The 72089-nt window shown below is 33.9% G+C and overlaps 2 protein-coding genes across 2 annotated transcripts; one reads left to right on the top strand and one right to left on the bottom strand.

Moving 5' to 3' along the window:
- Positions 1-47822: 47822 nt before the first annotated feature.
- On the bottom strand, positions 47823-48328 carry LOC139703525 (uncharacterized protein CXorf51A-like). Its single transcript, XM_071607027.1, has 2 exons — positions 48203-48328; positions 47823-48044 (listed from the first exon to the last, which is right to left on the bottom strand). Exons 1-2 carry the CDS (start codon positions 48326-48328, stop codon positions 47823-47825), a joined length of 348 nt encoding a protein of 115 aa, XP_071463128.1.
- Positions 48329-62905: 14577 nt separating this feature from the next.
- On the top strand, positions 62906-63411 carry LOC139703524 (uncharacterized protein CXorf51A-like). Its single transcript, XM_071607026.1, has 2 exons — positions 62906-63031; positions 63190-63411. The coding sequence occupies exons 1-2, from the start codon at positions 62906-62908 to the stop codon at positions 63409-63411; spliced, it is 348 nt and encodes a 115-aa protein (XP_071463127.1).
- The last annotated feature ends 8678 nt before the right edge of the window (positions 63412-72089 follow it).

Genomic DNA, 72089 nt, shown 5'->3' with positions numbered 1-72089 from the left:
TAAATTCTCTTTGTGTGCCAAAGTCTCATCTAAGGTTTTATTATGCTGTGAGACGTGTCATACGATAAACAATATTCTAAGTATGGCTATGGATTTACTTGAGATTTAATGAAAAAGAGAAAATGAAACTGTTTTAATGGAAAATCTTTGCAATTACTTTCCAAAATAGCTTCTTAAATTGCTCTGTTTTCAGAATATTTTTGGCAAAGCAATATATTATGGTAACTACAATAGTAGTTCTAAAAATCCTTAAAATCTTTTACTTTTTCTACCATTTAAAATTAATATTAAGTTAATGCTGGCATCATTCCAAACAAACCATCTTTAAATAGATTTGCTTTATATATTCCTTCTTATATGCTTATTTCATTAAAATGCCATGTTAATGGGCTTGCAGCTGGTTTTATATTGGAACTGCTGTAACAAGAGCTCTGTAGTCATTCCCAGAGCCATTGTATTACAGTATTTATAGAAGAAAGTAACTTCATGAATTATTTTTTCCTGCATATTCAGTCTCTCTCTCCTTGTCCTGGCATCCTATTCTTCTCAGCTTATAAACATATTCAGGTTCTACCATTTAAAGAAAACCCTTCTAAACTCCATTTCTTCCTCCACTTACTGCTGCATCCCTTTCATTGACTCATAGTCCAATTGTTCCGAAAGTATTCTTCTGTATGTCCATCATAAATAAGGGAGCATAAGATGGGTTATAAGATCCAAGATTTCAACCTGGACTGAAGACTGAAGAGCTCAGAGCGGGAGTAGGTAAGAGAGTCAGATTAGCCACTGATGAGTTCTGGGCCTCAGCTTATAAATGTCTGGGTACAAAAATATGAAAATGTGTTCAACATTATTAGACATTAGCAAAATAGAAATGGTAACTGCAGTGAAATACTCCTACACATCTAGTAGAATGTCTATGATTATAAACAAATCCAGCAATATGGAATACTGGAGAAAATGTAGAGCAATCGAAACTTTTATGCTTTGCTGTGGTAATGTAAAATGGTTCAGCAGCTTTGGAAATATAGGAAATTTTATATAAACCTTAAGCATGGTTACTATAGGGTAAGCAATTCCCATCATACACAAGAAATATGAAACCTAATGTATATATAAGACTTGAACATAAGTTTTCATACCAATTGTATTCACAAAACGTAATAATTTGAATGATTAAAATAGCCATTAACATGGGAATGCATGGTTTTTAAAATACAGTTCTATCTAGCAAAAAGAAGGAGTAAATCACTGAGGCATACAAATCATGGAAAAATATCAGAAATGATTTATTAAGACAAGAAAACCACAGAAAAGTGAAGGTGTATTATTTCTATGTATGAATTTTTAGAATGTTCAAAGGTAAGTTACATTAGACTTTACATCAGATTTTAGAGGGAGGATAAAAATAGAATAGACTGAAGAGGCATGACAAAATGTTGGAGGTGATGGGAATATTCTGTATTTTGACTGGAATAGGGGTTTGGAATGTTTACATATTTGTCAGGGTTCATAAAACTATGCTAAAAATCCATGGACATTATTGTATGTAAGTTACATATACCAAGTAATATAAAAACTTAATAAAACAAAGCAAACATAAAACTAAATACAACCACCTAGAGAAAGGATTTTAATTCCATACAGGAGTCTGTGATATCAATATGAGATAGAAATCAAATAAGGGAAATCTTTGGTGAAGGAGGTGTTTGTAATTTTGTTTGCAAAATGAATTAGGAGAAGAGCCCCTTAACGTTGGAAGTGTGCAGTGGAATTTTGTCTGGTTAGGATTGGTCCAAAGACAATGAGAGAAGAGAAATACAGACAAATATAATGGAGAGAAATGGAGACAAGCATCGCCAACAATTTCAAAGAGTTTTTATCAAAAAGAAGCAAACAGAGAAAAATTGGGAGGGACAAAATCTGGTCTCCGCATTTTTTAAGATAAAAAATTGATATCATATTTGATATTGCAACTGCTATTTATGTTGCAGTGTTTAGTCAGTATTGACAACATGAATAATACTTAATGAATATTTAAATAATAAAGGAAAGAAACTAATATGTGTTACCTGCCTGCAAGAATTGACAGGAGAACAGAATAAAATTTTGTTTCTGCCTGGGAAAGTGCAATAAGAGCAAGAAGAAAGAGGGTAATTGTGGAAGTAGGAAAAAATAATGGATAACTGAAAGCAAAAGTAAATGGCCTGAATTTTACTAGTATTTACTTTTGAACTGTGGTATTGAACTTCAATACTCTAGACTTTATTGTGAATTTTAATTGTCCATTTATAAAACAAGGTTAGCACATAAACCAAGTCCTTACTCAAGGTAGGCTATGCTAATCAATTACGGCACCACTTATGTTTCAAATTGGATAGGGCCTTAACTCATCTCTTCAAGAAGCAATTACCAAACTATTAAGAAGAGCATGAAAAAATAAATTATTTGTCACATCTCTTCTAAAAGTTCCTAGTCCTAGGGCTAAACTAGCCTCCCATCCTATATATTTCTTTGGAGTATAGTTACATATCATAAAAGACTTTAGGTTCTTAAAAAGTGAAAGGTGAATATGTTCAATATAAATGATTAATTTTGTATTTTTGATGGGTAGACCTGCATCCTGAGCTGATCAGTTCAGATGATTTTTGATTGAAAAAATTAGAAATTACCTATTGATTCATTTCAAAGAACACACTTCTGTTTTCATTGATTCTTCCTATTATTTTCTACATCCTTTTTCCTTTATTTCCACTTTGATATTTGTTATTTCCTCTTTTTTCTAGTTTTGTGTTTATATTGCTGTTTTTTCTTCTCGGCACTTATAGTGCATTAGGTCATTGATATGGACTATTTAACTCTCAATTTCCCTCTAAGCACTCTTTTGGCTGTATCTCATAAGTTTTGCTACATGTACTTTCATTTTCTTGTTTTTAAGCATTTTCTAATTTTCCTTGTGATACCTTTTGATCAATTGGTTGTTTCAGAATATGTTGTTTAACTTCCACATTCTTGTAAATTTTCCATTTTTCTGTCATTTATTTCATGTGTCATTTCATTGTGGGTTATGTTTGAATAGATCAACCATTAAGAAAACTGTAGCTAAGCTAAAAAGAAGGAAAATATGAATAACTAAAATAAGAACCCATAGACACATACACCCTACCAAAAGTGAACCAAGGGTATGTACAGAACCTAATCTGATCGATATGAAGCAATGGCATTGAAACAGTATTAAACAAACAAACAAACAAACTTCCAACAAAGAAAAGCCCCAGAATTAGATGGATTCCCAGCTGAATTTTACCAGACCTTTAAAAAAATTAATGCCAGTATACCTCAAATTATTTGATGAAATAGAAAGGGAAGGGATACTCCAAATTCATTCAATGAAGCCAGAATCACATTCATACTAAAACCAGATAAGGGACACATCAAGTAAAGAAACACCACAGACCAATATTCCTGATGAACACAGATATAAAAATCTATAATAAAATATAGGAAATTCATATTCAAAACACATGAAGAAGAGTCTACATAATGATTGAATTGGTTCCATTCTAGGGATGCAAGGAATGTTTAACATATGCAAATCTATGACATAATTCCTTACAAAAATAGAAGGACAAAACTCATATTGTCATTTTATTAGATGTAGAAAAGCCCTTGGACAAAAATCTAGCACCCATTCATGTTAAAAATACTGGAGCAACTATGGGTAGATGGAACTTACTTCAACAGTCTAAAAGAAGAATATATATATATATATATATATATATATATATATATATATATATATATATATATATATAGACAAACCCAAAGCCAACATTATACCACAAAGAGAAAAAAACTAAGAGAAATTCCTTTAAAATCAGGAACAAGATAAGGATATCCACTCTTACTTCTCCTATTCACTATAGTAGAAATTTTAGCCAGAGCAATTAAGCAAGAGAAGGAATTTAAAGTGATACAATAGGAAAGGATGATGCCAAATTATCAGTTTGCAGATGATGTGATCCTATACTTAGAAGAGCCAAAACAAACAAACAACAACAACAAAAAAAAACCTCACCAGAAGACTCCTAGAGCTGATAAACACAGCACAAATCAGATACAAAAGCAACATGTAATAATTGCTTTTTGAATGTTAAACCAACATTACTTTTCATGGGCTAATCTTTATTTATTCGTGAATTTTTGTCCTTTAATGTATTTTTGAACTTGATTTTCTTACCCTTTTTTCTTCTTTTGGTGTTTTGGATCAAACCAAGGGATTTATGAATGCTAAGCAATTGCTCTACCACTGAGCTAAATTACAAGCCCCTTCTTATGTAATTTTAAATGTTCTTTTATTAATTAGGTATATTGGTCTGTAGTGTTTTTTAAATGTCTTTATTATATTTTGATGGAATTATTTCAGCCCCATGCAATTTGCTTATCAGTGACTTCCCTTTCTTTCATTTGGTAGAAATATTTATGTAAGATTGGTGTTGGTTTTGCCCCCTCCCTTCTGAATTTGTGACACTTTCATCAAGAAAAATCTTCCTTATGATTTTCTTGTTGGAAGGTTTTCAAACTTAATTCAAAATCTTAATAGATATAAAGTTGTAGTATTAAATAATTATCCTTCCCCAATGATTATATATGTTTCTAATACTCAAAACCTATGAATTTTGTCTATTTGCCCAAGCTGGGGAGTATCCTTCAGATCATTGAGGTGAACCTAACATAATCACAATGGTTTTTAGGAGAGGAAATTAGGAAGTGAAGAATCAGTCTTTCTCATTGAAGCTGGACTTTATTTTTAGCTCAATGAAACTTATTTCAGACTTCTGTCATCTAAAACTAAAAGGAAACTATTTTGTCATAGGTTTAGAAGCCCTAATATTAATCATATGGTCATTTATCATATTTATGTCTTCCTAAATAATTTAAGGTCTGGTATTTTGATGCCTCCTGCTTCATTTTTCTCACTAAGGATTGCTTTGACTACTCTTCCCTCTTATTTTTCAAAATGAATTTCATGACTGATTTTTCTACAAAGAACATCATTGGAATTTCTTTGATTTCTTTCTTTAGTGTTCTGTAGTTTTCATTGTAGAGGTCTTTCTTCTCTTGTTAGATTGATTCCCAGGTATTTCATTTATTTTTTTTTTTTTTAAAGAAGATGCAGTCTTCTTTTTAAAAAAATATTTTTATTAGTTATTTATAGAGCTTTATTTTATATATTTATATGTGGTGCTGAGAATAAAACCCAGTGCCACACACATGCTAGGCAAGCACTCTTCCACTGAACGCCCGCCCCCCACAGCCCCAGCCCCAGGTTTTTTAATTTTTGAGGTTATTATGAGTCTGATCATTTTCCTGATTTCTATTTCACCTGATTCATCATTGGTGTATAGGAATACAATTGATTTATGGATGCTTATTTTATATCCTGCTACTTTGCTGAATTCATTTATGAGTTCTAGAAAGTTTTATGGTGGATATTTTTTGGGCCTTCTAAACATAGGATCATGTCATTAGCAAATAGGGACATTTTGAGCTCTTTTCCTATTTGTGTCCATTTATTTATTTAAGTTGTAGATGGACACAATATATTTTTATTTATTTATTTGTTTATTTATTTATTTATTTAATGTGATTGTGAGGATTGAATGCTGTGCCTCACAAGTTCTAAGCAAGCACTCTAACACTGAGCTACAACCCTTGCCCCTGTATCCATTTAATTTCTTTCTTTTGCCTATTTGCTCTAGCTAGAGTTTCAATACATATGCTGAATAGAAATGGTGAAAGAAGGCATCCCTGTTTTCTTCCAGTTTTTAGAGGGAATGTTTTCAATTTTTCTCCATTTAGAATGATGTTGACCTTGGGCTTAGTACGCATAGCTTTCACAATGTTGAGATATGTTCGTATTATCCCTAGTTTTTCTAGTGTTTTGAACATGAAGGGATGCTGTATTTTGTCAAATTCTTTTTCTGTATCTATTGAGATAATCATGTGATTCTTGTCTTTAATCTACTGATGTGGTGAATTACTGATAGGTTGAATTTCAGTGAATTGATTTTTAGCAAATTAGTCTGCTTTCAGAGTTCAGTGACTAGTAAACTATAATTTTTGCTTTAATTTGTATTCAGTAAAATGGCAGAATAAGAGGTCCCCTGCTCAAATACCCCCATAGGAACATTAATTTATAACCATCCTTGGACAAATGTGCCATTGTGTTCTGGTGGCACTATGGAGGAGTCTATTAATTTGCAGAAGAGCCCAAGACCAAGGAATGTTGTTTGTGAGGGCAGGTCACACATAGGTGGGAAATTTGTGGCTGGGTCTCACCTACAGACCTGAAAATGGCTTTGTTTCCTTGTGGACTCAGCTGCAAGTCCTATTGTGCCACCAGAAGTCTCCACCAAGAGCCTTGAGGTGAGTCATGCCCACCTGTATCTTGAGTGACTGATACCCTGACCTCAGGCCTAGTTATGGACCATGAAGCATCCCTGTAAGTTAGGTAGATATCCTCTTAGCTAAAGTCTGTGAGTGTATTCTGTGAGTGGATCCATACATCTAGGAATTTACCAGGAGACATACACATCTGTGTCACCAGAACAGGCCTTCAGATCTTGGTCTTAGCTGTGTAACATGAAGCAACCCTGTGACTTTTCAACTAAATCTCATTCCAAGACCAGGGCCAGGCCTATTTCTTTAACACCACACCCAGTGACACTAAGATCTCTCCCTGGGAACCAATGGAAGCCACACTTATTTATGTACCTGAAAACAAGCCTTCTGTCTACAGTTCCAAGTGGGAAAACTCAGGTGGACTCTTATCCCAGCATAGACAAGGTCATAAAGGGAATCCAGTCCACCCAAGACCAAACAAAATCCATGATGCTGACTGAAGTGGCTAGTAAGTGGGCTGCCAATTGTGAAACCTACTTTAAACTTAGTTGTAGCCATATGACCCAGCTCCAACACCACTTGATTGAAACTGGAGATAATCCCATTAGCCAAAAGAAAAAAAAAGTGAAAAATACTGAAAAAAAAAACCATAAGGGAATTTAGGACACCATCAGGAGTATGAATATGTGAACTATTGGGAGTTTCACAAGGAAAGAGAGAGGCAAGAAGCTTATTAAAAGAACTAATGGCAGAAAATTTCTCAAACCTTGGGAATGGTATGTACATCTACACTTGTGTGAATCACTGAACTCTAAGCAAATTTAACCTAAAGGACAATCCCAGGTTTGTTATAATAAAATTGTCAAAAGTCAAACACAAAGAGAATATTGAAATTTAGCAAGAGAATAGACAGTCACACATGCAGAAAGCCACATATAACTTTCAGAACAATTAAGACATTTTACAACAAAAACCTTGCAGGGTAGTTTGGAGACAGATTATATACTCAAAGTACTAAAAGGAAAAAAAAAATTGTCAACTAAAAGTACTACACCAAGAAAATAATTCTTTCAGAAATGAATGACAGAAAATAACATTTGCAGATAAAAAAATTGAGAATTTATCACCACTAGACCTGACTCCTTTAGTAAGGGAGTTCTTCAGTTTGATTAAAAGAATGTAAAGTGCCAAAAATGGAAACATAGGAAAGTATAAAATACACTGATAAATGTAAATACATAATCAATTCAGATTATTCTAGTAGTGCAATTTTAAGTAGTATAGAAATCACTTAAGTCTAAAATGAAAGTTGAAAGACAAAATAGTAAACATAATTATAGCTATAATAATTTCAAATGGATACATGATATATGTGTGATATTAATACCATAAAATGTGGTCTGTGGGATGCCGGGTTTTTGTTCTCACAACAAAAAGCCTCAGGGGTCACTCCAGGGAAAGTGGGCTAACTGGGCTGCATGAAATAAGAGACACAAATACCTTTTTGTTTGGGGTCCTCGCTGTGACGGCTCCTATGACTTAAGGGTCCCCAGGAAGAGAGAGAGCAAGAGCACACACTGACCCCTTTTATATTGAGGAGAAGCTATTCAAATGAAGCAAGGGGTCAGGTTTCAGGGGGCTGAGTCTATCTTCATGATATCCACTGTCAGCAGGTTGACTGACACCTGGGTAGGCCACACCCAATGGCACAGTAAGAGAAGGGGACACACACAAGGCACTTCCATGGAAGATTCTATCCTAAACAGGGCAAGGGGTTATATTACAAAGGAACAGGTGAGCATAGCTTCACCCATGGGGCTGTAGCAAGACACACCCATGCCCGAGACACCGACCCTCTAACCCAAGAAGGGTGAGGAAAGCTCTGCCACATTTCTGTGACTGAGTGCCTCAGCACCCAGCTGGGGAGTGTGACTCAGTCACATGCATGCTTGGTCTCCTACAGTGGGAGAAATAGAATTCATATGTAATTGAAGTTAATTTGATAACAGCTTAATAGAATGCTATATTTATTACATATACAACTTCTATGACATACACAATACATAAAGAGAAAGGAATCAAAGCATGTTAATATAAAATAAAAATCACAAAGGACCAGGTGTGGTGGTGCATGCCAATAATCCCAATGGCTTGGGAGGCTAAGGCAGGAGGATTGCCAGTTCAAAGCCAGCTTCAGCAATGGTGAGGCCCTGTCTCTAAATAAAATACAAAATAGGGCTGGGGATGTGGCTCAGTGGTCAAGTGCCCCTGGGTTCAATCTCTAGTACCCACCCACACAAAAAAAAAAAAAAAAAAAAAAAAAGAAAGAAAGAAAAAAGAAAAACCACAAAGGAATACAAAACAGGCAAAAAGGAACAATGGAATTACAACATAGTCATAAAACAATTAACAAGGTGTTAATAGTACTTATTAGTATCAAAGTTACCTTATATAAATATACTAAATTCTGCAGTCAAAAGACATAGTAGCTGAATGAATTAAAAACTAATGATATTCAACAATATGCTTTCCACAAGAGACTTTAGACTTAAGGATAGACATAGGCTAAAAGTGAAGGATTGGATAAAATATACTATATGCATCTGTTTTAACAAAATGCTCAGGTGTGGTTATATTTATAGTAGGCAAAACTTTTTTGTCATTTTAAAATAAAAAATGGAATTACTATATGACCCAGAAATCTCACCACTGGTTATATATCTAAAGCAACTGAAATGAGCATGTCATAGAGCTATCTACACTGCTTTTTTAAAATTGTAGCACTTTTACGATAGCTAGTATATAGACTGAAACTGAATTTATATCAATGTATGAATGAATAAAGAAAACATGGTATATGTATTTACAATAAAATATTATTCAGCCATGAAAAGCATGAAATTCTATTATTTGCAATAACACAGGTGGAACTGGAGATAATTGTACTAAATGAAAGAAGCCACACACAGAAAGACAAACATCACATGATCTTCTTTGTAAAATTTGAAAAAGCTCATCTCATGGAAGTATAGAGTAGAATAGTAGTTACTAGAGACTGCAAAGTGAATAGGAGTGGGAATGGGGAGAGGTTAGTCAATGGATAAGTTTCAGGTAGATAGGAGGAATAATTTCTTGTGTTCTATGGCACAGTAGGGTGACTATAATTAACAATTATGAATTATATATTTGAAAATACCTAGAAGAGTATATTTGAAAGTTTTTTCCACAAAAAGTGATACATATTTGAGTTGAGGGATATACTAATTATGCTGATCATTACACAATGTAATATGTATCACAACATCACTTTGAATCCCATAGATTTGTGCAATTATTATGTCCATTAAAAATTTAAAAAAATCATTCCAAGAAGAAGTTCATTATATAATAATAAAGAAGTCAATTCATGATGAGGATATAATAATCATGGATATTTATATATCCAACTTTGAAATACTTAAATATAAAAAAAAACAATTATTACAACTGAAGGAAAAATAGACATCAATACAGTAATAGTAGAGTACATTACCCCACTTTCAATAATAAATAGAGAAATGAGACAAATTCTACTTAGAAACAGCAGACCTTCATAACATTGTAAACCAATGAGACTAAGGAATATATATGGAATATTCCATTTCACAACAACAGAACACACATTCTTTTCTAGTCCACATGGAACATTTTGGTGGTTAGATCATGTTGGACCAGAAAACAAGACTTAACAAGTTTAACAAAATGTTAAATAATACAAAATGTCCTTTTTAACCTCAGTGATACATGAAATCAAAACCAGGAAGAATTTTGGGAAATTCACAAATGTGTTAAAATTAAATAACATAGTTTGGCATAACCAAGTGGTCAAGAAGTAATTGATAAAAAAGTTAAAATTTATCATAAGGATGAATATAGAAAATCAACATACAAAAACTTATGGGACATAGAAAATGCAGTCTTAAGGGGCTGGGGATATGGGTCACTGGTAGAGTGCTTGACTAGCATGTGTGAGACACTGGGTTCAGTCCTTGGCACCACATAAAAATAAGTAAAATAAAGGTCTATTGACAACTAAAAAATATTTTTTAAGAAAGAGGAAAGCATATAGCCATAAATGCATACAGTAGGAAAAAAGATCTCATATAAACAATGTAAATTTATACTTCTGGGAACTAAAAAAATTAAGATGAGAAATAAAATGAAAAGGGTTAAAAGAAAAACCCAAAGAAAAGATAAACAAAATTAAGATACCTTTAGTTATACTGAGAAAAAAAGAAGATTCAAATAAATTTAGAAAGAAAACATTGCAATTGATAACACAGAAATTCAAAGAATTATGAGATACTATCATGAATAATTACATACCAACAAACTGAAATACCTAAGGAAAAATTAATAATTTCATAGAATCATACACTTTTCACAACTGAATCATGAATAAATAAAAAAGTAAGTAAAACAATAATTAATAATAATGAATGAATCAGTAATCAAAATCTTCCCAACAAATAAAAGGACATGACCTGATTGCTTCACTAGGGAACTCTAACAACTATTTAAGTATTAATTATTGCAAACCCTTCATAAACACTTCCAAAATTTGAAGAGGAAGGAAAAATTCCAAGTCATGTTGTAAGGTCAGCATCACCCTCACACCCAAACCAGATAACACTGTAAAGCCATATTGAGAAAGAAAGAATTTGAAGTGATCTCACATCCTGATTCAAAATACATTGCAAGGCAATAGTAATCAAAACAGTATGGTGCTGGCAAGAAACAGAGTAATGGAGGAGAATTGAGAACTCAGAACTAAATCCATACATAAAATATCAATGAATATTTAACAAAGGCCCCAGGAAACACAATAGGGGAAGGCCAACCTGTTCAATAAATGTTATTTAGAAAACTGGATATCCACAGGTGAAATAATGAAATTAGACAATCAGCTCTCACCATGTGCAAAAACAAACAAACAAACAAACAAACAAACAAACAAAAAACCCTCAAAATTATCAAAGGCTTAAATATAAAGCTTCAAACCATAAAAGTCCTAGAAGAAAACATAGGAAAAAATCTCAACACTGGTGTTTGCAATAATCTGTTTGATAACAACAAAAATAAGAATAAATAAATGGGACTAAGTAAAACAAAAAGTTCTACACAGCAAAGGAAACAATAAAATTAAAAAACCACCTGTGATATAAGAAAATATTTGAATATCACGTATATGTAAGGAGACTAATATGATAGACATAAGTATTAATATGATAAACATAAGGAACAAAATAACTAAAAAAATCAAAATCAAATAACCTAATTAAAAAGTTGCCAATAGGCCTGAAAAGATATTTCTCAAAATAAGACATACGAATGATCAACGTATATATGAGAAGGTGTTCAACATCACTGATTATGAGGAAGATGCCAATATAAACCACAACAAGATATCACCTCACAGCTATGATGGCTATTACCAAAAAGACAAGAGATAGCAAATACTGGCAAGGGTGTGAAGAAAATGGAACCATCATATACTGTTGGTAGAAATGTAAATGAATACAAACATAGTGGAAAACTCTACAGAGGTTTCTAAATAATAAAAAATATAACTAATATTTGACCCTGTGATCCTACTCCTATTTATCCAAAGAAATGAAATTATTATGTTGGAGAGATATTTGCAATCTATGTTCTAGTACCATTATTCACAATATGGAGTCCACCTAATTGTCCATAAATGAATGATTGAATAAATAAAATATAGTATATATGTAATGGAACATTATTAACCCATACAAAAGAAATTCTGCCATTTGTGACAACATAAATAAACCTTAGTGATATACTGTTAAGAAAAATAAGTCAGACACAGAAAGACATTGCATGATCTCACTTGGATGTGAAATCTAAAAATAATAACCTCAATGAAGCACAGAGTAGAAAAGTGATTATCAGGGTCACTTTAATTTATAAAATGAATCGATTCTTAGGATTTAATGTATAGCATATTGAGTCAAGTTAACAATAATTTAATACTTGCACATAATAAAGTATTCTCACCACAAGTACAAATATACCCAGTAGCAATTATGTAAGGTGATTTTATGTGTTTTATGTGCTAATTAACACGATTGTTGTAATCATTTCATAATGTATACACTTCATCAAATCATCACATCATGAGCCTTGAATATATATAATTTCTATTAATTATAACTGAGTAAATTGCAAAATATTTTTTCATTTGTTTATTTGGAAATTTATCTTTGTTTTAATTAATTTTTATTGAACAAAGATTTTTCAAATTATGAATTAAATTTGTGCTTCTTGTAACAAGTGAAACAACACATTACATCTGGATAGCCCAACCTCACATGCCATATTAACCACTGTACTTTTCTCACTGTTCACATGAATACACGTATACTTTTGTACACACTTAAGAATCAGAATTATGTACACTTTTATAGCATTTCTAAGAACTCTTTTTAGAAATAAATCTATTAAAATGTCAGGTATAAAGCAGGATAGAATGGCCTAATCTCTGGCTGAATGAGGACCATGTAGGCAATTTAAAGACCTTGAAATACATGGATCTGAGTCAGAGCCCATGCTGGAAGGCCACCCTAAGGAACCTGTGATAAGCCCTCATACTCACTAATGGAGGTAGAGGGGAGGCCTGCCCTTTCTCTGAGAGAAACCATGTCATATTACCTTAGTCTTGTCTGTACTGTATATAAAGTTATATAAAGCATAAAAATAAAATGAAGACTTGTGATGCAGAATCAAAAGAAAGTACAATTGGGCTAGGATGTGGCTCAAGCGGTAGCATGCTTGCCTGGCATGCGTGCACGCCCGGGTTCGATCCTCAGCACCACATACAAACATGTTGTGTCCGCCGATAACTAAAAAATAAATATTAAAAAATTCTTTAAAAAAAAAAAAAGAAAGTACAATCATTTCAAGCAGGTCACTGATATTCCAGAATATACTGCTTTATCACAACCATTGTCAATATGTGAAAGGTTAATAAAAGTATCATAAAAAATGAAAGAAAAAAGCTATTTCTAGAGAGATCTGGAAACTTGAACTAAATGGAAATAAAATAAAACTGTATCCTCTACAGGTAATATTCCACATGGTTGACTTTGGGGTAGTTTGAGAGCTGAAGGAAAAAAAAAATTAAAAGACTACTGTGTTGACCAAGCCAAATACATCTTCAAAATTCCATGCAAGACCTGCTGGTTTGGTACCCCATGACTTAAAAGAAATATATAATGTGAAACAGAAAATTGCACAGCTAAACAAAATGAAATCTCCCCTGTTTCACACATAAAAAAATAGCAAAATGATTAAAGCAATCATCTGTGATATTGATTCTAATTTGGGGCAAGATTAGAGATCAGGAAGTATTGAGATCTTATGAGCAAGTAATACTTTGGTAGAAAAGGCACTTTCTGTTTGAACAAAATGCATTCAAGTTATGCCTTCAGTATTCTTGAGTTATAGAACATTGGGTAGAAGAGCTCAACTTCTCTGCCTTTCCCATATTCCATATATTTCAAAATAGAAATTCTTTTACCATAGTTACTGAATGCCTATAGTATATTTAGAACTATGCTAGGATTTAGGATTCAATAGTAAATTAAAAAATGGGTCAGGGTGGTTCATGCCTGTAGTCCTACCTACTCAGGAGGCTGATTAAGCAGGATCACTTGAGCCCAGAGTTTGAGAGCAGCCTAGGCCACATAGACTCTCTCTCTCAAACAAACAAAAATCTGAACTACAGAGGTATAGACCCTATGTGGTAGTGGGAGAAATATAAATCTAATAAAAACAAGAGAAGAAAGAAAATAATTACAAGTTGAAGTAAATGTTATGATGAAAACTGACAAGAGATAGATAATACCATGGTGATAAGAGTTTAGGCATATAATACCTGATTTTAAACATACTATAGAGCCATAGTCAGAAAAATAGCATGGATTTGGGATAGAAACAGACAGATATATCCATGGAACAGAATAGAGGACCAGAAAATAAATTTATGCACTTGAGCCAGATTCTTGACAAAGATGCTAAAAAATATAAGTTGGAGAAAAAGTAGCCTCTGAAAGAAATGGTTCTTGATAAACCAGATATCCACATGTAGTTTGAAACTAGACCACTGTCCCCTTGAAGAAAAATCAAATAAAATGGATCAAAGATCTTAATGTAATACCTAGAACTCTGTCTGAAAATACTTATAGGGGAAAACATTTCAACATATTGGCTCAGGCAATGATTTTAATAATAGGACTCCAAACAGACAAGAATAAAAAGCAAAACTGACAATGGATTGCATGAAACTAAAAAGCTTTTTTTTTTCCTTTTTCTTCTTTATGTACAGCCAAGAAAGCAATCAATGGAGTAAAGAAAATACCTATGGGGGAAAATTTTTTCCATCTATTCCTCTCACAGAGGATTAATATGTAGAGTCATAAAAAACTTAAAAAAACAAGTAATCCAATCAGTCAATGGGCAAATGATCTGATCAGAAACAAATGAAGTACAGATGGCCAATAAATACTTTATAAAAATGCTCAATTTGTTAGCTATCAGGGAAATGCAAATTTAACTACAATAAAATTCAATCTCCTTTACTTAGTAGTTATTATAAAAATTGATAAGTAAATAGCAAATGCTAGCAATGATTGAAAAAAAATGGAACCCTTATACACTGTTGGTAGTAATGTAAATTAGTACAGCCACTATGGAAAAGAGTATGAAGGCTCTTCAAAAAGCTAAAAAGACACCTACCATATGATTCAGCTATCCCACTCCTGGATGTATATCTAAAATTCAGTGGCATACAAAAGAGATAACTGCACACTCGTGTTTATTGAGGCACTGTTCACAGTATCCAAGATAGAAATCAGCCCAGGTACACATCAACAAATGGACATAATGAATATATGGTGTATATACACAATAGAGTTTGAACCAACCATAAAGAATGAAATTATAAAATTTCAGGAAAGTGGATGAAATTGTAGAACATCATATTAAGTGAAATAAGTCAGACCCAGACAAGGATTGTATGCTCTTTCTACCAAAAAAAAAAAAGTGATCTGAAAGCAGAAGAGGAACCATTCAATTCAATTCAGGAAAAGGAAGGAGTTGGGAGAGGCAAGAGAGAGAGGGTGGACATGATCAATGCATAGTGAATTCATATAGAAAATGTCACAATGAATACCATCAGTTTGTGCAAGTAATGTATGTTATTTTTAAAAACTATAGGCTTTGGATCCCATTCCCACTTTGTCATTGACTGCCTTCATGGCCTTGGATAAATCATGTAACAGCTTCATGGCTTCATTTTCTTTTTTGAAAAGTCATTTTATGCAAATCTTTGTGAGAAACTTGAGAGAATTAAATGAGTTATTAAATGAAAAATTCTTATAATAGTGCCTGGCACATAGTAAGTACTCAATAAAAGTTAATTTTTATTTTTATTACTTACAGAGTTGATGTATGAATTAACAAACTTGTCAGGTAAGAATAAATGTAAAGCAAGGCAAATATGCCATTATTTTCCTTATACCCTGTGCTACAGAAATAGCAAACTAAAATTTGTCACACCATGCTGTGTCACCTGAGCTTAGAATGCCCTCCTAGTCCCACATTCCTTACATTCAGCCTTCTGAATCATCTTTCCTATTTAGGAACAGTCACCAGCTCCAAAAAGTCATGTCTGTCTCACTTTCCTCCCAGATAGCTTATCACACCTCTTTCTATATACATTCTATACATTACTGAATTTCATGTTCTGACACTGTTTTGTTTCCATGGTTCTCTCCCATAAGAAGCTGTAGAGTATCTCAAAGACACAGACTCAGTTTCATATGCATTTTTCAATTTCTACAAGATCTGTAGTGGCTAATGCTTAGTAGGTTTTCAAAAATTATTCATTGAATGATTGAATGGATAAATGAATTTTTTCATTGGCATCTTTCAAACATTTAGCAGTTACTCAAATGAGCAGATGAATTTGTGATGCAATGAAGAAAAAGTATGCAATAAAATTAGGTATGAGAAACAGTACTAAAACTGATTCCTACCTTTTTACAAAAACCATATTTAGTCTCCTTAACAACCCTGTTAGATATTTCCAATTATTATCCACATTTTCAGAAGTACAAAATGAGACTTGAAGAAGATTAAGCTGATTGTGCCAGATCATATTTATTTAATGTTTTTAAAATTATTTTTGCAATGCTGGGGATTAGACTAAGGGTTTAATGCATGCTTGGCAAATGTTCTACTACTGAGCCACATCCCTAACTACATATAGCTAATAAAACCATTTTTGGTTGCTATATACTAATTAAGCTTTTGTTAGCTATAGTAGCATTGTTTTAGAACCATGATATTCAAAATAGATTACGATAAAACAATAATAGAAATATTTTAATGTTTTATGGCTAAATAAACTTGGGAAATACTACACCCTGCTCTTGAAGGATGCACAATACACTTATCACATAACACTTTCAAAAGTTCTATAATAACAGATGTAATTGCTTTTCTTAATACGGCCTAGCCTAACTGACAGAAATTGGCATTTCATGGAACCAAGTGAGATTCAAAAAAACTGTATTTCTGAGGAATATACTTTGGGCATGTGCTCACGAATCTTTGGAATCAAAGCAAACAGTTTTACATGATCATCTATAAAATGCTCCTTGATTTGAGAATGTTCCTGCCAAACTGGAATCATTTGGATAAATATATAGCTGTATGCAAGGAGAATATCTCAATTTATATGAGATGTTTATATCCATTTTTGAGTGTACTGCTTTCTGTTAAATTTTAAGTGAACATGCAAAGAGGGAAATGACTTTTACCACATTATCTATGTGCTTAGTGACAATGGCAATGCGGTACTTAAGGTAGAATATGCCTCTATCAAAAAAAGATCCCATCAAGGCTTTTAGCATTCATTCTTGTTCAAATTAAACAACTGATATTTATCCGTGCAATGAACTAATTTGTGTTTTAGGATGTTACATATTTTGGAAAAATGATATAAGGAATTACAATCACTTAGAAAATTCCATTAATGAAGAGAGTGAATTTGTAAAGATGTTATAACTTGGAGATTGTTGAATTTCTTGGCTTCACACTTTCAAATGAATATTGTCATATGATGTCATTGCCTGAGTTTAGTGTTATAACTACATTGCCAGTAAGTACTACTGTTTTAGTACTACTACTTTGCATTGAAAATGTGAGAAAGGAGTAGGTGCGGGCTGTATACCTAAATGATGCATTGCTCCAAGAGAAGGTCAAATTCTGGCATACTACATTGTAAAACTTAATATTTGAAAATGTCTGGACAATAGAAAATATAAGCACAAAGACTTAAAGAAAAAAAAAATTGGTTACAGAGATATAAAGCAAGTAATTACAGTCCAGTTTAGATAAACACTCTGTACACATCTCTGGATACACAGATATACACAAACACACTCAGATCCTTTAGGGAATGAGGTCGGATATAAATAATTAAAATATTCTGAGTGTGGATAAAAGGGAATGGAAAAATATTAAAGCCATCAGATAAGCATCCATATCTGTGGATCATATGGTAAAAGGCAATTGCTAAAGTTTTGCTGAAATTTGCCTCTAACATGATAGTTATCAAAATTGGCTGTGGAAAAATCTAGCTCAGGTGCTATTGGAGACAAATATTTTACTATAATATTACTTAAATATATACAAAATAAGACTAGCTACTAAGTTATTCTGATAATGCTCAAAGTACTTTAAAGCAAAACATTTGTAATTAAATGATGATAAAAGTATAGTATCTATGGAAACAAGAGCACTGCACAAAAGATGATTATGATACTGACTGACACAGCCCCCATAGTTGTGCTTTACAAAGCCCATACTAAAAAGGATGGTGTGATGATTAAGAATCTGATTTTCTCTAAAGTAAGTGGTTATTGTTTCTAAATGGAAGATGATGAACAATTTAAATCTGTTATCTCAGAAGTTACCAAGTGGGGGTATTCAGAAATGAGTAAAAGCATTGTCCTTGTAACTAAATCTAGGTGCTGCTATAATCAACTTTTGTGACTTAGAGGACAGTGACCAATTATGCTAAATGGGTTTCAAGGACTTAAAATAGACTCAACTAATCAAGTCTATTATTATGGTTATTTTGTTTCTTTGTGTTAAATTTTTTGAGTTTTTTATTAGTTGTTTATGGACCTTCATTTTATTCATTTATGTGTATGAACAAACCCAGTGCTTCACACATGAGAGGCAAGCCTCTACTGGTGAGCCACAACCCAGCCCCATTTTTATATATCCTGGAGATTAATGCCTTATCTGTGGTGCATGTAGCAAAGATTTTTCTCCCATTCTGTAGGCTCTCTTCATGCTCTTGATGGTTTCCTTTTTTTGTGAAGAAGCTTTTTAGTTTGATGTCATCATATTTTTTGATTATTGATCTTTACTTCTTGTGCTTTAGGAGGAAGTCAGTTTCTGAGCTGATATATTGGAGTGTTGTACTTACATTTTCTTATAGCAGGTGAAGGATTTCTAGTCTAATACCTAAGTCCTTGGTCTACTTTGAGTTGAGTTCTTTGCAGCATGAGAGAGAGGGGTTAAATTTGATTTTGTTACATATTGCATTCCAGTTTTCTTAGCACCATTTGTTGAAGAGGCTATCTTTTTTCTCCAATACATGTTTAATGGGGTCTTTGTCTAGTATGAGATACCTATATATTTGTGGGTTTGTTTCTGTGTCATCTATTCTGTTCCATTGGTCTTCTTTCCTGTTTTGGTGCCAATATCATGCTGTTTTTGTTACTATAGCTCTATAGTATAATTTAAGGTCTGGAGTTGTGATGTCTCCTGCTTTGCATTTGTAAGGATTGTTTTTGTAAGGATTTATTTATCCTGGGTTTCCTATTTTTCCAAATTAATTTCATGACTGCTTTTTCTTTGTCTATTTAGAACATCATTAAGATTTTGGTGGGAACTGCATTGAATCTTTATAGTGACTTTGGAAGCATATATATTTTAACAATATTAATTTTGCCTATCCACTAACATGGGAGGTCTTTCCAGATCCATGAACATGAGAGGTCTTTCCATCTCCTAAGGTTTTAATTTCTTCTTTAGTATTCTGTAGTTTTCATTGTAGAGGTCTTTCACTTCTTTTGCTAGATTGATTCCCAAGTATTTTAGTTTTGAGGCTATTGTAAAGGGGATACTTTTCCTAATTTCTCTGTTAGCTGATTTGTCGTTGAAGTATATGAACACAATTGATTTATGAGTGTTAATTTTGTCAAATTGATTCTGCATTTCTTCCCATTTCCTGGCCCTCTTCCCTCCCTGCCCCCCTCAATCTCATACTCTGCTGATCTTCCCTCTGTTTTTATATCAGATCACCTGATTTTCCCCCTAACTTTGCTCTAGATTCCACATATGAAAGAGAACATTCAATTTAGCAAGATGTTCTCTAGTTCTAGTTCCATCCATTTAATGGAAAATACCATACTTTTATTCTTCTTTATGGGTAATTAAACTCTCTCTCTCTCTCTCTCTCTCTCTCTCTCTCTCTCTCTCTTTCACACACACACACAGACACACACACACGTGTGTGTGTGTGTGTGTGTGTGTGTGTGTGTGTGTGTGTGATATTTTCTTTATCCATTCATCTGTTGAAGGGCATCTAGGTTGGTTTCATAACTTGACTATTGTGAGTTGTAATGGTATGAACATTAATGTGGTTGTATCACTATAGTGAGCTGATTTTAGTACTTCTGGATAAATACCATGGAGTGGGATAGCTGGGTCATATGGTAGTTCCATTATTTCAAGGACTTTCCACTCTGTTTTCTAGAGTGGTTTTACTAATGTGCCATCCCACCAACAATATTTAAATGTACTTTTCTTTTTCTGACAACCTCACCAGCATTTCTTTTTATTCCTATTCTTGATGATTGCCAATCTGATTGAAGTGAGATGAAACCTTAATGTTGCTTTGATTTGTATTCACTTGATTGTTAGAAATGTTGAACTTTTTTTCACATATTTGTCGGCCATTTTTTTCTTCTTTTGAAAAATGTTTCTTTAGTTCATTTGCCCATTTATTGATTGGGTTATTTGTTTTTATGGTGTTAAGCTTTTTGAATATGTATTTCCTCTATCAGAGGAATAGTTGACAGCTTGAAAGGTTTTTCTTCTCCCCATTCTGTAGCCTCTCTATTCACATTCCTGTTTCCTTTGCTGTGAAGAACTTTTTAATTTGATGTTGTCTCACTTATTAATTCTTAGTTTTATTTCTCATGCTTTTGGGTCTTGTTATGTAAGTCAGTGCTTGTGCCAATATGATGGAATGTTGGCCTTGTGTTTTCTTGTAGTAGTTACATGATTTCCACTCTAATCTTAAGTCTTTGATCCCTTTTGAATTGATATTTTTTTCAGGATGAAAGATAGGGATCTAATTTAATTCTTATACACGTGGATATCTAGTTTTCCATGCACCATTTGTCAAAAAGGCTGTCTTTTCCCCAACATATATTTTTGGCATTTTTGTCAAGTATCAGGTGGCTATTAGCATATGGGTTTGTGTTTGTGTCTTCTATTCTATTCATTTGTCTTCATGCCTGTTTTTATGCCAATACCATGCTAGTTTCGCTATTGTAGCTCTGTAGTATAAATTGAGAATCAGGTATTGTGATGCCTTTAAGCATCACTTTTCTTATTGAGAATTGCTTTGGCAATTCTGGGTCTCTTATTCTTCCAAATTAATTTAAGAACTGTTTTTTTTTTTTCAGTTCTGTGAAGAATGCCATTGGTATTTTGATGGAGACTGCATACAATGCATTATTATTAACTCTCATCACTATATGGTGTAATAGGTACAAAGCTTCATTTAGCGGAATATGTTTAGTTTAGAATATATTTTGATCATATATATTACTGGCATTTTGGGGCAGAATTAAAATTTAGTTATATTTAATTCATCTAAAGGTGTTTTTCACCCCATCTTCCAAAACGTTTTGAATTTACTTAATCATTAATCTCTTTCTTGAAGTTGTAACTTTATTGAAAATTCAGTTCTTGAAATGCATATTAAAACATGAATCCGTGATATAAATTAGCTTGTGATTTTATAAGCCTGTTGTATTCACATATGTACATAGGAAAGTTAAGTCAGACTCATTCCATTATCTTTCCTATTTCTATCCCTTCTCCTTCATTCCCCTTTGTATAATCCACTGAACTTTTGTTTTAACCCTCCTCTTCTTATTGTGGGATAGCTTCTGCATATCAGAGAGAACATTTGGCTTTTGTTTTTTGGGCATTGGCTTATTTTACTTAGCATGATATCCTCCAGAACCATCCACTTACCAGGAAATGTCATAAATCTTTGAAGAAGACAGTATATTGTGTTACTAATTTGGATTTAATATCCTGGTTAATTAATTAAGACATAAATTAATTTTAATAAAAAAAAACATAGTAATACCTTTGTCATGAAAACAGAATCCTTACTGTAATGATTTGTGGATTACCTAGGAAAATTTGTCTTTACAAAAACAGATTTATTGAGGTATAATTAATACACAAAAGCTTCAAATAAAGAATTCAATTGATATGCTTTAGACATTCACATACTATGATACTATCACCATGGTAATAGACTTCAAAAATAAAAAAGGAAAGAAAAATTGGTTTTACCCCTTGAAATTGTACTTTTTGATATTATCAACCACAATAGCCCAATAGTCAGGATATTTTTCAGTTCTATGCCATTGGATTTATTTTGCTTTGGAAAAGTTTGACCTACACCTGAGCTCACCTAAATGCCTGCCATCTTAGTATCTTTGTTTCAACACTGTCATTAATAAATCTCATCTTTTGTATTAACCTGAACCCCCAGAAAGATTTACTGTCACTTCTTCTATGGTGACTTTTCTCATTGATGGGAAAGAAGATAAGATAAAGGCAAGGAAAAAAGTGTGATCCTTATACAAAATAATATCTTAGATTTTTTTCTCATTTCCATTTTTCTCTGAGATGTATTTACAGTTTGTATTTCTGGAAAGACTTTTTCATTACATGATGCATAAACATGAAGAATGTGTAGTGATATCCATTCTGTTTGTGGTTGGTTTGCTTTTTATGCCTATATTTTCTTGCCCTTGTCAAGAAATAAAAGTGATTTTTGCAGTTTTCTTCACTGCCTTTTTATGAGTATAAAAAAGTACTTGTCCTTATTATTTTTCATAGATCTTTTAGTAAAGCAGTTGTCAAATAAAACCTTTCCACTCTGGGTTGTTGATTTTATGGTAACAACCAGAAGGTGGATGATTTTAATCATTTGACAACATATTAGGATGAAAGCAAAAAGTAATGGATATCTGCATGTCTTCAAATGTGCACTGTACACCAAAAAAGCAGGATGAATGCATGCCTTGATAAGTACCTGGTGTATCTTTGTCCACCAAATTTCTTTTGGACCTCCTTAAATAGTTAAAAAATCTAGGCAGAGACACTGCCATCTGCTATGGCCCACAGCACAGGCAGCCCAGAGTAAATGCCAAGAGTTTTATTGGGATGTTTTTTCTCAATTTGTTACTGCATCTGCTCCCATTCATGGCACTAGATGTCAGCTGATGCAGACAGATAGAGGAAAGTGATTGAAACATATAGATTTCAAATGGCAAAGTGGGAGGCTATCTGAAAGCATTTTGTTTCTTTGTATTTGTTTCCTGAAGTCTAATGAACACAGAAGGCAGCAAGGATTGACAAGCAGGAATACTCCAGTGTGAGCTTCCAGAGAGTGCTTACTGCTCTGACTGTTTTATTAGTACCAAGTGGCAGGACCCAAGAGAGAGAATGCCCATCTTCACAACAAGTTGGAATATAATTATCAATGTACTGTCTGCTACTATATATTTTTAGTACATTTTTGTATTCTGTTTGGGTACTCATCCTCATGTGATCAGAATTCACTCAGGAGTTATTTTATTCATTGTCTCCTGTTTTGATGGATGGACATTCACTGTTCTTCAAACTCTGCAATTCAGTTATTACCATTCACATCAGACTCAGAGATATCCAATAAAGAAGGATTATGTGTAGTCTCCAGAGCATAATGAGACAAGAATATATAAGAGTCATGCTACAGATGATATAATTGTATATATAAGAGATATTAGAAATGATGTAAAACTGAAGCATTTGGAAAGATAAAAAAGATGACCACAGAAGAGGTAGGCATACAGTGGATACATTACTTTTTTAAAAATATTTTCAGTTGTATATGGACTCAGTACCATTATTTTATTTGCTTTTATGTGGTGCTGAGGATAAAACCCAGTGCCTCATACATTCTAGGCTAAGGACTCTACCACTGAGCCACAACCCCAGCCCCAGTGGCCACATTCTTAATGATTCAAAGTGCTATGTTCTGAATTTCATGTTCAAATTCTCTGGGAACATTTTGCATGTGTTTCCAATATTTAATTCAAATTTTACTCAAATATACTTGTTTTAAGAGGTGAATATATTAGATATTTTTCATATAATCCTGTGAAACTCAGAGAGCTACGGTGATAAATATGCCAACCATAATTCTTTTATTTTTTTAATCATAAACACTTTAAAAAATTATATATATATATATATATATATATATATATATATATATATATATATATACATTTTCTTCTAGTAGGCACAGGGTCTCTGATCTAATGCCTAGGTCCTTGATCTACCTTGAGTTGAGTTTTGTGCAGGGTGAGAGAGAGGGTTTTGGTTTCATTTTGCTGCATATGGATTTCCAATTCTCCCAGCACCACTTGTTGAAGAGGCTGTCTTTTCTCCAATGTATGTTTTTGGTACCTTTGTCTAGTATGTGATAACTAATGTGGGTATGTATCTATGTCTTCTATTCCTTTGGTCTTCATGCCTGCTTTTGTGCCACTACCATGCTGTTTTTGTTACTATAGCTCTGAAGTATAATTTATGGTCTGGTATTGTGATGCCTCCTGAAATTCTTTTCTAAGGAAGAATCATTTTCTTGATGATTTACATATAATGCATTGTTGCATGAATGATACAAACAAACTCATAGTATAAATAGTGGTGTCAGGGGCTGCGGTTGTGGCTCAGTGGTAGAGTGCTTGCCTAGTATGTGTGAGGCCCTGGGTTTGATCCTCAGCACCACATAAAAATAAATACAAATAAAGGTACAATATATTTGTGTCCAACTACATCTAAAGAATAAATATAAAATGAATAAATAAATAAGTAGTGATGTCAGAACAATAGTCACCCTGTTTTCTTCTCAGCTCAAAGAGGGAGAGAATCAAATCTCTATTATGTTTTATATTAATATGAAGTATATGACTATTGGTTCAACTCCTACATTATACTGGCTATTTATGTTCATACAATGTAAGAAAAAATCTACCCCTAGTAACGACTAAATCTTTAATCTATCTAAATTTATTTCTTACGAAGTTAGATGTGCTAATGAATGACCCACTACAAATTGATCTCCATTTCTGAAAAACACCTGTGCTGCATCTGAGAGTTGTTCTCATTAGTAAATGGGAAACTGGTGCATTTTGTGTCATTAGTATCCTAGGAATCACCATAGAAACAGTGATAGATGGTTAAAAGTAAAAAGTTCCAGGGAAGATCTTGTCAACATATGAAATCCATCAACAAGAAAGTCTAACTTAGATGAAAATGGAGAGATGTTAGTGTCTGGGTTACAAAGGAATTATGAAATATGATTCACATCATTAACTTATCCTGTGAAATTATACCTTATTTTATTTATAAGCTTACTATTGGTTAGAAGATAAACACTTTGAAGTAAGCAAGAAACATATTCTTTTTCATGATTTTTTTTTCCATAATGGTCTTCCATTCTTGCATAGGTAAGTGAATGAAGCCATTACTATCTCCACTTTATAAAATCAAAATACAAATAACAAAAAGTTTAGTGACTTTTCAAGACAATTTATTAATTTTCACCCTGATTTTGTACAGATATATTTAACACAAATAAAATTAGATATAAATAAGCTATCACAGAAGTGGTATTCAAAATAGAGAAAAGCAAACATGTTAAGAAAATGACATAAAATATGAGGTTAAAATTTTAGTTAAAATTTCTAAACATACAACTGCTATGGGTAGGACCCATCTTTGACTTTATGCTTTCTAGAATCCACTGCATAAAGGAGAACTTGGTGATTTATTAAAAAACACACACACAGTGTCCATAAATACATAGGATTATATGAAAAATGTATTGTATTCTGGGAATAGAATACAATATACTAACCTACTATTGTAATTCATCTGCTTTGCAATTTATCACATGGGCAGCCCCTTGTGTAACATTATATCGAGAGGCAGATATTCTCTCTGCCATGCGGCAGGCATGTGTATGTTATAATCCTACCAGGCACATCACAGAAAACTAAGAATACTTAGAACAAAAGATAAGTCCTTAGTCCCCTAGCTCTTTCTTTCTGAAGCAGAGTGCCCAAGAAAGCTACATAACCATAACTATTCACATCTGGGCAACCCTCAATATCATATGTCCTCCAAACAGCAAAAAGAAACATTTTGAAATTGTGAGAAAGTTTTCTTATAACATGAGTTTTGTGCATGTTATCTTCTAAATTAATTAGTTTAATTTTCATAAGCTTGTAGATTTCTGGAAACTAGTAAGTCTAATTTTGAATGACTGAGGTAATTAAATAAAATCAATATTATTTATTGATTTTATTTGTCCTACCACATATTCTATTAATTATCTTATCCTACCACATATTCTACTAATTATGAAACTATTTAGAGGTTGGTATCCAGGCGTATACTGTTCAGAGAACATATGAGCAATATTTTTAACCATGTAGTTTTTAGCTCAGAGTAGTGAAGCTTTAGAAATGCTAGTTAGGGAAGAGTATGGAAATATTTTCAGATTATATTTTCTCTGTTTTGGTCAAATTTATCATGCAAAAAACACTCAAAATACATTCAGTTTCTACTTAATAATTTTGACATTATGAGACAACTGTTGATGAATTAAGGTATTAGAGGTGGGTCAAGATGGCAGCTGAATAAGAAACTCCAGCCCACAAATACACCAGTTTAGACATCTGTTCATTATCTGAGCTAATTTCACAAGAACTGAGGATACCAGATAAGAAATTGTATTGCCTGTCGTTAGTATAATAAGAAGAGATACATTGTAGAAGGTGGGAAGGAAACACTTTCTGGTTTCACTATTTTCTCAATTTCAAGCAGTCTGGAACCTCTCTACTCCACTTGGGACAGGGGCAGGGAATTAAGTCTAGGCCTTGTAATCGTAACTCAGTACCAGGAAAACCATGATAAGATCTAGTGCTGGGAAAAGCCCCACCACACCTCCTATCAAGCCAATATAGACATACTGATCCACTGGAACCACATTAGCCAGGCAGCAAGGATGTTGGGAACAGAATACAAAACCTAGGATAGGACATTGCATTGGAGGACAGACACAGGCCTGCCATGAGACTCTATACCAGGCAGAAACCAAGGCTTCAATATCCACATCAGAGCTTACAATGAAACTACTAAACCTGCAGTGGCATCAGTTGGATATCTATGCCAGTACAAAAGACTCAGATCTTGACTTGCATCATTACCAGGCTTAGAGTAGCTAGGAATACCCCATCCACTGAGATAATGTAGTTCCCTCCAGCTCTGAGTCTCAGGTGTGACCCACTTTATTGTCAGGTTGGTGGCCAAGGGAGTGTCTCCACTACCCATTGCTCAATCTCAGACAGCACAGTTATCTCCAGGCCAGTGCTCATAGATGGAACCTCTTGACCAGCCCTGGCACCAGGCAGAGTAATTTGCACCCTAATGAGATAGACTTGTGTTTAAGTCTGCATCATCTTCAGTTGTAGTTGTCCAGATGCATCCTCAGAAATACTCAAGTCCTAGAACCTATTAGACTCAGGCAAAACCCAATTTAGTGTCAAACTTTGTGGTTAAGGAACTGCCTTCACCAATATGACCCCAACCTTGGTCACCATAACATGTGGAAGTATTCCATTTCCTGAGAGTAGGTAGTTTGGACATGGCTTTGCCTTGGAAATAAGTACCAGGCTGGTTAAATGGTTAATAAGCCTAACACTAGGTAATGGCCCCCATCCCATGGCCAATGGTGCATGTGGAACTTCTGAGATAGCCCCAGAACCAAGAAGAGAAAATGAAGCCCTAGTCTATTGGACTTCTAGTCCCAAGTGTATTACCTTTGGCTGGTTAAAGTGCTCTTAGGCCATGTGTTCACTTGATCAGTAGGCAAACCATATAGCATTGTGACCTTGGTCCTATCATAGTTTTGTGCCGATCTCAATGGTCTTTGGGCTTAGGGTTTGACAGAGCTTTGGGGGCATTGATAGCCACAGACAGGTATAAGAACCGGAGACTAATCTGTCCTTGGTGATTCCGACAGTGACTGACTCTGGGCATAGTTTGATTGACAGGCACATTTAAAGAGATGCAAGAAGCTCTGGTGTGCTAGTGTATAGTACTATGACTATAGATAACAATAGTGGACAGGAAATTTCAAAAATCTAGAAGGAAGAATTTTGAAAGTGTTTACCATATAAAATTATAGAAATAAGTTTCTTGAAGAAATACACATGTTTAGTCTTATTTAAACTTTATACATGTATACACAATTTAAAATGGCTAATTACCCCGTTAATATGTGCTATTTTGTGATTTTTGTATCAGTTAAAAGTAAATTGAATTTTTAAAAATAAGTAAAACACACATGCAAATATATGCAGATATACAAGTTTTAAGAGGAGAGAGAAATCAAGGTATAATCTGGAATAAACAAAGAATAGAAATGGATATGTCAGCTAATAGCCTATGCAAGAAGGGGTTCCAATGAATAATGTTGTATCATTTTTTCAAAGATGCAAACAATTTAAGCTACCAAATATCTATTTTCCTGACAACAAATTCTAAGGACATATGGGGGATTCTTATCTGTAACTTCAGTTTTTTAGTAAATATAGTTTCAGTAAATACAGCAACATTTTTCAAAAGGATGCCTCTTAAGCAGATTCTCAAATATAAATAAATAAACCTGAGGGTCACATTAAATAAAATTTCAGTAGAGCTTAGAATACCTGGAGTTGGAAGTCCACAAGATCCTCTAGTACTTTCTGTCTAACTTAAGCTCTTGGCTTTAATAGTATGAGTTTATTTTGGTTGTTTGAAGGGTTTAGTTTGTTGGAAGTGTTGCAGAAGGAATAAAAATCCACTGAGCAGTATAAAATAAGAGAAATTGAAGCTTTGTATTTGTCCCAATTATCTATATTTCCCCATAATATTCCCAGTTCTTTACGTTGAAGAGTCCCAGAGATTAGCGTAAGATCACTAAATTAACACTTGATAGGCCCAAGAACAATCTGGCATATATCAGATTATATAGGCATCCCTTAGAGATATTGTTAGAAAGCTAGTAATATGTTGTCTCTGTCTCTCTCTCATTTATATTTTTTGTGGCACAGGGGACGCCTCCCAGGAGACTCAGGTGTGACCCACTGAGTTACATCCCCAGCCCCTTTTTCTTATTTTGACATAGGGTCTCACTATATTGCCTAGGCTGGCCTTGAACTTGCAATCCTTCTGCCTCAGTCTTCTGAGTTCTGGGATTGCAGGTATGTGGCACTATGCCAAGCCAGTTTGCAAGCTGTACATGGAGCTCACTAGTATTTTGTATTCATGGCTCACCAACTTTCAAAGAGAATCAAGTTTGCTTATATACTTGGCATTAAAGAAACTCATATAGTTTCTAGTTTAAATGCATATTTATCCTTCTTAGACCATGAGTTTCATAAGGAAAGAGACTGTCTTGTTTATCACTATATATTCATAAAGAAGCACATGGTTTGACAATTAGAATATATTAACAAAATGATTATTTAAGGAAAGACTTACTATATCTGTTTTCCTGTTTATTAAAGGTACTTTATAATTAGGGAGAGGTGGCATTGTCCTGGCATTATCCCCATGTTTTGATTGAGTATAGACAACTCTAAATGTTTAAATAACTTATACATCCTATAATCACTTTCTCCATTAAGAAGTAGTAACAATGTCTTTTGAACACAATTCTACTTTGTCATAGCCTAATATGCACCATTGGCTCCTGTCATGCAAACACTGAACAGACATGGTGCACAAAACAGAGTATTGCAGATGCTGCAAAAATAAGACCTGATTCTTACCTCTGAAGCAAGAAAAGCAGGGGAACATATAAAATTAAAAGATAAACATTTTTAAGATATAAGATATGAAAGAAGTAACAATATATGACAGCAGAAACATCTAACACTAACGAGAGAGGATCTGAAACTTTTGATGAAAAATTTTGGAAGGCTAACAATGATATAGAGTCTGGTGGCCCATATGGACATGGCAGGATTTTGGCCTCCATGACCTTCTCAGTCTCTTTTCCTGTCCACGAAAATGCCTTGTTACAGGACACAATGGACTTTGCAGATTTAATTAAGGCTTATTGACCTTAAAATGGGGAGATTATCCTGGATTATCTGGCTAGAACCAATATAATCAGATGAACTCTCTTTGATCTCCATTTTGTTTACTGAATCTTTTTTATTTATTTATTTATTTATTGGTGGGGTTTCATTGCACCATGCTCAAAGAATATATTTTTCTAATGGAAAAAATTTTGGCTTATATGTTCCTCACAGATTTTTCTATACCATCATTTTCAACCATTTTGTGTTCTACTTTTAACTATACCTTTTAGAAACAGGATATTGTTGGGATTTTCATCTAATTTTAGAAACTTTTGTCTTTGTTTGCCTTATGTTTATATAGGAGGTTCTGATGCATGTGCTGAGACTTGAGCATCCTTATAGATACACTTTTAATATTTATTTACTTTCTTGCTTTTCCCACATGTATACTGTTTTAATTTACTATTTAAATTTTATATTGGTTGTGTCACTTCTGTTTTATGAACCCCCAGACTTTTCTGAGACTAGTACCTGGATGGAATTAGAAGGCTAAATTTTTCAAATGCAATTGAGGAAGTGCCTCCCAGTTCCAAGCTTCATTTATTCTACCGTGATAACATCTCTTCATTGGGGTGTTCCAGGGCAGCATAGGAAAATCCACCGATATAAATAGAATCATCCTCCCTAGGTTATGCCCTTGCCTTGTATCCTTTTCCTCATCAGTTTCACTGAGTCATTTATCTTTCATGCTGGAACCCAAGCACTTTCTTTATATATAGGTGAGGATGTTTCACACAGTTATTTCATGTGTCATGTATGACTCTGAGTCTGGTCAATATTGTGACTTCTCCATTGTTGTCCCTTCATTCATACTGGAAGAGGAAGCACATAGTAGCATGACAGCTTGTTTCAAAAACTTTGGTTTTATAAAAGTAAATTCATTTGATATTTTGAAACAGATATAAACACAATGATATGTTATTCATGTTCTCCTTAGCTTAGAAAATCTAGTCATTGAAAATGATGGGAAATCTCTCTTCTCTGTGCATAGTACTATATGGATTTAACAGCACTATATTAATGATCATATTAACAATCAAACACTAGATGTTGTAATTGAGGGTTGACTGAATTAAGAAGTTTTTTCCTATATTTATATAATAAGAAGCACACATGAAGCTCAAATATAGGTCCTTTGACTCCCCCAATTTTGTTCTCTATGCTAACTTTAAGAACATTTCTTGGAGCCACAAAAATAAAGCCACAAATAAAGTATATGTTTTTAAGTTTTATGAGTGATAGAAAACAACAGCTTAAAAAAAAATAGGCTTTAAAATCCCAAAGAGAAAGCAAATATCCATCTGGAAGGAATGCTTATATTTCAATTTAGATTTCTGGTAAATTTCTATTTTTGATATAATCTCAAATTCATGGAAATTTGCAAGAATATATTAGGAACTTACTTTATTCTTCAGATTCAGCATTTTTAAAATCAAAATTCTCTAATTTATTCACAAAGAAAGATATACTCAATGGAAAAAAGGATTTATTGTAATACTTAGAGTATTACATGATTTTTTTGTGTTTGTGAATAAGGGTAAATTCTAACACTCATCCCCACACACATATACACAAATTGAAAAAATATGTACAAAGTATTTATAGTGGTTTCTACATAGTGGTATGATTATTAGTAATTTTAATTTCTTTTTTTTTTTTTTTTTTTTTTTTTTGCTTATTTATATTTTCTAATTTTTCCTCAGTGGACATATTATTTATGTAATAAATAAAAATAGAAGTCACATTATAAAATAAAATAAAATCACATTTCTCTCTCCCCTCCTCCTCTCCTCTCCTTTAACCTTAGTGTCTTGATATCTCTAATATCAAGCCTATTTCTGCAGAGTGCAGAGCTCAAGGCCAGTATCCACTAGAAGCCAGGATTAACACAGAATGCTAAGCTTATTCACAGTAACTTTTGAACATGGAAAAGTCAGACTTTGTTCAAAAACAAAGGGAACATTTTTTCAAATATTTTTTTAGCTGTTGATGAACCTTTATTTTATTGATTTATATGTGGTGCTGAGGATCAAACTCAGTGCCTATCCATGCTGGGCAAGTGCTCTACCACTGAGCTACAACCCCAGTTCAAAGGGAACATTTTTTGAATGACAGAATATTTATTGAGCAAAGTGCTATAGCTATATTCATAATAAATTCTGAATAATATTCTGTCAGAAAAAAATACATAGATTCAAATGCAATACTATAAGATGCACTTGGAACTTCTATCAACTGAAAATGTTTGGGGTATAAGCAAGACCATATGCATGCCAGAAAGAAACAGGTCATAACACATAAAATTGGGTAACTGATTTGCAGCAGTTTTCCATGGCTAAATATACTACTTATCATTTGAAGCTTTGAGAAGCAAGTGCATTGGTCTGAGCCAAAACACAGTCTCCATTTGCTTAGTTTTGGAAAATAACATGGACCTTTTTTTCATAATTACAGTTTCAAACAGTGGTAGCTGACACACCAAATGTACAGAATTTTGAATTTCATTCAAAATAAAGTCAAAGTTAAGGTCACATCATTGTCCTCAAAGTCAGACTTTGTTCAAGAATCAACTAGAAGAAGGATGATTAAGGAAGAAACAGAACATTTTCTTCCAAGTGTTATTGACTTTGCATTGATTGATGTTTTAGCTCTGTCCACTCTCTGATATTGAAAAGAGGATAAGCAAAGGAATTATTTTGAGTACACTCATTTTTAATTTCAGTTCAATATTGGCTTGGAATAAAGTAAATAGTGAAATAATGGTAAAGACAAGAGGGTTAGCAGATATATTTTTAAATAGTATCAGAGGGACTTTCTGAAACAGCACAAAGGGAACACATTTTATGTGGTTGGAGTCAGTCTTCATTGAAAATATTCTTGCAATTTCTGATTTTTAAGATGATACTATGCATAGTTTTAAGATCTTTTGGGGGGGGAAGATAAACTTTTTGAATAGCAATAGTGGCAGAAAAGAAAGTTGTCTTCAGCCATAATACCCTAAAAAGACACAGAATATTCACATTCCTCTTTTCATGGTATACAAACACAAGCCCCTTAAAAAATGATTCACTAAAAACTATACCTGTGTTTGGCTTTAGCTGGTTTTACCCAGGTTCCCCCAAATTTTCTGTTTATAGTAGACTCTCATATATATTTGGAATGAATAAATAACAAAATATATATAAAAATAAATATAACTTAATTTATAAAAATGATACAAATGAATATCAATTAATGTCTAACAAATTATAACTGTGTTGAACCTCAACATATTTTGACATACACATATGAAGATAAATGCTAATCTAATATTTGTTGAGTTGTATTAAGTTGTACTGACTATTAAACAATTGAATCCCAGGTGAACTGTTTTATGTGTGAGTGCGCGCGCACACACACACACACACGTATTCAAATGTAGGTACCATTTTATCTGCACAGAGAAAGTGTTTGGATATTACTGGTCAGAAAAGTTTTCACTTAGTTATCTTGGAAAGTAGTTGATTTTTAAATAGCATATGATAAATATATGAATATCATTAGTTACAGAATTCTCCAAGAATGGACATTTGATAGGAAGTTCATTTCAAGTGGCCACATGTCCAAATTATTTTAAGACTAGAAATATCATTTTATTTTTAATCATGACAGTTTGTTTTGGAAATTAAGTTAGATATTCATTCAAGATATATAGGAGTACCTACTAGAAAAATTTGGAGAGGCTGTGAAAAGCCACCTAAAACCAAAGTGTATGCATTGAATGTTGTATTAGTTAGCATTTTGCCTCTGTGTGAAATACCTGAGAAAAACAATTTAGTAGAGGGTAGATTTATTTTGGCTTATGGTTGCAGAGTTTTCATTCCACAGTTGCCTGGCTCCAGCTCAGAGCACCATGGCAGTAGTACCTGGTGGAGAAAAGACGCTGAACTCATGGCAGCCAAGAAGTACAGTGAGAGAGAGAGCGGTCGGGGGAGGGGCTAGAGACAAACCTCCCAGGGCAAACTCCCAGTGATCCTCTTCCTCCAATCATTTCATAAGTTCCACCTCTGAGCATTGCTGCATTGGTGGCCAAGCCTTCAACACATAAAACTTGTTGGGCATTCCAGATCAGACCATAATAAAGGTTTAGGAGTTATGTAGTCTGAAGTAAGTAGTAAAAATAAATATGAATGGTTTAAAACTCAATATTTCACTTTTTTAAAATTAAATTTAGGATTTCCAAAACAGAATTACTTATAATACTCTTGCAAAAGTAGTTATTCTGTTTCCCAGGGCCTGGCGTTTTGACTCAGTGGTAGTGCACTTGCCTGGCATTTGTGAGGCACAGGGTTTGATTCTCAGCACTGCATATAAATAAATAAAATAAAGGTCTATAAACAACTAAAAATACTAAAAAATGTTTCCTTACTATACATGCCAACAAGTAGTAGTACATAGATCATAATACAAAAATCTGCATGCATAACCAAACTGAAACTAATACTGTTAGTTTTGAAACTGATAATCTCACATTTTTAAAATAACTTCCTATTAATATGACTTTTGAATTTGAATTGAATCATGCATAAAGGCAATGATTTTATAAAAAGTATAGAAGATTTTATGTTGCTATTTATCTTGATATATACACCATACCAACATAATTAGACAACAAGAGTCAGAATTTTTATGAGACAAAGGGAAACACAGAAAGTGCTCTACTGTTTTTTTTTAAATTATGGTGTTCTACAGCACCTCAAGAATGATTTCCAATCTTAACTCTGCCCCCTACTACTTGTGTGACCTTGGATAAAAATGTAAATGCATGTAATACTTCTGTGCTGCAGTTTTCAATCGTATAAGTTTTTTGGGGAGGACTAAATAAATGTATATGAATTACTTAGACAAGCACCACATAATAAGCACTTAATAAATATTAATGTTTTAATGGAAGGAAGGCCAAATTGTAAATACGAGAAAACCCATAGTCCAACTAAGTTTCATCATTAAAGAAGAATGAATAAAAACAAATAAGCTGGAGCTGAAATTCGAAATGTTAACAACGTAAGCAAAATAAAGGCAGTATGAGGAATGAAGTATCAAGTTGAACAACAAATTATTAGATTGATGATATAAATTGAAATTAATCCAAGCATTGGCACATCAAGACAATAATTGAAATTGCCAGTATAGGAAAATATAATTAGGAATCAAAGAGAAAACACAAAACATTGCATCAGAAATTAGGAAGGAAATAAAATTATTGATAATGATGGAGATTAGTTGATATCAATTTCCACACTTTTGTCTTTCTCATCTGGTAAACTTAGATTCAATGTCCAGAGACCAAAACAAGTGGGAAGATTCAAAGTCATATAGTTTGAAACATGGTTTCTTTTACATGCTTCTGAGCTAATAACAATGGAAGCAGCTAGCTGAATCTCAGGTATGGGTAAATAAGATCACAGAGAGATGGGAAGTAGGAAACAAATGTTAGGTACCTGGGAAGTTGTTTCTGTCCTTAGAAATGTGACAACATTTGGAATATAAAGTGGAACTTCTCAATTTTTGCAAGTTTTTATGTACTGACATACATTTATGTAGTTACTATGTTCTCTCCTACTTCTGAATAAGTATTACTTTTGAAAATCCTGCTTCAAAAACAGTAAATAAATAAAATCAGAAAAAAAATTGATTCAGTTGAATAAAGGAAATTGAAGGCATATGATTGGTCCAAAGACTTAGGGAAGAGTTACCACAAATCTAGGAGATGGATATAATGACAATTTTTATTTTTTTAAAGATTTTTTTTAGTTGTATATGGACGCAATACCTTTATATATAAGCAATACCTTTATTTTATTTGTTTATTTTTGTTTGGTGCTTGGGAATTGAACCCAGTGCCTCACACATGCTAAGCAAGCTCTCTACCACTGAGCTACAGCCCCAGCCCATAATTAGGATACTATTTCATAGTCATTTGCATTGTGTATTTTTTCCAGCACCCAGGAGAGTGCTTGACACTTTGTAATTAATGAATATATTTTTGCTAAATGATTGAGGCTTTTCTTATCTAGGCAGGCCAAGCAACTCTTCCATCTCATCCCATAATAGCCCTGTAGTGAATATAATCTTATGGCAGAAATGAGGCAAAGAGACTTCCTCATTTCTAATGCTTTTTAAGATGGTTGCCCTACTTAATTTATTAAATATGCCAGCTCTAGTCTTTTGCATTCGGTAGTAGTTCCCAGGCATATATATGCCAATAGAATTATCAGTTGACTGGAACTTTATTTACCAGACACTTTCCACCGCAGGAAACTCTAGCCATAGTAGCTAGTGACAAGTGTCATCTTCTTGGGATATTATAGGCAACAATAATGACAGCACTAATAGCTCACAGTTACCAGTGCACCCACCGGTATCTAAAGTAGCAATTTCAAACCAAGTGTGACACTATTAAGGACTTTACAGTCATACTGATATTACCACTAGTAGTGCACAATTTCAAGTTCATTCAAGCACACATAATCTTGTCAGTTTCTACTGAGATTACTAGACATGATTTGCTGCCAAATATTAAAATGTACATTTAATGGTTGGCAAAATATGAGGGAAGCATCTTGGTTAATTTTATTTATCATTTATCTTTTTTATTTTTTATTACTTTTATTTTTATTTATTCTTTTTATATATACATGACAGTAGAGTGTATTTTGACACATTGTACATACACGGAGTATAATTTATTCTAATTAGGATGCTTTACATGTTTTACATGTTGTGGAGTTTTACTGGTGGTGTATTCACATATGAACATAGTAAACTTAAGTCTGATTCATTCTACTGTCTTTCCTATGCCCATCATCCCTCCCTTCCCTTCATTTGACTTTGTCTAATCCAATGAGCTTCTGTTCTCCCCTCCACCATTCTTATTTTGAGTTAGCATTCACATATCACAGAGAATATTCAGTATTTATTTTGGGGGGGGGTGGCTTATTTCACTTAGCATGACAGTCTTCACTTCCATTCATTTACCTGCAAATGCTATAAACTCATTATTCCTTATAGTTGAGTAATATTCCATCAAGTATATATTTATAACATTTTCTTTATCCATTTATCTGTTGAAAGGCACCTAGATTGATTCGATAGCATAGCTGTTTTGAACTGAGCTGTTATAAACATTGATGTGGCTCTATCACTGAAGTTATGCTGTTTTTAAATGATTTGGGTATATACCAAGGGGTGACATAACTGGGTCAAATGGTTGTTCCATTCCAAGTTTTCTGAGGAATCTCCATACTGCTTGCACCAATTTGCAGTCATACCAGCAATATGTAGGGGGAAGTACCTTTTTTTCCCCACAACCTCGCCAACATTTATTGTTACTCATGTTCTTATTCATGTTCTTTCTTTCTTTCTTTATTTTGGTACCAAGGATTGAACTCAAGGGCACTTGACCACTGAGTCACATTCCCAGCCCTATTTTGTATTTTACTTAGTGACAGGGTCTCACCAAGTTTCTTAGTACTTTGCTTCTGTGGAGGCTGGCTTTGAACTCGAAATCCCCCTGCCTCAGCCTCCTGAGCTACTGGGATTACAGGCATGCACTGCCATGCCCGGTGTTACTTGTATTCTTGATAGTTGCCATTCTGAATGGAGTGAGATGGAATTTCAGTGTACTTTTTAATTTGCATTTCTCTAATTGCTAAAGATGTTGAACATCTTTTTATATATTTTTTCAGCATTCTATTTTTTGCTCTGTGAAATGCCTGTTCAGTTCCTTTGCCCATTTATTGATTGGGTTATCTGGTTTGTTTGGCATTAAGTTTTTTGAGTGTGTGTGTGTGTGTGTGTGTGTGTGTGTGTAGATAGATAGATGGATATACAGATGTCTATCTATCCTGGAGAAGATTAATGCTCTCTCTGAGGTGCATGTGGTAAAGACTTTTCCCACTCTGTAGGTTCTCTCCTTATGTTATTGACTATTTCCTTTGCCACAAAGATGCTTTTTAGTTTGATACTATCCCATTTATTGATTCTTGATGTTATTTCTTGTACTTTAGGAGATTTTTGAGGAAGTTGATCCTTAGCTGACATGATGAAGAGCTGAGTTTACATTTACCTGTAGTAGGCTTCAGGTCTCTGGTCTAATTCCTAGGTCCTTGATCCACTTTGAGTTGAGTTTTGTACATGGTAAGAGATAAGGGTTTAGTTTCATGTTGTTCCATATGGTTTCCAGTTCTCCAAGCACCATTTGTTGAAGAGGCTATCTTTTCTCCAATGTATGCTTTTGGCACTTTTGTCTAATATGAGATAACTGTATTTATGTGGGTTTGTCTTTGTGTACTCTATTCTGTACCATTGGTCTACATGTCTATTTTGGTGCCAATACCATGTCATTTTATTACTATAATTCTATATTATAATTTAAGGTCTGGTATTGTGATGCCTCCATATCACTTTTCTCCTGAGGATTGCTTTGTCTATTCTGGGCCTTTTATTTTTCCAAATGAATTTCATGACTGATCTTTCTATTTCTATGAGAAATGCCATTCGAATTAATAGAAATTATAATAAATCTGTATAGCACTTTTGATAGTGTGGCCATTTTGTCAATATTAATTCTGACTATCCAAGAACATGGGACATATTTCCATATTCTAAGGTCTTCTTTAATTTCTACATTGAAATTTAATTTCTACAATGAAAATTACAGAACAATAAAGAAAGTAAGTGAAGAAGATCTTGGTGTATTTTAAATGCCAGGAACTTAACAACCAGGTAGATCTGGTTGGAGATTTGTAGAAAAAAAGTTTTTTCAAGTCCTCTGTGTTACTTTGTAGAAAAAAGTTTTTTCAAGTCCTCTGTGTTACTTCTAGATATTTGGCCTTAGTGAACTTATTTTTTTCTGTCAGAACTCCTCACCTAAACACATTCCTGAAAAAATAAAAATAGTATCTTGGGATGCAGTAGGACATAGTGGTTAAAAGCATTGCTCTATGTTCTGCTTCTGTTCAAGATGTGGGAAATTGAATAAGCACATTTACTCCATAATGAAGAGAAAAATCCAAATAAAGTACAAAATTATAATTTTTCTTGTAGCCCATTCGAGACCTGAGGTTGCAGGGCCATCAGGGTACCTATTCTTCTCCAAGGAGAGATGGAATACACAAACTCTTTCACCTAAGACAGAGCACCAGAGAAGTATAAAACTTTCACATGAGTGGGCAATAAGGAATCAGTAACACTTTGAACCAATTGTTAATGTCCAAGTGTATGTTGTTGTGACAGTAACAAAGCCGCTGGAGAAACAGACACAAGATGAATTAACATCAGCTTACAGGTTCCTTTCTATGGTCCTCCAGATTTGCTCAAGAAAAAGACTAGAAGCAGGTCAGGAACCCAGAGATAGCTTCCCTTGCTGGTGCATAAAAGATTTGAAAATTATCATTACTGTTTGGACACTCTGTCAAAAGTCTTCAATTCCCCAAAGGGCAGCATATGTTGTCACTCCTATGGCACAGGTAAAGGCCAACTGTTACTAGAAAAAGGATAGATGAGGAAAATCCCTTTATTTCTAGAAGGAAGGCAAGGCCAATAAAGGCTGCAGAATTATATAACAATCCTTTAGAATTCTCCTCCAAATGATGTGGAATCTATTTCCTACCAAAAGTTCATAATAAATATATAATAAAATTTGACTCAGTGTCAGAGTACATGATATGTTTAAAGTGCTACCAGCTCTGTTTTGAAGAGATAATTATCACCAGTAACTGTGACTACCTGAGAGCAGACTGTGTACCAGTAAGATGTAACACCTTATTGAAAATATTCTCTACTATGCCACTAATCCAAAAATGGCAAAGGGGAGCAATAGTTCAGAATAAATAGAAAGAGTCCATGTTAAAAATTAAAATAGGAAAAGAAGCAAAGTAAGGGAGGGTGCAGAAGAAGGAATAGTGAGAAAAGAAAAAAAATAGTATATGTCCCATTTTAAAAACAATATAAGATTGGATATAAGATTGGATTAAAGTTTGTGATAACAAATAATGGGACAATCAATACAGAAGATAATAAAATACAAGTGAAATTAAAACCTAATATTAAAAAGATTACAATATTTTTGGCTCTAGTGCCTCCAGAAAGGCTTTGCTCCATCCACCTCTGGCATGATCATGGGCTGCTCTAATAGTTCCCTGGTACCCTGGGTTGCAATGTGCCCTCTTGTGGCTGAGGGGAAAGGTTCTGGGGCATCTCTGACCCATGGCTAAACCAATTCTGGGCACCCTACCTACTGTTCTCTTCACACTGCTGGCAGCAACAGAACTGTTTCCATCTTTAAATTAAGAAACCTTGGGCATAATTCAACAAACATAAGAGGATTTTTAACTGTAGAAAGAAGGCAGAACACATAGGGACACAGGAATTAGGTAACTAGTGGAAGTTAGTTCCCTGGGTTTTCTTGTTGGCGTTTAAATATGTTAGAAAGGATGCTGCAGAAGTTTTCAATGTAGAACCACCAATAGGCACAGACAAAAATATCTCCAAGTAAAGCCTGTTTGTCTTAACCAAAATACCAGAGAAAGAAGGACCCAAGACAGCAGAAATACTTTGGATACATCCATCCTATTCCCAACAAACATCAATGGAATAGTTTCCTCCAAAATATCCACAAATATGCATAGTTTGTAGGACCAAAAATAAAACCCATCCTGCACTTACCCTTGGATCTATCGGAAACAGTAGTTTTTTGTCTTGCTTTAGGCATCACCAAAATTCTTGATGAGATGATCTTTGGTCTCCTGGTTGGCAAAAGTAGTTGATGGAGGTAGGTGATGCTACACTTCCCCCAGTGAGTGGAATGCTGATCTTGACTTGCCAAGGGGAAATACCAGCATCATCAATAGCATTTAAAGGCACCCTGTTCTTTTAAACCCATATGGCAGCAAGGAAATGTAATGAGAGTAGAATTATTCACCACTGTACCTCACCCACACTATTTGGTGTCAGTGAGTCTTAACAGATAGCTGAGCTTCTACTACCATTGGATATCTATGAGATTTATGAAGAAGTTCAAATCAGGACTTGTTAGTGTTTCACTTTCTAAGTACCCCTGAAATGAGTATGATCCATTAGACAGGCAAACTGCTACACCTGTCCAGATTAACCAAGCAGAACGAGGTGTTAAGAGATAGGGTTGGTTTGTTCTACAAGTATCCCTTCCCCTGGTATCAGCTGATCCCAAACAGGATCTGAGTTTACACTCTTACTGAGTAGCCACAAAACAGTATGAGTAAACTCTCTCCCCTTACTTCTCCCTGAGAAGAATAAGATGTAGTGGGGATCTATACTCTTACTTGGAGTCAAGGTGATGGTGTTAATTGGTGCTTCATTTTTATTTTTGCTGAGAAGATAAGTATCAGCAGAGCTGAGTAGAGAGCTGAGCCTCCACCCCACCTGTGTGCAATAAGTCAGACACTAATTTGATCAGGGTGGTATGGGTAGGGCCCCTGGAATAATAAGATGAATCATAAGAAAACTGATACAAATTTTAAATCACGAATCACAAAAATACAATAAACAGCAATTGTTAATTTTCTTTTTAAAAAATCAACAACAAATAGATGACTAAAATGTAAATTATAGAACTAGAAGACTGTAGAATAAAAGAAAACTGGATTAATGAGCTTATACATAGTGAAGAAGACAAGAAAAGAACCAATCAACTTGAGGAAAGATCAATAGGGTTTCCCCAATCTGAACAGAAAAATAAATAAATTAGCAACCTATGTAATAATAACAAGTTAACTTCCATATCCTCACTTGCTCAGAAGAAAATTAAAGAAAAAGTCAGACTGAAAAAGTATTTTAGGAAATAATAACATAAGTCTAATTACATATACAGAAAGACCCAAACCTGTAGATTCAGGATCTAGAGAGAAGTCTAAATTAAAAAGCAAAATTACATCTAACACAGATCATAATTTATCTTTGCAAATGTATAGACAAAAATTCCTGAAGTATGTTGGCATATGATTCTAGGAACCTTGTGTAATAAAGATATAATAATCAAGAGAGGGATTAGATTTCAGAGGATGATTCTCTGCTTACGTAAAGAGCCTGAGTGGCAAGAGATGGCAGGACTGTTTGTGGTTATTTCAGTTTGAAGTGATTGGCTAGGAATTCCTTAATCATCAAGTATGATAGCTATCCTCTGACTGATTTTTCCAAGGAATGTTGAAACCAGAGAAAAAATCCCTAAGCTGTTCAGTATATAATGTCTGTAGAATTTCCTCTAGTTTTGATTTTTGAAAATATCAAGTAAATCTGACAAAGGAATTCAAAGGTTTAAATTACCCACATACACCAATACAGGCTAATCATATTGTTAATATTCATAAATTGTTTAGTATGGTACCAAGACTGATGTGTGTTGCAGAACCCTTTGGAATAGGTATGGAAGAAAACTTTAAGGATAAATTATTTACCAGAACCAGTGTTATACAAGGTTATGGAGGAGATGATTTTACATAGTTTGGAGGTGGTTCTCATGTGGTTGAGTATCATTGAAATGACTGAATGCATATATTATAGGGGCAAAGATGGATGCAGTAATAGAATGGAGAATTGTTAAGTAAAAGCAGACCACAGCCACAAAATCTACATGTAATCCCTTAATGGTACATCCCAAAAGCCAAATATTAGAATCCCAAATCCAGCATTTTTTACATAGGAGCGACATTGAGCACCCAAAAGCCAAAAGGGATTATAACAACATACTAGAGGAAGAAAATGTTATATGAAGAAACATATAGCAATCCTTTGTTTAATACCAATATTTAAAGTATTATTTAACAACAGAAAATTCATCGGGATCTAGGAGAAAATACCAGTTAATGGTATGTGGGTAGAAAGAAAATACAAAAAAATATTGTAAGAGGTCTTAAAAATTCAGATAATCTGCTCTTTAAAACAGAGATCCTAAAATCCAATTAAGGAAATTCTGGATTAAATAAGAAATGATTCATTTTCTTATGCCTTTCCAATAAGATTAAGGGATGGAAGAAAGAAAAAGCAATTATAAAATGGTTCTGTATTTATGTCCACCTGTCTTCAAATTTATCCAAGTCTTACTGTGCAAGTGTCTCCAATGAGAAAGAAAGAGAAATGGGCTAGAAATATGAGTGGAAATTTTTACAAAGGGGATTTGTAGATGGAAAACAAGCATATAAAAACATGTTCAACTATATCAACCATAGGAGAAATTCAAATCAAAATGCTAATTGTATATCATTATACATGCACCAGAATAACTTAAATATAAAGTGATAGCACTAAATTCTAGTGAGAATGCAGAGAAATTATATCCCTTGTAGATTGCTGGTGGGAATTTAAAATGGTACAACCAACTGGAAAGTCATATGAAAATTTCTCACACAACTAAACAATACATTTATCAGATGACCTAAAAATTGTATTCTTGGGTATTATTCCAGAAAGTTGGAAGATCACATTCACACTCAAAATTTATACAGGAATGCCATATCATCTTTATTTTAATCTTCTAAAATTAGAAACAACAAAGATATCTATGATAATTAATTTATGTGTCAACTTGTTTGGGTTAATGAATACTTAGAAACCTGGGAATACTTCTGTGTGTGTCTATGAACACGTTTCTAGAGGAGACTGACATGTTAGTTAACTGAGTGAAGAAAATCAGCCATTAATGTAGGTGGGCACCATTCTACTGGCTAGGTCCTTGAATAGAATGAGAGGGACGTTATTATTCCTATGTGTGGTTATGTTTGTGCAATTAATCTCCATCACGTAAAAACCAGAGAAATGAAAAGTTGTGCTCCATTTGTGTAAAAAATAAAATAAATTTTTAAAAATGGAGAGAAAAGGATTCCCATATCTTTTCAGGAATAGCAACACTTCTTCTCCTGACCTTCAACATCAGTACTCCAGACTTTCTGGCTTTGGGACTCTAGGACTCATACTAGCACCCTCAGGGTTGATAGGCCTTAAGTTTCAGACTGAGAATTAATGATACCTTTGACTTCTCTGGTTCTGAAATTTTCAAACTTAGACTGAGCAATGATAATTGCATCCCAGGGTCTACAGCTTTCAAATAGCCTATTTTAGGACATCTTAGTGCTTATAGCTGCCTAAGTCAATTCCTTTAATAGATCTCTTATTATTTCTGCCTCCCTTCTTGCCTGACTGATTATCTATCTATCTTCTATCTATCAACCTGACTTTATACTTTTGTTTTGTTTTTCTAGAGAATTGTGGCTACATAGTGTTCTTTAATAAATTAATGATTTATCAAACCAAATGGATTAATCAATGAATGATTGAAGCAAACAAAAAAAAACTATTATTACACACAAATTGATTAGATCACAGGCGATTTATTCTGAGTGAAAAAGAAAGATACAAAATGGTTCCAAACCGAGTTATTCCATTTATGTAACATTTTTTTCTAATGAAAAAAAATCATAAAAATCATAAAGAATAAATTACTTGATTTCAGGGATGGAGAAGTGACTAGAGGTGACTATGGTTATATATATATGTAGCAAAAGTGTTCCTTGGATGGAACTGTTCTGCATGTTGACTATAGTAATAGTTACAGAAAATGCTACACATGAGAAAATTCCACAGAACCAAACACAAATACATATAAAAATTTGTTAATGTAAACCTGGTGAAATATTAGTAAGTTAAATGAATTGTGTCAATATCAATTTCCTAATGAAAAAGTAATATATTTGTGGAAGACATAACCATTGGGGCAACTTGAGTGAAAGGAATAAGGTAACTAATTGGTGGAGATTCAATTTAATGCTACTTAAAATCATAATATATGCAAATCTTGTAATGTAGATGTACTCAATAATATTGATGACTCTCAATTTTCACTGAGTGAAAGAACCATCCAAAGTACAAATTGTGATTCCATTTATATAAAACTCTAGAAAATATAAACTAATCTACAGATCCAGAAAGCTGATCAGTGCTTGTATGGCAATGGACAGGGCTTGGGGAAGTGGTTTGAGGAAACTATTTAGGTAATGATCATATTCTTTTTTTTTTTTTTTTTTTTTTAATAATGGTGATGGTTTTACAGGTGAAATGTTAAATCTAATTTATTATTTTATGTGTAATTTATTACATGTAATTTATTACATGTCAATTATATCTAAATAAAGATGTTCAAAATAAAAACAGTCATATCCTAGGAGCAAAATATGATGAAAAATATTGTTAACCATTGGCATAAATGACATATTAAACTCTAAGTGGCCAATGTTTTTAAATGCTCACTCTTCAATAGAAGAATAATAATCATGAATTTAAACAAGAAGTAATAATGGATAGAAAAGCAAAAGGTACAATCTAGTCAACTAATAAATCATCCATATGGTGTTACATTTAATATTTTTTAAATAAACATTGAACAATTAAACAAGAATAAATTTACTTTTAAAGATATAATTCAACTTCATCAAAGTACACGCATAAATCATGTAAGAACTTAAACTCTCATTTGCACTTTGATTTACTGATTTAAGCATGAGCACAAATAAACTCTTCATGAAATGACAGCACATAAGAAATTAATTTCTTTTATATTATTGCTTTTATTTTACAATCACCGTGCTATCAATGTTTATTTAGAAACAGCTGTTTAAGTGCCAGAATACATGTGTCATACAAGACCACAGAATAGTGGCCTGAAATGCACTGCAAGCCATACTAGATCCTGAGGAACTTACTTTAGAAAGGAAAGCAGTAACTTAATTACATGATATCTAAGGTTAATAGTATAACAAGAATTTCTCCACATTAATTCCCTCACATAATATATCTGATAATTAATGTACAAGTGCTAATAATGTCCTTTTTGTACCTTATATATACACATTTAAAACTTATTAGCAGGGCTGGGGTTGTGGCTCAGTGATAGCGCACTCGCCTAGCACGTGAGGCACTAAGTTCAATCCTCCGCACCACATAAAATTCAATAAATAAAATGAAGGCTTTGTGTCCAACTATAACTTAAAAAAAAACTTACTGACTGCAGGCATCTTTTAGAAATTAAAACAATAAAAGATTTTTGAGGGGTGAGAAGAATTTTCTAAGAGGCTAGATGAAAAAAAGAGTATATATTTCATGACTCCATTTTTATAAACCTCTAGAAAATGGAAACTGATAGTGGCCACAAGCAAGACAGTAGTTACCTGGAGATGGGGGTACAGGGAGGGGTAGGAGGGAGATATTGCCAAGAAGCATGCTGTAGTTTGAATATGGTTTGGTCCCCAGTATATTTGGTATTGAAAGGTTGGAAGACAACTTTAAGAGGTGGGGCCTAGTGGGAGATGATCACCCCTTTAATAATCACCCCTCTGAAGATACTAATGCTCATCATGCTGATTGTAGGACTGAATTTGTTTCCATGAGAGAAGAGATGTTATAAAGGAGCAATTTTGACCCTTTCCTACTCTGTTTCTCTCTTTCCATGTGATTTACCTCTCACATACACACACACATACTTCCTTCATCATGTGAAGCCATCAGCCCATGTTATGACATAGCAGGAAGGCCCTCATCAGAGGCCAACTAGGTGAGGCTGCCCAATCTCAGACTTTCAGCTTCCAAAATTGTGAAATCTTTTTTTAAAAAATAATGTACCCATCCTCAGGTATTTTACTATCACAAAAGGGACTAACAGCATTTGGAAATTTTAAGGAATGATGGATATATTCACTCTTATAATTGTGATTAGTATGTGTGTGTGTGATAAAACATACGAACTTTAAAAAAATAGTTGTAGGTGGACCCAATACCTTTATTTTATTTAATTATTATGTGATGCTGAGGATCAAACCCAGTGCCTCACAGATGCCAGACAAGTGCTCTACCACTGAGCCACAACCCCAGCCCACATACAAACTTTTTAATCACGTACAGGTTCTTGTGCTTCAATTATAGTTCCATAAATTAAGCATGAAACTCTTTTCATGGATGAAAACAACTTTGAAAAAGATAAAGCTTAAAGATATTTGTAGGAGGAGCCATGTTGCTTAAAACTTCTCCATGAACAATGAATGCTCCATTTTCTTGCCAGCACATGAGGCAGACCACTCCCAATGGCTTACTCTACCCCAAATTTCTTAAGTGGGCTGATTGGTTCTGGATTTGTTCTTTCAATCACCATTACTTTCCTAGGGATGATAGAGTGAGTTCTTTAGCCCTTCTGAGAGCCATTAGTTGCTTACATAATAGGGTATGGAGTAACAAACACCACTATGAGGTCAGTGTTCCTCAGGTGACTCCTTGTATATTTTTTGAGATACTGCCACTCACATGCCTCACCTTATACAGTTTCTGGAAATCTACATACTAAAGCCATACACAAATAGGGAGAAACATGAAGTCCTTTTCGCCTTGCCTGTGGGATCAAGTATAAAGAGGAAGTTTGTCTTCAGTCCTCAGTCCTCACTTTGTCTTTATCCTTCAATGTGTGGATAACAATTTATCTTTTGAACTCCAACTCCACAGATCCCACATCTCTCCCTTCTCAAACACCTACTTCTACCTTTTATTTGTTCCCACTCCAGCATCAGAGGCTCACAGAGATACACATCTTTTCACATCAGATTGATTTTATTTTCACCACCATTAATGTTAGTAACCTGTGGTAAAATTGAGCCATTTCTTAGCTGCCAGACCTCTGGACACTCTGCAGATTATTCTGAGGTCTCTGGCCCCACTCAATTACTTGCTGTCCAGATCATCACTTGAAATGCTGGAGGTTTCTGGGGTATTTTCCATTTCTGGCTCTCTATTCAGTTTTTCATTTAGCCGATGATAATGAACAAAGAGTATTGTTCCTTTAGTTTTCTTAGATTTTTTCAGAGATGTGGAAGGCTTTTCTGAGTCTCTTTTGCTTGAATTATTTTGAAGTGTTTTTTTACCCTTATTGGTGGACTTTAGTATCTGTAAGGACAACAGAGAGGCCATAAGGGCATTGGTTTGAGAAAAGAAGATAGGATATACATGTGAAGTAGGGGTTTGTGCCAGATGAAAAATAAATAGGAGTCTTAGGTCGTGGGGAATGAATGCAGAAAGGAGAAGCTTGGGTTGGGTTATCTTACCTTGCTGCCTCTTCCGCATCTGGAGTGATGATAGGAAGTCTTCATATTCTTTCTTTCTTTCATCGATGATGTTGACTGGGCCATATCTGCATTAGGCTTCTGTGATTTCTTGGTTGCCTTAGCCATACTGAAGCCTCCCAGTGGTCTTCTGAAGAGCTGTAAGGATCCTAGGCATATATGTCCTCCCAAGACAATGAAGGGCCACACCCTTCAGCCTTCATTGGCCAGCAAGTTACTCCCCAGCCAATGAGGACTAAGGAGGAGGTTAGACCTCACAAAGCACTCTCTCTGACACTTCTGTACATGATGAGGCTAGGGAGGTTGCTAGGGAAACCAGGCTATAGCTTAGATATTGCAAATCAACACTCTTGGCACTTCTGGGATGTGGGGGAGAGGAGATGCTAGGAAGGCAAAAATGATCTGGTTGGGCAAAGGAGACTTTTCTTTAATATACCTGAAAGAGCCACCCCACCCTAATTCTTATATAGTGTTCAATAGTGGTAGTACAGGTGGTAGAGATCTTCCTCTACCAAAGTATTCCCCAAAGCTACTCCTACAAACTCATTCTGCTATCTTTCCCTTAGCCATTAGTTAGTATTTTGGATAATGTACCTAAAATCCATCCAAAAGTAATATGGTTATATTTTTCTTTAATTATCAGAAGATATGTGAATAATGCTACAAACAAGACATATTCCCATTAATGGATATCAATATACTTACTGCATTTGGCATTAAAGGCTGCCAATTTTTAAAATTGTTTTCTTCCAGGCCTTCAACTTATAGGAAAGGAATAAAATTAACTACCCACTGATGAAAATTGCATTTTATCCTTATTTTTATTCTATTTTTGGAGCCTGGTCACATTATCATCATTGAGTTTTGCAAGATTCCTTCTCTTTTATTCAAATTTTTCTTTCTTCTTAGAATCTAGCACTAGTTCCCTTCTCAACAATAGAATTATTATTTTATATTTGAATTCTGTCCTTGTATATGGCCTTGTTAAATGTATGTTTGAATGTACCATAACTGGTTTCTGTGTTTTGTAGCAGCATAGTCAGGTTCTAATGAAGGTTGGTTTCCCGGTTACGTCTTCATATGCTTTCTTTGGTGGATGCATACAGAAGGAGAGATTTAGGGGTCTTCCTCTTTTAATAAGGGCATTAATCTGAGACACAGCCCTCATGACCAAATTTAATTATCTCCTATCTCCAATTACCATCACATTAATGATAAGGGTATTAACATGTGAATTTTGGGAGGCACATTCAGTCCAAAGCAATAATTTTACTAAATATTGCCACATTGTTTTCTAGAATATATCAGTCCACCTTCCCAACAGATTTGTACTTTATGTTTCCCTACACAATCATCAATTTTTTATTTAGAATGCAGCTTCTCATAGGATCTCAGTGATCTTAACCAATTGATGTTTATACCCTTGTGTAATCCAGTTCAGTTGAATGGCATGAGTATGGGCTGTATCTAGAGATTTGCTTCTAATAGCTAAAATCCTACAAAAGTAATGGAATGCCATTAACATCATCAATTTTATCTTTGCTAGAACACTTTCTTGGTAGCAATCTCTCTTGCACATGTGCTTTCTCATTTTTATTAAAACATATTATGAAATGCTCAATAAAGAGGCCCACATTTTAAGGAATACCTTAGGAGGAACTGAGTCCTCAGCAAAATAAACTGCAGAGCACTGAATCCAAATAACAGCTACTTGATTTAATTAGGAAGAGGATCCTTCCCAGTTGAGCCTTGGGATAATTCACCCTTATAAAACAGACCCAGAGCTAGAGGACAACCAATCTGAACCCAGATTCTTGACTCATAGAAACTGAGATAATTTCTTATTAATAATATTTCTCAGTTCTACAAATATCTCAGGGGTTCCCTCACATGTGAAATCTAGAAAAGAAAAGCCTAAAGGTAGCTGTCGGTTGTGATTTTCGATATGTACCCAAGTGGACCTGCTAATAGTTTATTCCTGAAATGTCCTTAACATATGAAAGAGCTGAATTCACCTTTCATCTGTGAAAGGAGAATGAATCAGAAGGGACTGAATGAATTTAACAAATTCCTGTCACATGCTGGGGAGAAGTGACTGAGGAACCAAAAGGGGGCTATATATGTTCAAAATTAAGCTAGAATGAAGAAGAGTCTTCATTCTGACTGGAGTGAAATGATATCTTAGAGTAGTTTTGATTGCATTTTCTGATTGCTAGAGATGATGAGCATTTTTTCATATATTTGTTGATTGTTTATCCTCTTCTTAAAAGCAGCATACTACAGGGTCATAGCCACATCAATGTTTATAGCAGCACAATTCTCAATAGCTAAACAGTGGATCCAGCGTAGATGCCCTTCAGTGGATTAATGGATAAAAAAAAAATGTGTCATATATACACAATGGGATATTACTCAGCACTAAAAGAGAATAAAATCATGGCAGAGTTGAGGTCTTGTTTTTGTGGCACAACAAACATGAAGATATTTGATTGCTTCCTTTGGAAAGGCAAATTGCACATAGTTGCCCCTCTGGAATCTGCATAGAGGTACAAAGCAAAGCAGTTGCCAGCGGTACTGTTCTTTTCCTGTACACTGAAACAGTCCTGGTATATTAAAGAAAATGAATTTTCATCATTAACTTGGTAGAACTTAATGAGTATCATATAATTATCTGAGTGCTTACAAAATGAGTACTTTGTCAGCTAAGCTGAGATCGGTGTCCATTATGCAGTTTTATACAGTAACATTGAGACAGCATTACTGTGCTATGTGCAGAAGATCTCAGATATATGCATAGAACTTACCTACATATATGTTTTTTTGAGGGATGGAGGGAGGAAAGTGGGAAGAGAGGGGGAGGGGCAGGGGCTGTGAGGGAGGGGAAGGGAGAGGGAGAGAGAGAGAGAGAGAGAGAGAGAGAGAGAGAGAGAGAGCGAGAGAGAGAGAGAGAGAGAGAGAATCCAAGAAAAACCTGGAAAAATAAACTTCATAAGAGAGAATGGCTAAACCAAACAAACAAAAATCAAAGGAAAACAACCCACAGAATGTCGGTAGTTATATAAGTTAGCTAGGTTGCAGAATGTTCCTTTATTGGGCTGCAGCTCATATTTTTACATCATTAGATTCTTGTTATCCATTCTGACCAGAATGTCATTGAAGTACTGTTCTTCAATGCTCAGTACATTATATTGGTATATTTGACATCTCATTATTGGTGATTTTAACTTTTATCACCTGAGTAAGATGGAGTTTATTGAAGTTTTCCATTATAAAGATACTGTTTTGATTTTTTTCACCAATAAAGGTCCAAAGGAAGTAATATCAGACTATGTTAATACTTCAATTTTAGTTGCATTTTTGACAGAGCATCCATTGACGATTTCTGACAGCATAGATTTTAACTTGTATTGATATTTTGTTTTACAAAATATTTTTCCTATTTTTCTCACTGCTTCTTCATTTTTAGGTTATAAGTATAATATAATAAGCAGCTTTCCCATCAATGACATTTATTTATTTGCTTACTTATTCAATATGAATATTGATATTAATAAATAAGCAAATGGACTCATAGATTCTTATATATTGGTTATATCTCGTTATTGTTACTATTTGCTTGATGTTCATATAGTACCACCAGCTTGGCTGTAGGGAGTACTTTAGTTATCAGTACTTTTTTCATCTCACATAACTTACCCTTCTTTGATCATTTCCATATTGGCAAGAACTTTTAGAAAATATCAAGAACATGGATAAAATGAATGTATGAAGGGCCTTTCCAACTTAAATTAAGAACAAAGAAAAATTGAATGTAATATACATACATAGGTTGAATCTTAATCAAGATTTGTTTTTTTTTTTTTTTTTTTTTTTTGCTAAGGGATGAATTTTAAATATTTAACAAAATGTTAATAATTGTAGAATTTTATTAATATTAATGTACTTGTGTTTTCAATCATACTGTACTTATATAAGGGCATGTCCTGGTTCACAACATACAGATACTAGTATACTAATTGTAATGAGACAGCCTACCTGTGACTCAACATTTAGTGACCATAAAGAAGATATGGACATACTATGTACTATTTTTTAAGCTTTTATATAAATGTGAATTTATATAACAACAGCAACAACAATAATTACAACAACAATAATTATAACAAAACATAAGTTCTGAGGTACCGGGTCTGGTTGAAAGCCAGAGATACACATGGATATGTAGCTCCATAGGCAAATATGGTCCCTCAGAACAGGAACATGCACAACTTTCAAAGTGATTGGTTCTGGGCTAGATTATAACTGTAGAGCACAACCACCTTGATACACAAGAAATTTTGTTTTAGTGTTTATTTATTTACTGACTTGGCTTATTATTTACTTACTAGTTTTGTTATATACAAGGTTTTGAGAAATAAAAATAAGATAAAATGTAAACTCTATTTCTGCTTAGGAAAAACCAAAACTGAATAGTAAAAATTGTTTTGTTTTGTTTTTGATACTGAGGATTGAACTCGGGGATACTCAACCATTGAACCACATCCCCAGCCCTATTTTGTATTTTAGTTAGAGATAGGCTCTTACTGGGTTGCTCAATGCCTCACCATTGCTGAGGCTGGCTTTGAACTCACCATCCGCATGCTTCAGCATCTCAAGCCATTGGGCTTACAGGGGTGTGCAACCTAACAAAATTTTAATGCTTATCTTAGAGCTATCACAGATAAATTTCTTAATAGTTCTTAATTCCAAATTCTGTATTATGTGTTAAGAGGTAATATTTTTTCTTCTTCATGAGACATATAAATTTAAGACAGATGGTCTAGGTTCTGTTATAATAATGAGACAAATAACACTTTGTAAATGAAAGTCATATATGATCAAATATTAAGCAAATAAAATAAAAGATTGAATTAAAATTTAATAAATTTATTTTACTTTTAATTTAAAAATCTTGAGCATAATTGTATTCCTGAACATCTTTGTTTCCCCAAACTTGTATATTTCTTAGAATAGTTACTTTTGCTAGACAATGTTTGATGTATGATATTATAAATGTCTTTAACACAGTTTGCCAAAAATATAGATCACTTGGCAACTGTTCCATTTGTTGTAACTATCAAAAATGACAATTTTTTGACACTTAAAAATTATTCTACCTCTTTCAGAATGATGCAAAGGCATTTGATCTTGAAGTTGAAAGCCATACATGTAATTAGTATACAAAGTGGATCCCACTTATCCTCAGCTTTAGAACCAGAGTTAAATTATGTCAATTGTTAAGAGTCTAGGTCATTAAGAAGGATGTTTTTTCCTCTAACACACAATCTGAGATATGAAAGTTCCCATGGTTAGTATATAAGACATTTGCAAATCCTATAAATTCAGACTTAAAATATTTTTCTGCAGATGTGATTTATATATTTAATAAAGCCTGTAGGTAGAATATCTATATCTTAGATTATAGTTTCAAATGGGATGTGATGAAGATATGTATTATATGGTCAATTCGTATTGTTAGCATAATGAACTCCTCAGAGTACTTCTCAAAAGAGTATAATTTTAAAATAGATTGTATCACCTGTTAAGAATAAAGCAATTAGGGTTGCTTTTCTTACCAAGAATTTAATAGTTAGCCAAGTATGTATATAGGACAACCATCAGACTGGAATAAAATTTAAGATGGAACACACATAGTAGCCTCTAAATTTGACATTTATGAATGATGCATCAGGGTAAATAAAATTAAAATAATATGACCTTCCATTAACTGCTATAAGATCATACAATAGTAAATGGTGTTCTATAGCAATACAAAATTGACTTGAATGCAATATAAAACTTGAATGAAGGGGCTTGTGGCTCAGTGGTAGAGTGCTTGCCTAGCAAGTGTAAGGCTCTGTGTTTAATTCTCAGCACCACATATATGGCTATAAAGAAAGAATATTTAGAGTTGCTGAACTTTATCCACCCCATATTTACAATTAGGTGATTTTCATATCTGAACTAAGTTTTCAAAGCCCCAGAGAAATTAATAGTGAACTACTAAATAAGTGAAATATGGCATTAGAGCAGATTATGCTAAGTGAAGCTAGCCAATCCCTAAAAAACAAATGCCAAATGTCTTCTTTGATATAAGAAGAGTAACCAAGAACAGAGTAGGGACGAAGAGCATGAGAAGAAGATTAACATTAAACAGGGATGAGAGGTGGGAGGGAAAGGGAGAGAGAAGGGAAATTGCATGGAAATGGAAGGAGACCCTCAGGGTTATACAAAAGTACATACAAGAGGAAGTGAGGGGAAAGGGAAAAATAATACAAGGGGGAGAAATGAATGACAGTAGAGGGGGTTGAGAGAGAAGAGGGGAGGGGAGGGGAGGGTGGATAGTAGAGGATAGGAAAGGCAGCAGAATACAACACACACAAGTATGGCAATATGTAAATCAATGGATGTGTAACTGATGTGATTCTGCAATATGTATATGGGGTAAAAATGGGAGTGCATAACCCACTTGAATCAAAGTGTGAAATATTATATATCAAGAACTATGTAATGTTTTGAAAAACCAACAATAAAAAATTAAAAAAAAAAAAAAGATGCTAAGTTCACTGTTGGTACTTACTGTTCAAAAAGGAAAATTCCCAGGAGCTATGATAAAGTTGCACAATGAGAGTATTTCTTTGCATATCTGCTATCAAGATATCCATTCTGCAATGCATGGATCAAGCAGCAATTTCAATCGCCAGGAACTGATGTTTAAGAAATACATTTTGTAATGCTGTAGCAGCCATAGTGATTTTTCTGATGGATCTGGGCCAAGTAAATTGAATAGATTCTAGAAACAATTCACATTCTAGATGTTATTATTAGTGACTCATAGGATGAGGTAAAAATATCAACATTAACAGGACTTTGGAAGAAGATAATCATAACCCTTATGGACTTCACTGAAGTAAGGAATGTGGTATAAGTAGAAAGAGAAAAAGAATTAGAAATGGACCCTGAGAATGTGACTGAAGTACAGCAACTCATGATAGCCTGTCATCCAGTAGTGTCTTTAAGGACATCCAAGAATAAGTTCTCTTTGTGTTTATCAATGAAAAATATATAAAGGTTTATTCATAAGTAAATGACAGTCGGAGTAAAAAAAAAAAGTTAGTTTCCTCACAGGAAGTGAGTGTTTTTTGTTTTTTTTTTTTTAGTTTTGTATACTTATGGGGAATTTTGAACTAATCTTCATTTTTTCTTGTTGATTGCTACATGTTTATGACTAAACTTTAAAGTTTGTGTATCTTGGAAGTTCATTTTTTATTATGAAATAATTCAGAGTGACCCAAACCTTCTTCACTTTTTTGGCAATATATCCTGAAAACAGTATCCCTTTTTCCCTGTAGTTTCAGATTTCCTTTAGTTTTGATTTGTTGTTGTTGTTTTTCCTCTGTTCAATTTGCTATTTTGTCCTTTCCAGTAACTACATTTATATATATATATATATATATATATATATATATATATATATATATATATATATATATACACATATATATATATATATATATGTATGTATGTATTCAAAGAACTATCAAGCTTTGTGCAGATGTCTGTCTCTCTCTCTCTCTCTCTCTCTCTCTCTCTCTCTGTATATATATATATATATATATATATATATATATATATATATATATATTTAATAATTTCTTAAAACTCATTTTACTTTGTGTTTGTTTTCATAGCACTCTGTAGCAGGTACTCTATGCTTTTACCGTTTTCAGTACTTCTGTTTTCATTGTTTACAATGTGATAACTTAATTTTCTCTTGCGGTTTCTTCTCGATATCTGCCAACCCACACCCCTCTCTTTCTGATGCTTAACAGCTCTACCTTGAGGTTTGCATATATCATCAAGCTCTCAGCAATCTTTTTTTTTTTTTTTTTTTTTTTTTTTTTTGGCAAATTTCTTTATCCACTGTTTTTCACTTCAGTTTTTACTCTTATATTTTTATAATTTTAATGTATTTTGCATATTATGTTTAACTATCAAATCTCATTTAATCTCATTTAATGACATGAATTCTTTTTTTGGCTGGTGTTTTGCATAAAATATATTTTGATGTGTGGAAAAGGCAGTATTCATGGTCAGAAAAGTCTATGTGCAGAGTGATTTATTTTTACACTTTATTTTTTCCATTTGTAGAGATATTCCCAATTAATAGTGTTCCACAGGGTAAAAATATGTTTGGAGGGGCTGGGATTGTGGCTCTGTGTTGGAGCACTTGCATGCACCTCCTGTGGGGCACTGGGTTTGATCCTCAGTACCACATGAAGTAAATAATTAATTAAAAATAATGGTATTGTGTCCCTTTACAACTGGAAAAAAAAAAAAAAAGATTTGGAAGGATTTCTTTATTTGGCCAAATGACCCCGACTTTCCTTTTGAGGCAACAGAAGTGATCCATGTCTCTAATAGCCCTCACAAAGCCTTCCAAATCCTTCTTTAAGTATCTTATGGAAACCTCATTGAACACCAGTAACATTCTGTAATTCTTTCTTTTAGGTAGACTGTCAGTGATACAGAACCCTGTGCTTATGTTGAAGTCCAAGTATTCATTTCCTTTTACTCATGACCATTGCCTTATTTTCTTAATTTATAGGACACAAAGAGTCATCTTTTTTGTACCATTCATAACATAAAATATGTTTTAGTATTTATCACAGGGTTCATGCCTACAACTTAGAGCTCAACCCAATGCAGTGTGTGGCCTACAGTGTGTTATCAGCAGTACCATAGGTTTCAAAATAATTTTATATATTGCAATGATTTTTTCGGTTTATATTTTAGTTGTTGATGTACCTCTATTTTATTCATTTATTTATATGTGGTGCTGAGAATTAAACCCAGAGCCTTACACTTGCTAGGCAAGCACTCTACCACTGAGCCACAAGCCCCTTCATTCAAGTTTTATATTGCATTCAAGTCAATTTTGTATTGCTATAGAACACTATTTACTCTTGTATGATCTTATAGCAGTTAATGGAAGGTCATATTATTTTAATTTTATTTACCCTGATGAATCATTCATAAATGTCAAATTTAGAGGCTACTATGTGTGTTCTATCTTAAATTTTATTCCAGTCTGATGGTTGTCCTATATATATACTTGGCTAACTATTAAATTCTTGGTAAGAAAAGCAACCCTAATTGCTTTATTCTTAACAGGTGATACAATCTATTTTAAAATTATACTCTTTTGAGAAGTACTCTGAGGAATTCATTATGCTAACAATACGAATTGACCATATAATACATATCTTCATCACATCCCATTTGAAATATAATCTAAGATATAGATATTCTACCCCCAGGCTTGATTAAATATATAAATCACATCTGCAGAAAAATATTTTAAGTCTGAATTTATAGGATTTGCAAATGTCTTATATACTAACCATGGGAACTTTTATATCTCAGATTGTGTGTTAGAGGAAAAACATCCTTCTTAATGACCTAGACTCTTAACAATTGACATAATTTAACTCTGGTTCTAAAGCTGAGGATAAGTGGGATCCACTTTGTATACTAATTACATGTATGGCTTTCAACTTCAAGATTGAATGCCTTTGCATCATTCTAAATGAGGTAGAATAATTTTTAAGTGTCAAAAAATGTCATTTTTGATAGTTACAACAAATGGAACAGTTGCCAAGTGATCTATATTTTTGGCAAACTGTCTGTGTTAAAGACATTTATAATATCATACATCAAATATTGTCTAGCAAAAGTAACTATTCTAAGAAATATACAAGTTTGGGGAAACAAAGATATTCAGGAATACAATTATGCTCAAGATTTTTAAATTAAAAGTAAAATAAATTTATTAAATTTTATTTCAATCTTTTATTTTATTTGCTTAATATTTGATCATATATGACTTTCATTTACGAAGTGTTATTTGTCTCATTATTATAACAGAACCTAGACCATTCTGTCTTAAATTTATATTTCTCATGAAGAAGAAAAAATATTACCTCTTAACACATTATGCAGAATTTGAAATTAAGAACTATTAAGAAATTTATCTATGGTAGCTCTAAGATAAGCATTAAAATTTTGTTAGGTTGCACACCCCTGTAAGCCCAATGGCTTGAGATGCTGAAGCATGCGGATGGTGAGTTCAAAGCCAGCCTCAGCAATGGTGAGGCATTGAGCAACCCAGTAAGAGCCTATCTCTAACTAAAATACAAAATAGGGCTGGGGATGTGGTTCAGTGGTTGAGTATCCCCGAGTTCAATCCTCAGTATCAAAAACAAAACAAAACAATTTTTACTATTCAGTTTTGGTTTTTCCTAAGCAGAAATAGAGTTTATATTTTATCTTATTTTTATTTCTCAAAACCTTGTATATAACAAAACTAGTAAGTAAATAATAAGCCAAGTCAGTAAATAAATAAACACTAAAACAAAATTTCTTGTGTATCAAGGTGGTTGTGCTCTACAGTTATAATCTAGCCCAGAACCAATCACTTTGAAAGTTGTGCATGTTCCTGTTCTGAGGGACCATATTTGCCTATGGAGGTACATATCCATGTGTATCTCTGGCTTTCAACCAGACCCGGTACCTCAGAACTTATGTTTTGTTATAATTATTGTTGTTGTAATTATTGTTGTTGCTGTTGTTATATAAATTCACATTTATATAAAAGCTTAAAAAATAGTACATAGTATGTCCATATCTTCTTTATGGTCACTAAATGTTGAGTCACAGGTAGGCTGTCTCATTACAATTAGTATACTAGTATCTGTATGTTGTGAACCAGGACATGCCCTTATATAAGTACAGTATGATTGAAAACACAAGTACATTAATATTAATAAAATTCTACAATTATTAACATTTTGTTAAATATTTAAAATTCATCCCTTAGCAAAAAAAAAAAAAAAAAACAAATCTTGATTAAGATTCAACCTATGTATGTATATTACATTCAATTTTTCTTTGTTCTTAATTTAAGTTGGAAAGGCCCTTCATACATTCATTTTATCCATGTTCTTGATATTTTCTAAAAGTTCTTGCCAATATGGAAATGATCAAAGAAGGGTAAGTTATGTGAGATGAAAAAAGTACTGATAACTAAAGTACTCCCTACAGCCAAGCTGGTGGTACTATATGAACATCAAGCAAATAGTAACAATAACGAGATATAACCAATATATAAGAATCTATGAGTCCATTTGCTTATTTATTAATATCAATATTCATATTGAATAAGTAAGCAAATAAATAAATGTCATTGATGGGAAAGCTGCTTATTATATTATACTTATAACCTAAAAATGAAGAAGCAGTGAGAAAAATAGGAAAAATATTTTGTAAAACAAAATATCAATACAAGTTAAAATCTATGCTGTCAGAAATCGTCAATGGATGCTCTGTCAAAAATGCAACTAAAATTGAAGTATTAACATAGTCTGATATTACTTCCTTTGGACCTTTATTGGTGAAAAAAATCAAAACAGTATCTTTATAATGGAAAACTTCAATAAACTCCATCTTACTCAGGTGATAAAAGTTAAAATCACCAATAATGAGATGTCAAATATACCAATATAATGTACTGAGCATTGAAGAACAGTACTTCAATGACATTCTGGTCAGAATGGATAACAAGAATCTAATGATGTAAAAATATGAGCTGCAGCCCAATAAAGGAACATTCTGCAACCTAGCTAACTTATATAACTACCGACATTCTGTGGGTTGTTTTCCTTTGATTTTTGTTTGTTTGGTTTAGCCATTCTCTCTTATGAAGTTTATTTTTCCAGGTTTTTCTTGGATTCTCTCTCTCTCTCTCTCTCTCTCGCTCTCTCTCTCTCTCTCTCTCTCTCTCTCTCTCTCTCTCTCTCTCCCTCTCCCTTCCCCTCCCTCACAGCCCCTGCCCCTCCCCCTCTCTTCCCACTTTCCTCCCTCCATCCCTCAAAAAAACATATATGTAGGTAAGTTCTATGCATATATCTGAGATCTTCTGCACATAGCACAGTAATGCTGTCTCAATGTTACTGTATAAAACTGCATAATGGACACCGATCTCAGCTTAGCTGACAAAGTACTCATTTTGTAAGCACTCAGATAATTATATGATACTCATTAAGTTCTACCAAGTTAATGATGAAAATTCATTTTCTTTAATATACCAGGACTGTTTCAGTGTACAGGAAAAGAACAGTACCGCTGGCAACTGCTTTGCTTTGTACCTCTATGCAGATTCCAGAGGGGCAACTATGTGCAATTTGCCTTTCCAAAGGAAGCAATCAAATATCTTCATGTTTGTTGTGCCACAAAAACAAGACCTCACCTCTGCCATGATTTTATTCTCTTTTAGTGCTGAGTAATATCCCATTGTGTATATATGACACATTTTTTTTTTATCCATTCATCCACTGAAGGGCATCTACGCTGGGTCCACTGTTTAGCTATTGAGAATTGTGCTGCTATAAACATTGATGTGGCTATGACCCTGTAGTATGCTGCTTTTAAGAAGAGGATAAACAATCAACAAATATATGAAAAAATGCTCATCATCTCTAGCAATCAGAAAATGCAATCAAAACTACTCTAAGATATCATTTCACTCCAGTCAGAATGAAGACTCTTCTTCATTCTAGCTTAATTTTGAACATATATAGCCCCCTTTTGGTTCCTCAGTCACTTCTCCCCAGCATGTGACAGGAATTTGTTAAATTCATTCAGTCCCTTCTGATTCATTCTCCTTTCACAGATGAAAGGTGAATTCAGCTCTTTCATATGTTAAGGACATTTCAGGAATAAACTATTAGCAGGTCCACTTGGGTACATATCGAAAATCACAACCGACAGCTACCTTTAGGCTTTTCTTTTCTAGATTTCACATGTGAGGGAACCCCTGAGATATTTGTAGAACTGAGAAATATTATTAATAAGAAATTATCTCATAGTTTCTATGAGTCAAGAATCTGGGTTCAGATTGGTTGTCCTCTAGCTCTGGGTCTGTTTTATAAGGGTGAATTATCCCAAGGCTCAACTGGGAAGGATCCTCTTCCTAATTAAATCAAGTAGCTGTTATTTGGATTCAGTGCTCTGCAGTTTATTTTGCTGAGGACTCAGTTCCTCCTAAGGTATTCCTTAAAATGTGGGCCTCTTTATTGAGCATTTCATAATATGTTTTAATAAAAATGAGAAAGCACATGTGCAAGAGAGATTGCTACCAAGAAAGTGTTCTAGCAAAGATAAAATTGATGATGTTAATGGCATTCCATTACTTTTGTAGGATTTTAGCTATTAGAAGCAAATCTCTAGATACAGCCCATACTCATGCCATTCAACTGAACTGGATTACACAAGGGTATAAACATCAATTGGTTAAGATCACTGAGATCCTATGAGAAGCTGCATTCTAAATAAAAAATTGATGATTGTGTAGGGAAACATAAAGTACAAATCTGTTGGGAAGGTGGACTGATATATTCTAGAAAACAATGTGGCAATATTTAGTAAAATTATTGCTTTGGACTGAATGTGCCTCCCAAAATTCACATGTTAATACCCTTATCATTAATGTGATGGTAATTGGAGATAGGAGATAATTAAATTTGGTCATGAGGGCTGTGTCTCAGATTAATGCCCTTATTAAAAGAGGAAGACCCCTAAATCTCTCCTTCTGTATGCATCCACCAAAGAAAGCATATGAAGACGTAACCCGGAAACCAACCTTCATTAGAACCTGACTATGCTGCTACAAAACACAGAAACCAGTTATGGTACATTCAAACATACATTTAACAAGGCCATATACAAGGACAGAATTCAAATATAAAATAATAATTCTATTGTTGAGAAGGGAACTAGTGCTAGATTCTAAGAAGAAAGAAAAATTTGAATAAAAGAGAAGGAATCTTGCAAAACTCAATGATGATAATGTGACCAGGCTCCAAAAATAGAATAAAAATAAGGATAAAATGCAATTTTCATCAGTGGGTAGTTAATTTTATTCCTTTCCTATAAGTTGAAGGCCTGGAAGAAAACAATTTTAAAAATTGGCAGCCTTTAATGCCAAATGCAGTAAGTATATTGATATCCATTAATGGGAATATGTCTTGTTTGTAGCATTATTCACATATCTTCTGATAATTAAAGAAAAATATAACCATATTACTTTTGGATGGATTTTAGGTACATTATCCAAAATACTAACTAATGGCTAAGGGAAAGATAGCAGAATGAGTTTGTAGGAGTAGCTTTGGGGAATACTTTGGTAGAGGAAGATCTCTACCACCTGTACTACCACTATTGAACACTATATAAGAATTAGGGTGGGGTGGCTCTTTCAGGTATATTAAAGAAAAGTCTCCTTTGCCCAACCAGATCATTTTTGCCTTCCTAGCATCTCCTCTCCCCCACATCCCAGAAGTGCCAAGAGTGTTGATTTGCAATATCTAAGCTATAGCCTGGTTTCCCTAGCAACCTCCCTAGCCTCATCATGTACAGAAGTGTCAGAGAGAGTGCTTTGTGAGGTCTAACCTCCTCCTTAGTCCTCATTGGCTGGGGAGTAACTTGCTGGCCAATGAAGGCTGAAGGGTGTGGCCCTTCATTGTCTTGGGAGGACATATATGCCTAGGATCCTTACAGCTCTTCAGAAGACCACTGGGAGGCTTCAGTATGGCTAAGGCAACCAAGAAATCACAGAAGCCTAATGCAGATATGGCCCAGTCAACATCATCGATGAAAGAAAGAAAGAATATGAAGACTTCCTATCATCACTCCAGATGCGGAAGAGGCAGCAAGGTAAGATAACCCAACCCAAGCTTCTCCTTTCTGCATTCATTCCCCACGACCTAAGACTCCTATTTATTTTTCATCTGGCACAAACCCCTACTTCACATGTATATCCTATCTTCTTTTCTCAAACCAATGCCCTTATGGCCTCTCTGTTGTCCTTACAGATACTAAAGTCCACCAATAAGGGTAAAAAAACACTTCAAAATAATTCAAGCAAAAGAGACTCAGAAAAGCCTTCCACATCTCTGAAAAAATCTAAGAAAACTAAAGGAACAATACTCTTTGTTCATTATCATCGGCTAAATGAAAAACTGAATAGAGAGCCAGAAATGGAAAATACCCCAGAAACCTCCAGCATTTCAAGTGATGATCTGGACAGCAAGTAATTGAGTGGGGCCAGAGACCTCAGAATAATCTGCAGAGTGTCCAGAGGTCTGGCAGCTAAGAAATGGCTCAATTTTACCACAGGTTACTAACATTAATGGTGGTGAAAATAAAATCAATCTGATGTGAAAAGATGTGTATCTCTGTGAGCCTCTGATGCTGGAGTGGGAACAAATAAAAGGTAGAAGTAGGTGTTTGAGAAGGGAGAGATGTGGGATCTGTGGAGTTGGAGTTCAAAAGATAAATTGTTATCCACACATTGAAGGATAAAGACAAAGTGAGGACTGAGGACTGAAGACAAACTTCCTCTTTATACTTGATCCCACAGGCAAGGCGAAAAGGACTTCATGTTTCTCCCTATTTGTGTATGGCTTTAGTATGTAGATTTCCAGAAACTGTATAAGGTGAGGCATGTGAGTGGCAGTATCTCAAAAAATATACAAGGAGTCACCTGAGGAACACTGACCTCATAGTGGTGTTTGTTACTCCATACCCTATTATGTAAGCAACTAATGGCTCTCAGAAGGGCTAAAGAACTCACTCTATCATCCCTAGGAAAGTAATGGTGATTGAAAGAACAAATCCAGAACCAATCAGCCCACTTAAGAAATTTGGGGTAGAGTAAGCCATTGGGAGTGGTCTGCCTCATGTGCTGGCAAGAAAATGGAGCATTCATTGTTCATGGAGAAGTTTTAAGCAACATGGCTCCTCCTACAAATATCTTTAAGCTTTATCTTTTTCAAAGTTGTTTTCATCCATGAAAAGAGTTTCATGCTTAATTTATGGAACTATAATTGAAGCACAAGAACCTGTACGTGATTAAAAAGTTTGTATGTGGGCTGGGGTTGTGGCTCAGTGGTAGAGCACTTGTCTGGCATCTGTGAGGCACTGGGTTTGATCCTCAGCATCACATAATAATTAAATAAAATAAAGGTATTGGGTCCACCTACAACTATTTTTTTAAAGTTCGTATGTTTTATCACACACACACATACTAATCACAATTATAAGAGTGAATATATCCATCATTCCTTAAAATTTCCAAATGCTGTTAGTCCCTTTTGTGATAGTAAAATACCTGAGGATGGGTACATTATTTTTTAAAAAAAGATTTCACAATTTTGGAAGCTGAAAGTCTGAGATTGGGCAGCCTCACCTAGTTGGCCTCTGATGAGGGCCTTCCTGCTATGTCATAACATGGGCTGATGGCTTCACATGATGAAGGAAGTATGTGTGTGTGTATGTGAGAGGTAAATCACATGGAAAGAGAGAAACAGAGTAGGAAAGGGTCAAAATTGCTCCTTTATAACATCTCTTCTCTCATGGAAACAAATTCAGTCCTACAATCAGCATGATGAGCATTAGTATCTTCAGAGGGGTGATTATTAAAGGGGTGATCATCTCCCACTAGGCCCCACCTCTTAAAGTTGTCTTCCAACCTTTCAATACCAAATATACTGGGGACCAAACCATATTCAAACTACAGCATGCTTCTTGGCAATATCTCCCTCCTACCCCTCCCTGTACCCCCATCTCCAGGTAACTACTGTCTTGCTTGTGGCCACTATCAGTTTCCATTTTCTAGAGGTTTATAAAAATGGAGTCATGAAATATATACTCTTTTTTTCATCTAGCCTCTTAGAAAATTCTTCTCACCCCTCAAAAATCTTTTATTGTTTTAATTTCTAAAAGATGCCTGCAGTCAGTAAGTTTTTTTTTAAGTTATAGTTGGACACAAAGCCTTCATTTTATTTATTGAATTTTATGTGGTGCGGAGGATTGAACTTAGTGCCTCACGTGCTAGGCGAGTGCGCTATCACTGAGCCACAACCCCAGCCCTGCTAATAAGTTTTAAATGTGTATATATAAGGTACAAAAAGGACATTATTAGCACTTGTACATTAATTATCAGATATATTATGTGAGGGAATTAATGTGGAGAAATTCTTGTTATACTATTAACCTTAGATATCATGTAATTAAGTTACTGCTTTCCTTTCTAAAGTAAGTTCCTCAGGATCTAGTATGGCTTGCAGTGCATTTCAGGCCACTATTCTGTGGTCTTGTATGACACATGTATTCTAGCACTTAAACAGCTGTTTCTAAATAAACATTGATAGCACGGTGATTGTAAAATAAAAGCAATAATATAAAAGAAATTAATTTCTTATGTGCTGTCATTTCATGAAGAGTTTATTTGTGCTCATGCTTAAATCAGTAAATCAAAGTGCAAATGAGAGTTTAAGTTCTTACATGATTTATGCGTGTACTTTGATGAAGTTGAATTATATCTTTAAAAGTAAATTTATTCTTGTTTAATTGTTCAATGTTTATTTAAAAAATATTCAATGTAACACCATATGGATGATTTATTAGTTGACTAGATTGTACCTTTTGCTTTTCTATCCATTATTACTTCTTGTTTAAATTCATGATTATTATTCTTCTATTGAAGAGTGAGCATTTAAAAACATTGGCCACTTAGAGTTTAATATGTCATTTATGCCAATGGTTAACAATATTTTTCATCATATTTTGCTCCTAGGATATGACTGTTTTTATTTTGAACATCTTTATTTAGATATAATTGACATGTAATAAATTACATGTAATAAATTACACATAAAATAATAAATTAGATTTAACATTTCACCTGTAAAACCATCACCATTATTAAAAAAAAAAAAAAAAAAAAAAAAAAAAAAAAAAAAAAAAAAGAATATGATCATTACCTAAATAGTTTCCTCAAACCACTTCCCCAAGCCCTGTCCATTGCCATACAAGCACTGATCAGCTTTCTGGATCTGTAGATTAGTTTATATTTTCTAGAGTTTTATATAAATGGAATCACAATTTGTACTTTTGTATGGTTCTTTCACTCAGTGAAAATTGAGAGTCATCAATATTATTGAGTACATCTACATTACAAGATTTGCATATATTATGATTTTAAGTAGCATTAAATTGAATCTCCACCAATTAGTTACCTTATTCCTTTCACTCAAGTTGCCCCAATGGTTATGTCTTCCACAAATATATTACTTTTTCATTAGGAAATTGATATTGACACAATTCATTTAACTTACTAATATTTCACCAGGTTTACATTAACAAATTTTTATATGTATTTGTGTTTGGTTCTGTGGAATTTTCTCATGTGTAGCATTTTCTGTAACTATTACTATAGTCAACATGCAGAACAGTTCCATCCAAGGAACACTTTTGCTACATATATATATAACCATAGTCACCTCTAGTCACTTCTCCATCCCTGAAATCAAGTAATTTATTCTTTATGATTTTTATGATTTTTTTTCATTAGAAAAAAATGTTACATAAATGGAATAACTCGGTTTGGAACCATTTTGTATCTTTCTTTTTCACTCAGAATAAATCGCCTGTGATCTAATCAATTTGTGTGTAATAATAGTTTTTTTTTTGTTTGCTTCAATCATTCATTGATTAATCCATTTGGTTTGATAAATCATTAATTTATTAAAGAACACTATGTAGCCACAATTCTCTAGAAAAACAAAACAAAAGTATAAAGTCAGGTTGATAGATAGAAGATAGATAGATAATCAGTCAGGCAAGAAGGGAGGCAGAAATAATAAGAGATCTATTAAAGGAATTGACTTAGGCAGCTATAAGCACTAAGATGTCCTAAAATAGGCTATTTGAAAGCTGTAGACCCTGGGATGCAATTATCATTGCTCAGTCTAAGTTTGAAAATTTCAGAACCAGAGAAGTCAAAGGTATCATTAATTCTCAGTCTGAAACTTAAGGCCTATCAACCCTGAGGGTGCTAGTATGAGTCCTAGAGTCCCAAAGCCAGAAAGTCTGGAGTACTGATGTTGAAGGTCAGGAGAAGAAGTGTTGCTATTCCTGAAAAGATATGGGAATCCTTTTCTCTCCATTTTTAAAAATTTATTTTATTTTTTACACAAATGGAGCACAACTTTTCATTTCTCTGGTTTTTACGTGATGGAGATTAATTGCACAAACATAACCACACATAGGAATAATAACGTCCCTCTCATTCTATTCAAGGACCTAGCCAGTAGAATGGTGCCCACCTACATTAATGGCTGATTTTCTTCACTCAGTTAACTAACATGTCAGTCTCCTCTAGAAACGTGTTCATAGACACACACAGAAGTATTCCCAGGTTTCTAAGTATTCATTAACCCAAACAAGTTGACACATAAATTAATTATCATAGATATCTTTGTTGTTTCTAATTTTAGAAGATTAAAATAAAGATGATATGGCATTCCTGTATAAATTTTGAGTGTGAATGTGATCTTCCAACTTTCTGGAATAATACCCAAGAATACAATTTTTAGGTCATCTGATAAATGTATTGTTTAGTTGTGTGAGAAATTTTCATATGACTTTCCAGTTGGTTGTACCATTTTAAATTCCCACCAGCAATCTACAAGGGATATAATTTCTCTGCATTCTCACTAGAATTTAGTGCTATCACTTTATATTTAAGTTATTCTGGTGCATGTATAATGATATACAATTAGCATTTTGATTTGAATTTCTCCTATGGTTGATATAGTTGAACATGTTTTTATATGCTTGTTTTCCATCTACAAATCCCCTTTGTAAAAATTTCCACTCATATTTCTAGCCCATTTCTCTTTCTTTCTCATTGGAGACACTTGCACAGTAAGACTTGGATAAATTTGAAGACAGGTGGACATAAATACAGAACCATTTTATAATTGCTTTTTCTTTCTTCCATCCCTTAATCTTATTGGAAAGGCATAAGAAAATGAATCATTTCTTATTTAATCCAGAATTTCCTTAATTGGATTTTAGGATCTCTGTTTTAAAGAGCAGATTATCTGAATTTTTAAGACCTCTTACAATATTTTTTTGTATTTTCTTTCTACCCACATACCATTAACTGGTATTTTCTCCTAGATCCCGATGAATTTTCTGTTGTTAAATAATACTTTAAATATTGGTATTAAACAAAGGATTGCTATATGTTTCTTCATATAACATTTTCTTCCTCTAGTATGTTGTTATAATCCCTTTTGGCTTTTGGGTGCTCAATGTCGCTCCTATGTAAAAAATGCTGGATTTGGGATTCTAATATTTGGCTTTTGGGATGTACCATTAAGGGATTACATGTAGATTTTGTGGCTGTGGTCTGCTTTTACTTAACAATTCTCCATTCTATTACTGCATCCATCTTTGCCCCTATAATATATGCATTCAGTCATTTCAATGATACTCAACCACATGAGAACCACCTCCAAACTATGTAAAATCATCTCCTCCATAACCTTGTATAACACTGGTTCTGGTAAATAATTTATCCTTAAAGTTTTCTTCCATACCTATTCCAAAGGGTTCTGCAACACACATCAGTCTTGGTACCATACTAAACAATTTATGAATATTAACAATATGATTAGCCTGTATTGGTGTATGTGGGTAATTTAAACCTTTGAATTCCTTTGTCAGATTTACTTGATATTTTCAAAAATCAAAACTAGAGGAAATTCTACAGACATTATATACTGAACAGCTAGGGATTTTTTCTCTGGTTTCAACATTCCTTGGAAAAATCAGTCAGAGGATAGCTATCATACTTGATGATTAAGGAATTCCTAGCCAATCACTTCAAACTGAAATAACCACAAACAGTCCTGCCATCTCTTGCCACTCAGGCTCTTTACGTAAGCAGAGAATCATCCTCTGAAATCTAATCCCTCTCTTGATTATTATATCTTTATTACACAAGGTTCCTAGAATCATATGCCAACATACTTCAGGAATTTTTGTCTATACATTTGCAAAGATAAATTATGATCTGTGTTAGATGTAATTTTGCTTTTTAATTTAGACTTCTCTCTAGATCCTGAATCTACAGGTTTGGGTCTTTCTGTATATGTAATTAGACTTATGTTATTATTTCCTAAAATACTTTTTCAGTCTGACTTTTTCTTTAATTTTCTTCTGAGCAAGTGAGGATATGGAAGTTAACTTGTTATTATTACATAGGTTGCTAATTTATTTATTTTTCTGTTCAGATTGGGGAAACCCTATTGATCTTTCCTCAAGTTGATTGGTTCTTTTCTTGTCTTCTTCACTATGTATAAGCTCATTAATCCAGTTTTCTTTTATTCTACAGTCTTCTAGTTCTATAATTTACATTTTAGTCATCTATTTGTTGTTGATTTTTTAAAAAGAAAATTAACAATTGCTGTTTATTGTATTTTTGTGATTCGTGATTTAAAATTTGTATCAGTTTTCTTATGATTCATCTTATTATTCCAGGGGCCCTACCCATACCACCCTGATCAAATTAGTGTCTGACTTATTGCACACAGGTGGGGTGGAGGCTCAGCTCTCTACTCAGCTCTGCTGATACTTATCTTCTCAGCAAAAATAAAAATGAAGCACCAATTAACACCATCACCTTGACTCCAAGTAAGAGTATAGATCCCCACTACATCTTATTCTTCTCAGGGAGAAGTAAGGGGAGAGAGTTTACTCATACTGTTTTGTGGCTACTCAGTAAGAGTGTAAACTCAGATCCTGTTTGGGATCAGCTGATACCAGGGGAAGGGATACTTGTAGAACAAACCAACCCTATCTCTTAACACCTCGTTCTGCTTGGTTAATCTGGACAGGTGTAGCAGTTTGCCTGTCTAATGGATCATACTCATTTCAGGGGTACTTAGAAAGTGAAACACTAACAAGTCCTGATTTGAACTTCTTCATAAATCTCATAGATATCCAATGGTAGTAGAAGCTCAGCTATCTGTTAAGACTCACTGACACCAAATAGTGTGGGTGAGGTACAGTGGTGAATAATTCTACTCTCATTACATTTCCTTGCTGCCATATGGGTTTAAAAGAACAGGGTGCCTTTAAATGCTATTGATGATGCTGGTATTTCCCCTTGGCAAGTCAAGATCAGCATTCCACTCACTGGGGGAAGTGTAGCATCACCTACCTCCATCAACTACTTTTGCCAACCAGGAGACCAAAGATCATCTCATCAAGAATTTTGGTGATGCCTAAAGCAAGACAAAAAACTACTGTTTCCGATAGATCCAAGGGTAAGTGCAGGATGGGTTTTATTTTTGGTCCTACAAACTATGCATATTTGTGGATATTTTGGAGGAAACTATTCCATTGATGTTTGTTGGGAATAGGATGGATGTATCCAAAGTATTTCTGCTGTCTTGGGTCCTTCTTTCTCTGGTATTTTGGTTAAGACAAACAGGCTTTACTTGGAGATATTTTTGTCTGTGCCTATTGGTGGTTCTACATTGAAAACTTCTGCAGCATCCTTTCTAACATATTTAAACGCCAACAAGAAAACCCAGGGAACTAACTTCCACTAGTTACCTAATTCCTGTGTCCCTATGTGTTCTGCCTTCTTTCTACAGTTAAAAATCCTCTTATGTTTGTTGAATTATGCCCAAGGTTTCTTAATTTAAAGATGGAAACAGTTCTGTTGCTGCCAGCAGTGTGAAGAGAACAGTAGGTAGGGTGCCCAGAATTGGTTTAGCCATGGGTCAGAGATGCCCCAGAACCTTTCCCCTCAGCCACAAGAGGGCACATTGCAACCCAGGGTACCAGGGAACTATTAGAGCAGCCCATGATCATGCCAGAGGTGGATGGAGCAAAGCCTTTCTGGAGGCACTAGAGCCAAAAATATTGTAATCTTTTTAATATTAGGTTTTAATTTCACTTGTATTTTATTATCTTCTGTATTGATTGTCCCATTATTTGTTATCACAAACTTTAATCCAATCTTATATCCAATCTTATATTGTTTTTAAAATGGGACATATACTATTTTTTTTCTTTTCTCACTATTCCTTCTTCTGCACCCTCCCTTACTTTGCTTCTTTTCCTATTTTAATTTTTAACATGGACTCTTTCTATTTATTCTGAACTATTGCTCCCCTTTGCCATTTTTGGATTAGTGGCATAGTAGAGAATATTTTCAATAAGGTGTTACATCTTACTGGTACACAGTCTGCTCTCAGGTAGTCACAGTTACTGGTGATAATTATCTCTTCAAAACAGAGCTGGTAGCACTTTAAACATATCATGTACTCTGACACTGAGTCAAATTTTATTATATATTTATTATGAACTTTTGGTAGGAAATAGATTCCACATCATTTGGAGGAGAATTCTAAAGGATTGTTATATAATTCTGCAGCCTTTATTGGCCTTGCCTTCCTTCTAGAAATAAAGGGATTTTCCTCATCTATCCTTTTTCTAGTAACAGTTGGCCTTTACCTGTGCCATAGGAGTGACAACATATGCTGCCCTTTGGGGAATTGAAGACTTTTGACAGAGTGTCCAAACAGTAATGATAATTTTCAAATCTTTTATGCACCAGCAAGGGAAGCTATCTCTGGGTTCCTGACCTGCTTCTAGTCTTTTTCTTGAGCAAATCTGGAGGACCATAGAAAGGAACCTGTAAGCTGATGTTAATTCATCTTGTGTCTGTTTCTCCAGCGGCTTTGTTACTGTCACAACAACATACACTTGGACATTAACAATTGGTTCAAAGTGTTACTGATTCCTTATTGCCCACTCATGTGAAAGTTTTATACTTCTCTGGTGCTCTGTCTTAGGTGAAAGAGTTTGTGTATTCCATCTCTCCTTGGAGAAGAATAGGTACCCTGAT

This window comes from Marmota flaviventris, chromosome Y (assembly GCF_047511675.1).
Source record: "Marmota flaviventris isolate mMarFla1 chromosome Y, mMarFla1.hap1, whole genome shotgun sequence".
NCBI lineage: Eukaryota > Metazoa > Chordata > Mammalia > Rodentia > Sciuridae > Marmota > Marmota flaviventris.
Note: the sequence above shows the minus strand (reverse complement) of the source record. Positions and strands in the feature narration are given on the sequence as shown.

Coding starts and splice junctions, on each gene's coding strand:
- LOC139703524 (XM_071607026.1), top strand. CDS start 62,906: ATGGCTAAGGCAACCAAGAAATCACAGAAGCCTAATGCAGATATGGCC. Junction 63,032..63,189: donor GATGCGGAAGAGGCAGCAAG/GTAAGATAACCC, acceptor TTGTCCTTACAG/ATACTAAAGTCCACCAATAA.
- LOC139703525 (XM_071607027.1), bottom strand. CDS start 48,328: ATGGCTAAGGCAACCAAGAAATCACAGAAGCCTAATGCAGATATGGCC. Junction 48,045..48,202: donor GATGCGGAAGAGGCAGCAAG/GTAAGATAACCC, acceptor TTGTCCTTACAG/ATACTAAAGTCCACCAATAA.